At 36.7% G+C, this 72089-nt stretch overlaps 2 protein-coding genes across 2 annotated transcripts; one reads left to right on the top strand and one right to left on the bottom strand.

The window, feature by feature from the left end:
* Positions 1-46335: 46335 nt before the first annotated feature.
* LOC125497525 (uncharacterized) lies at positions 46336-63485 on the bottom strand. Its single transcript, XM_048644661.2, has 2 exons — positions 63322-63485; positions 46336-47341 (listed from the first exon to the last, which is right to left on the bottom strand). The coding sequence occupies exons 1-2, from the start codon at positions 63440-63442 to the stop codon at positions 47157-47159; spliced, it is 306 nt and encodes a 101-aa protein (XP_048500618.1). The 5' UTR covers positions 63443-63485; the 3' UTR covers positions 46336-47156.
* Positions 63486-64170: 685 nt separating this feature from the next.
* On the top strand, positions 64171-64473 carry LOC104893402 (protein SRC1). Its single transcript, XM_019249302.3, has one exon. The coding sequence runs from the start codon at positions 64171-64173 to the stop codon at positions 64471-64473; it is 303 nt and encodes a 100-aa protein (XP_019104847.1).
* Positions 64474-72089: the final 7616 nt, after the last annotated feature.

The raw sequence follows: 72089 nt of genomic DNA, 5'->3' as shown, positions 1-72089 counted from the left end.
TTAAAGTGGTTGCTAAAATTAAGGAGCAGTAACTTGAATCACTCCCACGTTTAATAGTGATCATGGAACATCATGGAATCATGGTTCAAACCGCTAATACATATTTTAATCCCACGTTCTAAGTTATTACCACTATAAATACTAAAGTCTACTGAAGTTTCATGAAGTGTGTCTGACTAAGTGATTTAGTGAGTTTAACTAAATATAGTGGCAGTGCCTTCATTCTCGCATAAAAGCCATTTGTTCTTTGCTTTCTTACTCTAATTCCACTAAGTTTTATTTGATCTATTGTATTTTGGTTTTTGGGGTAAGGGGACTTTGAGTGAAGTTTTGTAAGAGAGAAGCTTTGAGTAAAGCAAGTTAAAGTGAGAAGACTTCAAGTGAAGTTGAGAGGAACAATTATTGTTAAGGGAACAGATGTTTAGGAACTTGAGTTTAGGAGCTTAAGGTGTTGCTCGTGAGTAGAATTATGTTGTAAGAAAGTTATTTGGCCTAATTAGTGAAAGAGTTGAGTTTTAAATCCCTAGTGGTCGAGGTTGTTTCTTCATGTTGCGCCCAAGAAGTTTTTCCTCGTAAAAATCCCTTGTGTTCCTTTAGCTTTTTTATTTGTTTAAGTTTGAAATTTAGCAAAAAGTTACGTTTATTTCTACACATACAATTCACCCTCCCCCCCCCCCCCGGTCTTGTATGGTTCCTAGTGAAATAACAATTGGTATCAAAGCTAGAACTCACAAAAGATAGGAAACCCTATTGAGAAAAAGATCCAAGGAACAGTGAATACCACTGAGAAACTTGAGGAAGGTTACTCCACGCAAAGGCTTCCCATGTTCAATGGGAAGTTTTATTCCTACTGGAAGAACCAAATGGAGATATCTATCAAAGCTGAAAACTACCAGGTATGGAGAGTCATTGAAGTTGGTGATTTCGAGGTCATAACTACTAATGACAAAAAATGAGGTAATTCTAAAACCCTTCATTGAAGTTGGTAATACTAATGACAAAGCTGAATTCCAAAAAAAATGAAAGTAATGCCATGGCTGTTAAATTGTTGCAATGTGGACTTGGCCCCATGAACACAATAGGATCATGGGATGCAAATCCGCAAAGCAAATATGGGATTTACTAGAAGTAACTCATGAAGGAACTAATGAAGTCAAATAATCTAAAATTGATTTACTAATGAATCAAAATGAACTGTTCTCCATGAAGACTAAGGAAAGCATACAAGAGATGTTTACTCGTTTTAAAACATTATTAATGAGTTAGCTTCTCTTGGAATGTTTATTTCATCAGAGGAACAGGTTCGAAAAGTTCTTAGGAGTCTTCCTAAGGACAGATGGATGGCTAAGGTCACTACTTTACAAGAAACAAAAGACTTCACTAAGTTCAACTTGGAACAGCTGGCTGGGTCACTTATGACACATGAGCTTCACCTTAATACTGAGTATGGTGAAAGCTCCAAATCCAAATCCATTGCCCTCAAAACAGATGATAAAGATGACTCTGACTCAAAAGAAGAGGAAGCATCTCTCATGGTTCGAAAATTTCGAAAGATGTATAGGAGCATGAAGAACGGGAGCTTCAAAGGTAAAATTAAAAAGTTTTCTAACAAAGTTGCTTGTCATAAATGTGGTAGTACAGATCACTTCATCAAGGAATGTCCACTTTGTGAAAATGATAAAACCAAAGAAAGGAACAAGGAACGCTTTGCTGAAAGGAACAAGAAAACTAAAGCACCTTTCTCCAAGGCGAACGTTCCAAAGACAATAATAGCTGCTTGGGGAGATTCAGAGACGGAAGAGGAAAAATAACAACGAACTGAAGAAACTGCAAATCTTTGCCTCATGGCAAGCATTGATGAAAAAGGAGATGAAGAAAATGACTAGTAGAAAAAGGTTGATTTGCGTTGGACCCGGGACCCCTATTTGCGTCGGACTTGGGTCTGACGGCACAGGTCTCGACGCATATGACCTATCAATGATCTGCGTCGAATGCATAAACGATGCAGATCTTCTTCTATTTGCGTCGCACCTTGTATACGGTGCGACGCAGATGGCTCTCCCAGCCCAAAACATAGCTTCAGAAGGTAGTGTGCGTCGCACATTGCCTAGGGTGCGACGCAGAAGAGTGATTTGCGTCGCACCTTAGGCTACGTGCGATGCAAATTGCTATTTTTTTAAAAAAAATAATTTTATGAGCACTGCGCAAATGGCAGATTATACAACAAAAAAAAACAAACCAAATGACCAAGAGTTATAGTTCTATGAACACTGTGCAAATGGCAGATTATACAACAAGCACGAAATTATAGTTCTGCAATCAAAAAACTATTAACACGATTCTTTATTCTCTAAAATAGTTCTACAATAGTTCTACTATCAGAAAATCTAAAATGATAAACTTAACAAATGGTACAAAATATTAAACAACTTAAACAACGAAAATCTAAATCCTAAATCAGTAATTTCTTCTCTTCCTCCATCAGTCCTCCACCAGATCTGCAAACCAAAAAAATTTCATTTTAAAGTTAAAAAACTGAAAACATACAAGAAATTCATTTTTGATAAATAAACATAACTATGGCAAAACAAATAAATTCAGAATAAAATGTGAATTAAAAATACCTGAAAATAGTGAATGAGAAGATGAACCCAAAAACTTCGTGCTCGTGGACGGCGATTGTTTGAGATGATGAACCAGAAAACCAGATCGTAGCACTCGCCGGCGAGATCCGAAAACCAGATCGTAGCACTCGCCGGCGAGATCCGAAAACCAGATCGTAGCACTCGCCGGCGAGATCCGAAAACATCCAGAAAATGGGAGATTTTTTGAGATTCAAAATTCAGAGGAGAGAGAAAATACACAGATTAAAATGGCAAAAAAAATGAAATATATTGCGACGAACCTCAATGATGACGAACCATCCGAAAATCCCTTTTCAAGCCGGCGAAAGTGATAATTGTATATACATCTCACATTTTGCGTGTAACACCCCGATAATTCTCTCTTTCTAGAAAATGCTTTTATAATAAACCTTAGAGAATTACCCAGACATTATCGCCCGTGTGATAACGTTTCGGCTTACTCAGAATTTTCAGCGGAAAACAACTTACTAAAAACAACTTTATTAAAATTATAGATCAATAACAATATTGAAACTAAAACACACCAACTTAAAAACTAATGTCTGAAAACAAGTTCCTACGAAACAACTTAATATGTCTAGATACAAGAGTCTCTCCATTCCAGATTCCCAATGAGATGCATCTGCGAACCTGTAATGTCAATGCTTCTGATCTGCTCCCGAAGGATCATCACAGGATCAATAGGCAAAGCCATGATCACACACACGACAAGCACGTAATCAGCAAAGCTGAGTACTACATATCAGACATAAATAATCCTAAATGATACTACAAAATAACTTGCAGGATAAATAATAAATAACATAAATAATCTGCAGACAACTTTACTGAACTAGACTCTAAATATTATTTCTTTCTTTAAATGGAATAGTTATTGGACGAGTTTGCTTATCAAAATAGAAATACGGAGCTACCACATATTCCAAGAATGACCTGCGATATCGAGGAACCTTTGAACTAAAGAGGATGGTGATCAATCCATTCCTAGAAAACCATGGCTACCACCATGTACTCCAACCCTTAGTGTCCAACTCTAGACGTGCACCAGTCTAAAGTCTATAACTTATTCTCGTTTCACTTTACGTTAAATTATTTTATTACTTGTGTTGACACAAAAACAAGCAACATATAAATTAATACTAAACACATCATAACAAATCTCTTTTTATCTTTGGATTAACAAGTGATCACAACTTATCAACAAGACTCTTTAACTCTTTTTACTTTACAACTTCTTGTTGAACCTAGCCAACAATAAACTTTACCTTTATATAGGTATAACTTGTAACTTACCAAATAAGATCCACGGTTCTTATAAGATAAATAATAATACTCAAGAATCATGTAAACATGATTCACTTACTTAATTAATTCCTCACGAATTAATAAATAAACTGACTTATCTGCTTGCATCAAACTTCCATACAAACATTTAATTATAACACTTCTAGTTACATGTAGCACACAGGCAAATAACATGTAAAAATATTCCAGTAACATATATATGAACAAAAGAGTCCTATACATGATACTAATAAATAAAAATACTCTTAGAGCATGTTTCTAAATCACATAGCACGTAGACATGTACGTACCTTGTATAAACCAATCGGTAGGCCACTTTTACTCGCTAAAAGTTCCTACAACGAAATTCCGCCTAGAAAATAAATAATGAAAATAATATCAACTAAAAATTACAAGCAACTTTAAAAACGATCCAAACCCCTTAAACGTTTTTAAAATCGTTTTTAATACAAACTTTCGTTATTTTTAATCCCTAGTATAGTACAACTATTCTAGTGATTAAAAATCTTAAAACCTTTAAATACTTATTTTTGAAATTACAGCACTTATAAAATTTAATAAATCTTCTGAAAATATATTTAATATATAAAATTACGTACTAAAAATCTCATGATTTTACTTTAATATATATAGTTTCTAGTATTAAAAACCCTAAAAACTATAATTTCATGATATAAAACTAAAATAACTAAATAATAAATCTGAAATTTATATAATAATATCATGATACCGAAAATATATTCATATAAAACATAATTTAATTCAAATATGAATAAATTATAAAATAACATAAGAACTAGTACTTTAATGGAATCTTAGAGAGGAAGAAAGAAAACAACAACAACAATGGGGTAAAAGGGGGGCGCCGGACAGCAGTGGCAGCAAGGAGGGACCGACGGCAGCAATATTTTGGCTCTTGAAAAGATTTTTGACGTTTCTTGTTCAACAAGAAACGTTACTTGAAGAAGAAGAAGAAACAAACTTTTGAGAGAGAAACCGAAGGAAAACGACGCACAAGGAAGAGAGAGAGAATGCGATGAGAGAGAGAAACGTGAGAAGAGAAGAAAATAAGTGTAGGTGAAAATATTTGGGTTTTTAGGATATTTATAAAGGCTTTACTTGTGGGCTTAGGAAAAGAGATTTTAATTAATAAACTTGATGACTAATAAGATGGCTATTAAACTTTAGTCATCAAATGACTCTTTCCCTTTTTATCACTTTTGGGCTTTCGATTCCATTAACTTCTTTTCAAAATACTTTTAATACTTAAAGCTCTTATTAAAACATGCTTAATTAAAATATTTCAAATTTTAGTAAGCTATGAAAAATATTTTTAGTTGACTTTTAAAATAGTCAACCCTTTTTAAAAGTCAAATCATTTTCCAAACTCATTTGGATTTAAATATAACTACATAAATACTTATATATTTATGAAAATCCTTTAAAATGTGGGGGATTACAGTCTACCCCCCTTAAAAGAAGTTTCGTCCCGAAACTTAACACAAAATCCTCGTACTTTCAAAAGTTTGAACTAATCATTTCGAAAATTTTGAAAAAGGTAGTGCCTCTGTGCACTTTCCCATTTTTAAAACACTTGTGTTCTATGAACACTTTTCTTATGCGGAGACTCTACTTCTTTTGCACTAACATGTGCAAATTGCCCACATAGGCATACATATCATGAAAATCTCATAAAAATAGACAAAAACGCGAAATTTATCGCATTCTACCCCCCTTAAAGAAAACGAGTTACGCCCTCGTAACTCACCTCAAGGAATAGGTCTGGATACTTTTTCTTCATATCCTCTTCGGCTTCCCACGTTGCCTCTTCTGACTCGTGGTTAGACCAAAGAACTTTGACAATATGAACATCCTTGTTAGCGTACTACGCACTTTCCTGTCGAGAATCTTGACAGGTCTTTCCTCATAAGTGAGGCTACTATCTATCTGAACTCTTTCAGGCTCTAACACATGGCGCTCATCAGGGATATAGCGCTTCAAGTTGGGATATATGAAACATCATTGCATCTTTTCAAACTCCATTGGCTGCCAATCTATAAGCTACTTTCCCAATGCGCTCCAAAATCTCATATGGGCCTACATATTTAGCACTCAGCTTGCCCTTTTTCCCAAATCTCATAACGCCTTTGGTGGGTGATACTTTCAGGAATACTTTATCACCTACAGCGAACTCATCTTCGCGCTTTTAAGTCATGCATAACTCTTCTGCCTATCTTGCGCAGCTTGAATTCGAGCCTGAATCAATCTAACTTCTTGACGGTCTCCTCAATAAATTCGTCCCCAAACTATATTTCACTAAGTCATTCCAGCAAATGGGACTTCTACACTTCCGTCCATATAAGCCTCAAAAGGTGCCATCTTATACTCGCATGGTAACTATTGTTGTAAGAAAACTCAATCAAATCTAATTGGTCCTCCCAACTTCCTTGAAAATCTATAGCACAAGCTCGCAACATATCCTCCATAGTTTGGTTAGTCCTCTCAGTCTGACCATCGGTCGCAGGGTGAAAGGCGGTACTCATTTTTGTTGTCCCAAGGTTTATTGGACCTTTTTCCAAAACTTAATAGAAATCTAGAGTCACGTCGAAATAATGTCCTTTGGAACTCCTGCAATCTCACTACATGCTTGATATAGGTTTAGCGAGTTGCTTCTTCTTCCATGTCTCCTTAATAGGTATGAACACGGCTTGGTCAGTCTATCCACATAACCCAAATGGTATCATTTCCACTCCTCGACTTGGGTAAGGCAGTCACAAAGTCCATAGAAATGAATCCCACTTCCATCCAGGAACCTCTAAGATTGACTTTCCCCATGGGTCTCTTATGGTCTATCTTCACTTTCTGACAGGTTAGACACTTAGACACATACTCAGCTACCTCTCGCTTCATGTTGGCCACCAATAATCACCTTAAGTCCTTTACAATTGTCACCCCCAGGGTGCACAGAATATGGAGTATTATGCCCCTCTCCATAAGACGTCTCTTTAAGGTCATTGCACTTCTGTGGTACACACACCTCCCTTTAAACCTTAGACTCCCATCATCATGAATCTTGAAGTCTACTTCCTTACCTTGCTTCATTTTCTCTTTATCTTTCTAGATGCTCATCCCCAACTTGACCCTCAATATCTCTCGAAAACTGACACTCCCAAAGAAAGATTACTAATCTAGCCTCACTTTCCCCAGGATTTAAAATTTCTAGGTTCAACCTTTGCATATCTCTACACAACTCCTCAGGGACTATCAAAGACTCAACTATGACTCGATTTCCTACTCAAGGCGTCAGCCACCACATTGGCTTTCCCTCATGATACTGGATGTCTAGATCTAATCCTTAATCAACTCTAGCCATCTTCTCTTGCCTCATATTCAAGTCTTTTTGGGTAAATATGTACTTCAACTCTTATGGTCTGTAAATATCTTGCAAGTTGCTCCATAAAGATAATGTCTCAAAATTTCAATGCAAACACTATGGCAGCTAACTCTAGATCATGGGTAGGGTAATTAGCCTCATAAGGTTTCAATTGACGCGATGCATAAGCTATTACCTTACCATTCTGTTGCAACACACAACCCAAACCATTTTTCGAAGCATCACTATAGACCTCAAATCCCTCATTCCCATCAGGTAGGGTTAAAAGGTGCAGTGGTTAAACGATCCTTCAAGATCTGAAAGCTTCCTCACACTTCTCATTCCACTCAAACTTGGACTCCTTTTTCATCAAATTGTCATAGGTCTTGCTATCTTGAGAAATCTCACAAATCTCCTATAATAGCCAGCTAAACCCAAGAAACTCCTAATGTCTACACACTCTTTGGAGTTGGCCACTCACTCACAGCTTGAATCTTAGCAGGATCTACAGACTCCTTCCTTAGACACAAAATGACCCAAAATGCTACTTTCTCCAAACGAAACTCACACTTAGAGAATTGGCATATAGTTGGTTCTTCCTCAAGGTCTCCAAAATACCTCAAATGTTCATCATGCTCGTTTCATTCCTCGAATATATCAAAATGTCATCAATGAAAACCACTACGAACTTATCAAAAACTCATGAAAGATTCTATTCATCAAGTCCATAAATATAGCAGGAGCATTGGTTAACCCAAATGGCATTACAGTGAACTCGTAGTGACCATAACGCGTTCTAAAGGCAGTCTTAGGTACATCCTTATCGCTACCCTCAATTGATGATACCTGAACGTAAGTCAATCTTCGAGAACACACTCGCTCCATTCAATTGATCGAATAGGTCATCTATTCTAGGCAAAGGGTACTTGTTTCTTGATGGTAACATTGTTCAACTCCCTATAGTCGATACATAACCTCATACTCCCATCCTTTTTCTTCACGAACAAAACAGGAGCTCCCCAAGGCGATGCACTAGGCTGATATAACCCTTATCCAAAAGTTCTTGCAATTGCGTCTTTAACTCACTCATCTCAGGAGGTGCCATTCTATAAGGTGCCTTAGATATAGGTGCAGTTCCAGGAACTAAGTCTATGGTAAACTCAACAGCTCTTGCAGGCGGCATACCTGAAATTTCACTCGGAAATACGTCCATAAACTCATTCACTATTGGAACATCCTCAAGTTTTAACTCAGCTTCTTACTCACATCTTGCACGCTACAGAAAATAGCTCACACCCCTTTCTCATCAACTTCTGCACTTGCATAGCAGAGATACTCCAAATTCTTGGTTTCCCAAATCGTCTATAGGAGGTCAATTTTCCCGAAGGGTTTCTCAACTCTTTTGAACTTCACAATCGATTTGGCCTTGTAATGACTAACCATTCATCCCAAGAATCACATCTAGGTCTCCCAAATTAAATTCTATTAAGTCAGACGGAAAACACAACCTCCTATCTTCAAAGGCAGTTTTCAAACAACTTGGACACCTTATGATTTCTCCAATAGGTATGCTAATAGGCAAATCAACACTTCAAAATCTACTAAACCCAATTGAATTTCCTCAATCAAACCTTGCTCAAATCACTGAGCCTTTAACTCCTCAATGGCTATACTTCAAGTGCAAATCTAGACAATGCTATGAACTTGCTATAATACTTAGAGATAGTCATACTTCTCATCCTAAGGTTTATAAACTGCTTTAGTTTCCTCATAAAAGCAGGGTAAAACTTTTCTCTTAAAGCACAAAAAGGATTCCCAAATAAACTCTTTCATAATACTAGTCTAGTCTCACCTTTCTCTACATAAGTCAGTCTCATCTTTCAGATACAATATAACCTGACCTACTTTTAACTCTCAAGACAATTCACAATCCCAAAAATCTTTTCAAACGCCCTAATCCGACTCTCTAAGAGGATAGGGTCAGCTTACCCCTTAAGGTACGACGGTTTAATCTTAGCTAGTCTCTCAAACATGTCCCACAAATCGGGACTTTCAAGTCTTTTTGAGTCAAATTCTCTGCCAATAGGCGAATAGCAGAAGCTAGGGCATCATTATTGTTTGACACTCTACTTCGCGACTGAAACTTAACGTAACTCTACTTTAGGTTCCAGCATAACTTACATAGTCATCTAATAAGGCAACATTTGATTTGATCATTAAAGATCGCATCAACAAACAATTCCACTAAGTTCCAACATGAAGTGTTCTCTAATAGTCACGTAATCATTCATGTAAAATATATTCACATCCAAGTGCAAGTGGAAACAAGCAAGCAAGAATATAATCACATGATGAAAAGAATAATAAAATAATAAAAAAAAATATTCCCATCACGTGCCCAGAATAAATTCTTACTCACTCATATAAATAAATAATAGCTGTTATTCCTCAATCGATAATAAAAATATTCTCCCAATCCAAAATAACCAACTTATTCCTCAACAATATAAGAATGCTAAATAGGGAAATTTAAACCATTGTAGCTTGATTAATTTTCCACAACTAATCTTGAACCATAAATAAATACTCTATGGAATTACACCATCATTCTCATCCTTATTTCCTTTATACTTTTATGGAGTAAACATTTCATCTTCAAAGTCTCCAGAATCTTCACCATAATAATAATAATAGCAATAATAACTCGAATTCCTAGATCTAGTATATCTTCAAATCCTTTTAGGTTGATGTCCATTTTCATCCATCTCTAAAACATTGACGTCGCTCAAATAAGGTCTCCAAATAATATTATAGATGTCCTTCCAGGTTTGCACTCTAGTACAATCAAACTCTTGAATTATTTCATATATCGCTAACAGGGATACCTACTTTTAACCCATAATGCATAACGATCTCCAGGCTAATGTAACTATAACTTCGAGGCTCATGACATCGAATATTCTCATCATCACTCAATATAATTGGGTTATGATGGCTTCCTACTCTATTAACTTGCCCGACAATTCTATTAACTTGCCTGGCAGACATTGTTAGAGATCTACAACAAATAAACCTATAATGTCTTAACACTCTCTCGAACGTGTTCCCACAAGAAATCATAAGGGTAAACAGAAACAAAGGCATGAAAAAATATAACACCTCAGCAGGCAAGAAAGATATATAATAGTTAGCAGGGAATAAAAATATTCATGCATCATTAGCGGGAAGGTATAATAATATAATGCATCATTACAGAAAGAAATGATAATATGCATATTTGCAGGGAAGAAAAAAATAATGATGCTGAACTAACTTCCTGATGCAGGCATATAATATTTCTATCCTATATGCCCTTCCTGTACTACCCATTCTCACAATGCAATACTATAAACCTTAAAGGCATGAAAAATAATGCAGACACTTTTATGAAATATTACTTAAGTGCCAAAAAAAAAGGTTTCGAATATATAAGAAAATTTTCGAACTAATATATATTCGAAAGAAAAAAAAATCGTAACTTATATTATTTGAAAAAAAAAAATTCGAACTCTGAAAGAAAAAAAAAATTTTCGAAATAATAAAGAGAAAAATTTCGGACCATAATAAAAAATAAAAAAAATCGAGTTCTAAAATTTCCGAAAATTTTTCAGTAAAAAAAAAATTCCGGTTCTTAAAAAGAATATTCCATGTCCAACTTTTCGAAATAAATACGTAGGAGAAATTATAAGGTTTCCTTCAAATAACTAATAAGCTAAATCACTCAGTAAGCTAGTTAGTTAGGCGCCTATAAGTTTTAAACTAACCTAAAGCTCTGATACCACTTTGTAACACCCCGATAATTCTCTCTTTCTAGAAAATGTTTTTATAATAAACCTTAGAGAATTACCTAGGCATTATCGCCCGTGTGATAACGTTTCGGCTTACTCAGAATTTTGCAGCGGAAAACAACTTACTAAAAACAACTTTATTAAAACTTTCGAGATCAATAACAATAATTGAAACTAAAACACACCAACTTCAAACTAATGTCTGAAAACACATGTTCCTACGAAAGCAACTTAAATTGTCCTAGTAATACAATGAGTCTCTCCATTCCAGATTCCCAATGAGATGCATCTGCGAACCTGTAATGTCAATGCTTTCTCGACTCTGCTGACCCGAAGGATCATCACAGGATCAATAGGCAAAGTCATGATCACACACACAGACAAGCACGTAATCAGCCAAGCTGAGTATTACATATCAGACATAAATAATCCTAACATGATACTACAACAATAACATGCAGGGATAAATAATAGCATAACATAAAATAATCTGCAGACAACTTTACTGAACAAGACTCTAAATATTATTTCTTTCTTTAAATGAAATAGTTATTGGACGAGTTGACTTATCTAAAAATATGAAATACGGGAGCTACCACATATTCCAAGAATGACCTGCGATATCGAGGAACCTTTGAACTGAAAGAGGGATGGTGATCAATCCATTCCTAGAAAAGCCATGGGCTACCACCATGTACTCCAACCCTAAGTGTCCAACTCTAGACGTGCACTAGTCTAAAGTCTATAACTTATTCTCGTTTCACTTTACGTTAAATATATTTTATTACTTGTGTTGACAAAACAAACAAGCAACATATAACTAATACTCAAACAATCATAACAGAATCTCTTTTTATCTTTGGATTAACAAGTGATCACAACTCATCAACCAAGACTCTTAACCTCCCTTTTAACCTTTACCAACTTACTTGTTGAACCTAGCCAACAATAAACTTTACCTTTATATAGGCAGAACTTGTAACTTACCAAATAAGGTCCACGGTCCTTATAAGATAATAATAATACTCAATGAATACATGTAAGACATGATTCACTTTAACTTATATTAATCCACTCACGAATTAATAAATAAACTTGACTTATCTTGCTTGCATCAACCTTCCATACAAACATTTATAATCATAATCACTTCTAGATCACATGTAGCACACAAGCATATAACCTGTAAAAATAATTCCAGTAATCATATAAATGAACAAATAGAGTCCTATACATGATACTAATAAATAAAATACTCTTAGAGCATGGTTCTAAATCACATAGCACGTAGACGATGTACGTACCTTGTATATACCAATCGGTAGGCCACTTTTACTCGCTAAAAGTGTCCTACAACGAAATTTCCGCCTAGAAAATAAAGTAATAAAAATGAATATCCCGAACTAAAAATTACAGCAACTTTAAAACAATCAAAACCCCCTTAAAGGTGTTTTAAAATCGTTTTTACGTACCAAACTTTCGTTATTTTTAATCCCTAGTAAATTACAACTATTCTAGTGATTAAAAATCCTTTAAAACTCTCTAAATACTTATTTTTTGAAATTACAGCACTTATAATATTTAATAGATCTTCTGAAAATATATTCAGTATATATAAAATTACGTACTAAGTAAATCTCATGATTAATACTTTATATATATAGTTTCTAGTAATTAAAAACCCTAAAAACTATAAATTTCATGATAAAAACTAAAATAAACTTAACATAATAAATCTGAAATTTAGTATATTAATATTCATGATTACCGAAAATATATGTGCATATAAAACAGTAATTTAATTTGCAAATATGATAAATACTAATAAAATAACATAAAAACTAGTACTTTAATGGAATCTTAGAGAGGAAGAAAGAAAACAAGCACAACAATGGGGTAAAAGGGGGGCGCCGGACAGCAGTGGCAGCAAGGAGGGACGGGCGGCAGCAATATTTGGGCTCTTGAAAAGATTTGTGACGTTTCTTGTTGAACAAGAAACGTTACTTGAAGAAGAAGTAACAAACTTTTGAGAGAGACACCGAAGGAAAACGACGCACGAGGAGGAGAGAGAGAATGCCGAGTAGAGAGAGAGAGAAACACGTGAGAAGAGATGGAAAATAAAGTGTAGGGTGAAAATATTTTGGGTTTTTAGGATATTTATATAAAGGCTTTTACTTGTGGGCTTAGGAAAAGAGATTTTAATTAATGAAACTTGATGACTAATAAGATGGACTATTTAAAACTTTAGTCATAAAATGACTCTTTCCCTTTTATCACTTTTTGGGCTTTCGATTCCATTAACTACCTTTTCAATATGCTTTTAATATTTAAAACTCTTATTAAAACATGCTTAATTAAAATATTTCAAATTTTATTAAGCTAAGAAAAATAATTTCAGTTGACTTTTAAAATAGTCAACCCTTTTTAAAAGTCAAATTATTTTCCAAACTTATTTGGATTTAAATATAACTACATAAATACTTTAATATATTTATGAAAATTCTTTAAAATTGTGGGGGATTATATTGCGTGTTTTTTGAGGGTATTGTGGTACTTTTTGATTTGGGTTTTTGTTAATTTTTGAAAGATATTTTGTGGTTATAATGTTTTAAGTGATGAGGGTTTCATTGATGATGAAATTTGTAGTGTTTGGTTGTTGTTTGAGAGTGAGAGAGAATGAGGCGAGAGAGGATGAGGCGAGGTGAGAATGAGTGAGGTGAGGGAGAATGAGGCGCCTGGATGGAATATGAATTTAGGGTTTCGAAGATAGATACGTGGACTGGGAGATTAAAACTAATGGGTCATCTTCGTCGCGTGTCATGGGCCATGCGATGCACATGACTTATTAGGCCTCCAAGCATTTAAATAATTATAAGTGGGCAGTGGGCTAATCTGCGTCGGATGGGTCAAGTCGTCCGACGCAAATCATCCTTTTGCAACGCATCCTCAATACGTGCGACGCAGATAGGGTCTCATTTTTTTTTTCACCAGGATGCAGCGATGTGCGTCACACCCTCATGATGTACGACGCATATGGTCCATATGCGTCGCACATCATGAGGGTGCGACGCAAATAGCTCGTACCTTGTGCTAGTGCGTTGTTATTTTGCGTCGTACTCTGGCACGCATGCGACGCAAATTGGGTTTTTTCGTCATTTCACTTATTGTGTGACGCACTTGAGGGGATGCAAATCGTCCTTTTTCTACTAGTGAATGTTGAGGTAAGCCAACATGGACTTGAATTAGACTTAGATTGCAAAACTAGGACTGAAATTTATGATCTTCTTTATGATGCAATTCTTGAATGTAGAGATGAACGTGAAAAACGTGAGCAAACTGAACAAGCTCTTAACGTTTGCAAAGAACATATAGAATGGCTTAAGAAATGAGATCGAATGTTGAAACTAGGTTCTTTGATTTGTTTGATAAAAACTTGAAAATCAAGGAATCTTATGAGAGTGTGAAGAATAAAAATTATCTGATCAATTTAGAAATTTCACACCTAAAAGAATTTGTCCATGTTCTAAGTTCCTTTGATATTAGATCAACCCCTTTGAAAGGATACATATCTGAAATCGAAAACTTGAATAAAGAGAAAATTATTTTAAAGGAACAGATCTGTAATCTTAAGAAGGAATTGGTTGTTGCAAGGAACAGAGGCAAAACGAAGGTTGTTCCTAAGTGAATTGAGAGACCACAGACTAAAAGAAAAGAAGGTCTTGATTTTGAAAACTACAAGAAAAGGAACAAGAACAACAAATATGTGTCGACCTACCTAGTGATAAATTTTGCATGTATTGTGGTAAGATAGGTCATTACATAAATCAATGTCAACTAAAAACTGAAATGTTTGGCAAAAATGTGAAGATGAGTAACATGAAATGTGTTGTCAAATCAAGTCCTAGTCAAGAACAGGAAGCCGCGAAATAAGGGGTTCCTACAACTAACAACTAGTTAATTTTTGCAGGTTGGAGTGAGGGGGAAATAACACTTGGTATCTTGATAGTGGTTGTTCTAAGCATATGACAGGAGACAAATCTAAGTTTCTCTCACTGACAACCTATGAAGGTGGAAGTGTGACGTTTGATGACAATAAGAAAGGTAACATAGTTGCCATGTGTAAGGTTGGTAAGTCACCATCACATTCCATTAAAAATGTATTTTTAGTTGAAGGTATAAAACATAATCTATTAAGTATTTCACAATTATGTGACAAGGGAAATGTTGTCAAATTTAATAATGAAAAATGTTTGATCATTAACATTAAAACTAAGAAGGTAATTTTTGAAGGAATAAGGAAAGAGAACACATATATTGTGGATCTTGATCCTGTTCCTAAAATCAATCTGACGTGTCTTAGTGTAATTGAAGATGACTCACTCTTTTGGCATAAGCGTCTAGGACATGCTAGCTTTTCATTACTTGACAAACTTCGATCAAAAGATCTTGTCTTGGGATTACCATCTATAAAATTTCATATTGATCAAGTTTGTGATGCATGTGTCCGAGGAAAAGCATGTTAGATCTTCTTTCAAATCTAAAGCTATATTGAGCACCACAAAACAATTAGAATTAATTCATATGGATTTGTGTGACCCTATGAGAATACAAAGTAGAAGTGGAAAGAGGTATGTGTTAGTTATTGTTGATGACTACTCTAGGTATCACTAGTAGAATAAATGCTTATTGTTGCAGTCAAAAAGTGGCCTATTGCTGCGGTTTTGGGCGCACAACAATTAAGGGGGCAGCATAATAATTATATTGCTGCGGTTTCTAGGCCAAATCGCAGCAATATTATTATGTGTTATCTATTTAACAGAGAATATTGTTGCGGTTTTGGCCCAGAAACCGTAACAATATTCCTTTTTTTTATTATTTACTTAGGAATATTGCTGCGGTTTCTGGGCCAAACCGCAGCAATATTATTATGTGTTATCTATCTAATAGAGAATATTGCTGCGGTTTTGGCCCGGAAACCGCATCAATATTCCTTTTTTAGGAATATCACTACGGTTCCTTATCAAAACCGCAGCAATATTCCTTATTTAAAAATATAAAAAGGCATATTGCTGCGATTTTGTCTAAGAAATCGTAGCAATATGCCTTCTTTATTTTAAGTTTTTATTGTATTTAATAATGATTGGGATGCTGTATATGCAACCTTGAGGAAGCTATGCTGCAATATGCTATTAGATTTTCTGCATGAATTTCAGCAGAGTTTCGTTTGTAAATTGGATAAACCCATAATTGGGAATTAACCTGTACAACAACCAATAACATCTCCGAGATCCACCATCCAAGTAAATTCAAAATTCTATCAAACAACCACCATCTCCAACATCCATCATCCAAAATTCCACCCAACAACCAACATCCACCATCCAAATTTCACGTTAAAAAAAATTAAATACAATTCAATAATCCAACAAAAATATCTAGCGAAGCCAACACATATATATCATGAAATCCAAATCACTACAATGTTGGTTGGTACAAGTTGCAATAATGTATATGTTCGTCTAAAGTTAGAAAAACAAAGAAAATTAACCTTAACTAACTAACCTACGCAATGCACTCATCAATAAATTATCTTGCCCACTTATTCTTCACCTCATTGATTTGATCCTCCGTATAAGGATCTTTCGTAAAGGTTTGAGCAACCTGAAAATAATTTACCTAAGTTAATTAGCATCAAATAGTTAAATGTATTAAATATGAAATGAATAATTATATGAACTTACTTTTTTCAAATCCTCCGAACCAAAATATGAAGCGAGCACTACTACAAAAAAGGGCAAACATAACACCCCTAAGTTAACTCTTATTTAAGTAGATGTTATGTAAAGTCTAAATTTAACATTTTAAGCGTGTAACTGTTATCTTAGGTTGTATTGAAAATATTTCATTTAACACTTATCTTGATGTGTGTTATCTTTGCTATATGATGTTTTAATTTTTTTTTTATGAGAATTATAAAAAATGTTATCTTTGTTTTATTATTAATAAAAATAAATTTGTGAAAATAATTAAATTGAAAAAAAAAACTGCCACATCTAAAAATTAGGAGCACTATACGTATCTTGATTTTTTTTGCTCAACACCGCTCTTTTCAAGTTCAGTTAACAATGTCAGTTTCCCTCACCATTGCTACCTCCGGTTCCCCTTTCTACCTTCGGCTCTCATCTCCGAGACTCCGACGACAATTCGCAATTCGTACATTCATTCGGCCAGTGACAAATTCCATTGCAGCAGACAAATTCATTCGGCCCGTGACGAATTCGCAATTTCAATCTACCTAGCAACCGTTTTGGGAGAAATCGACTACTACAATCGCCTTTATTACCAGCAATTTACGGGTAATTCTTAATTTTCAAGTCCTTGGTTATTCCTAATACTCAAAGAAATTGATTTTGGTGGCTTTATTGTTCAAATTTTTGTTAATTGAATCGATTTTCTTGTTTCTTGGATTGGTAATTTAAAATTTAATTGTTTAGTTACTATATTGATTTTCTGAAATTGCCAAATCTGTATGTAGAATGTCGTATGCTTGTGGAGTTCATGTTTTTTTTTTTTGGTTAAGAACGAGCAAAACTGCACCTATTTCTGTATTCAGAATGGAATACAACACAAATTGCAGTCTACAACTATTCCAATGACTCTTGCATAATTATTCAATATGAAACAGGTTCAGACTCAGATTTTAATGAATATGGTAGCGTGAATGTGACAAAAACTGACACTGGCTTCTCAGTTCGCTTCGATTGAGAAGAATGTCATATCACAGGACCATGTATCAGTCGATACATGTTCTTCAATTTTGATTTCTTTAGTGGCTACTAGTTACCTGAATGATTCTTCAATTTTGCGAGACAAGAGTTGTTGTTGTGGTAATATTGAACTCGCGGTGTTACTATAGTAAAGTATATAGCAATCGTTTTGCAGGTGTTTCAGCAGTTTAATGCGTTTTTCTTTGACAGCTTAATTTGAGAAATCTGGAATGCCACACTCTGAATTTTAGGACTGAATTCAGCTTGTAATTGTGAATCATGGTTTCAGGTACAATCTGAATGCTTCTAAATCTTGTTTTGTACATCATATGTCCTTATCATGTGCCTTCATTGCTAGTCTTCGTCCTGAGTCTTGACCGTATCCAGCATCTGAGATTTTGCTTTTGAATTCTGGATCCATTGAAACTTGAACATAGTTTTAAATGCTTAGACATAGTACAACAAGAAATTGAGAAAATTTGGCTTTGTTCATATTGTTTGAACTTTGTAGCCAGTAGCTACTTGTCCAATTTGACGTATGGCGAGTTCAAATATGTTCTCAGCCTGCCAAATCACATAAGCATATGACCTTGTTAAATCATGGTTTGAGGTTTGAAGAACGACTGTGGAGCAAAGTTGTTTTACTCTTATGCCCTAAAACACCTGATTGTGAATTTTGTGATTCATCTGGTTTATTCAATTCGACCTGTTACACAACAACCAGGGGCTGAGTTCTCTCTCATTTTTTTTGTCGTATAAGCTGTTGTGAATAGAATTCAGTAACTTCTGCTAACCACATATTTGCCAAGTTTCATTGAATTTCTGCTGAATTTTTCTTGAATCATCTTCATCATATTATCCTTTCATCATCATCTTGGCTTTTGTGCCATGAACACTTTCTCCTATTCAACTTCATTTATGTAAGAATTAGCAAATCCCAAAGAGATGCAGACAATTTTTTTTTATGTTTGGTAGGTCATAAAGTATTTCTCAACTTAACAGGGCAAAAATTTTTCTGGTAGCTATATTAGCTTCACTTTTCGGAGCGTAACAAGAGAAGATGAGCCTCATGTCAATATGTTCACTGTGTTCGCTTATGTCGAATGGTATGGATCCCTTTCTTTCTTTCTGAACATTTATGTAATAGATTATGTATACGACTAGTAGGTAGTCTGGCTGCTGCTAGCTTGCATGTTGGCAGTAGCAGTGGTTTTTTTTTTTTAAAAAAAAAATAGCCAAGTGCTCCGGTTGATGTTTTTTTCACTAGTGGGGGGGGGGGGGCGGAGACCAAATTTACCTCTTTCCTTTCCTTAATGGTTTGTTTGGTAGGGAGTGGAGTAATAGGTGATGGTAATGGTTGTTTGGTTGGGAGTAATAGGTGGTGGTAATGGTAATTAATTGATAGGTATGTGTGGAAAAAGAGTCTCATCCCAATTTCTTTGGTAATATGTGTCCAACCTCAAATACCTCTTTTTATTCATAAATTTGCATTACCAAAACAAGTGGAATTGAGTGATAATGGAAATTTGTGTACAAAAGCACATATTTGCGGATGAAAATTCATTACCATGGATGTTGGAATGAGACTTTATTGACAAAATTACATCTGATTTTATTACCACTAGAGAACCGGATACCAAATGTGGTGTAAGAGCACAATGGGATTTCGACGAGTCTGGTAGAGACACTACCTCTCTGTAAGTATTGCACAGCACAAAGGATTATTCTCTGCATAATGGAGCTGTAGATCATCATCTTTGTACTCTCTTTTGTTCTCCCCCTCCAAACCGTGATATATATTGTATCTGTCCATAATGTTTTGATTGCTGCAATCTAAAAAGAATAACATATGATGTATTTTGCTCGTTTTTTTTTTTTTGATCCGCTGCAGGTCTGGTTAATCTTGTGAGTCGATGTATTGTCAAAAATGTCCAACAGGTAAATGCTGAACCTTTTATATTCTTTATTGTAGGCTAATTAGGAGATAACAGGCTGAATATATGCAAAGCAACTACAAGTTAGCAAATTTTTATGCGGTTGATGAGTAAAGATACATGTACTGCTTCATGCGACAGGGCGCAGCAACAATGTGTTATGTAGCATTGCATCCAAATGTGAAAGGGATTTGTGGCAAATACTTTGTTGATTGTGATATAGCCAAAGCAAGCCCACAGAGTAATGATGCTGATTTAGCCAGAAAATTGTGGGAATTCAGCTCAGGTCTTATATGATTATGATATATATGCATTCTTATATATGATTATGATATATATTATATATATATTATATATATATATATATATATATATTAATTGGTGCATGATTAATTATAAAGTTTAATTACTTTTCAAGTTTTTGTATATGAGTACTTATTTTGTAATTACCTTTATTGTAGTACTATCAAGGCATTGGTCCAAACTATTCTCAAGAGAAAATTGATGAACTCATGGAGTTGTGGATTACATATGTCGGAGATCAACACGAAGCACAAATGAGGAATGAGTTATAACTTTTCGCCTAATTTTTTTAACCTTAATCCACTTTTGGACATACATTATATTTTTGGATCTGGATATTGATATCATGTGGTTGTGGCTATATATAGGATAGATTTGATCTTGTTTATGATTTAGATTAATATTGATATGTTTATATAGTAGTTTTTTTTAGAAGTTTAGATTTATGAATATTAGTTGAATTATTTTGTAATATAAAGAATTTCGGAAGTTTGGAATATCAATTCAATTTATTGGTTAAGATCTTATGGGTTGAGTATTATTATACAACAGATACATGTATTGTACTGTCAATGTCTTCGTGCTGCCTACGGCCAATAATATATGCGTGAAATGATAATTTCATTATTTAAAAAAAAAATATAATAGATAACAGTTATAGGTAATATATGTTATATATATTATAGGAAAACATAACAGTTATTCAGGATAAGTGTTGTATATAAATAGCAAACATAAGAGTTATATATAAAATGTGTTATCTAATGGCATAACATGTATTGTAAATAACTGTTATGTTTTCTTTGGCAAACATAACACTTTCGTCAGGTGTTATGTTTACTTTACATTACATTGACTTGGATAACACCTCAAAACAGTTATGTAAAGCCTTATTTAACAGTTATCTTTGCCCTTTTTTGTAGTAGTGGAGTACGTCAAAAATGTATTGCATCACAAAATAACCGCACTCCGTGCCTCCTTGTTGTTGCGGGCACTTTATCAAAAGTTTTTAGAAAATGAGAAAATTTACCGTATAATGAGAATAAAGTAAGCTTTTAGTTAAATCAAGCAATTTATTATATATACCTCAACATTTTTCTACAAAAGCTTCTCCCGACGAACTTTATAGCCGCTCATCCAAAACCTCCTAAAAGCACTAGATAACACAACATCAAATGATTTAGTCTTTAATTGTTGTATGTTATAATCTCAAATCATTTAAAGTATATCAAACGTATCAACTTATACTATCATAGGCGTTCTAATCTATAACTTTCGCGGTTTGTGAAAGCTGGCAGAAATCGAAGGTATAAACTATCCCGTGCAAGGGACATATGACAAGGAGCATCCAATCATGGCTATTGCAAGATTGAATAACAATCATTACTTAAAAAATCACATATCATGCAACAATCAATATTTGTAGAACTATATATTAAGTAGAATATTACTCTTGAAAGATTGGCGCGAACATGATACTAGCACCTACATCGACGGATCCCGTCATAGCATGCACAATGTACTTTGTTACCTCCTCCGATGCATGCACCTCTGTAGCGGTACTATCCGGACACATCCAGCAACCACGTCCAATAGCATCCCCAAATCCATCCAAGTCCGACTGCGCCCTAAAGAGGCATGCGTAGCCCTAAAAATTGGCAAAAGTAAATTAAATGTGAAAAATACAATTACCATATAATTAAATGTAAAAAAAATTATAACTTTGATTATTATTACCTCATCTACACTTGGATAATAGAAATATTAATCATTTCTCCTTTCAGAAAATGAACAATATCCTCCTTGGTCAGAAAAGCGGTGCCATCATCTTTTGAATAATGGAACAAGGATCTCGGCAAGGTAACACCAACAGCATCATCGTCTGCGACGGCAAGGGCAAGGTCCTATGTGGAAACCGCAGCAATATTTGCTGCTCTGGGGTCAGTATAAATTCAAAAAGTGTCCATTGACAACAATATTCTTGCGGTTTTGGGTGAGAACTGCAACAATATTATTATTTTCTATTTTTGTTTTCTTTTTACATGATATATTACTGCGTATGGGTAAAACAGCAGCAATATTACCGCAACAATAAGCATTTATTCTACTAGTATACTTGGGTTATTTTTTTCACTAGTAAAGATGAGACTTATGATGAGTTCCTTGTCTTTGCTAAAAGTGTTCAAAATTTGATCATAAATTGATGTATATTAGATCTGTTCATGGCAAAGAATTTGAAAATTATAAATTTGATGACTTAAGCAGAGACCATGGCCTAGATCATAATTTTTCTGTCCCTAGGACACCACAACAAAATGGGTGTAGAAGGAAAAATAAACTTTGGAAAAATGGCTAGAATCTAATTGCTAGGAACTTCCAAGGAACTTTTGGGCGAAGCTGTTAATATGCTTGTCACATAATAATCGTGCCATGATGAGACCATCATTAACAAAACTCCTTATGAGCTTTTTTTGGCAAGAAACCCAATATCACTTATTTAAGAACATTTGGTTGCAAATGTTTTGTTCATAGAAATGGGAAAGATAATCTTAGAAAATTTGATGCTAGGAGTGATGAAGCAATATTCTTAGCATACTCATCACAAAGTCAGGCTTATAGAGTTTACATAAAAGAACTATGTGTGTTGAAGAAAGTATCCACATAATTTTTATGAATCTGACAAATTCAATCCAAGCAAAGGTTGATGACTATGAGATTGGCTTGGTACGACCAATGAGAAAAGATAAGATTCAATGAAGAAGAAGAAATAAAAGAGGAAAGGAACGAAGAAAATGAAACATTCATAACAATGATGTTCCTGTTCCTCAAGATGAAGGAGTTGTTCTTTCCTCAAGTTAAGGAACTGAGTTCACATGCTAAAGAGGAACAACTGATCAAAGCTCCTCATCACTCAAGGAACTCAAGAGGAACAACCTGTTCCTATAAGGAGTTTCAACCAAAACCTTGGAGACATCAAAAATCACATCCATGGAACTCATAATATGACATATCCAAAGGTACGCAAACTAGATCTCAGTTAAGGAATTTTTGTGCATTTCATGCGTTCTATCAATGATGGAACCAGAAATCATGAAGAAGCCCTAACTGACTCTGATTGGATCACTGCTATGCAAGCTGCATTAAATGAGTTTGAAAGAAACAAGGTATGGCATCTAGCTCCTTCTTCTAAACAACAAAAAGTAATTGGCTTAAAATGGGTATGGAATAATTGTTAGGAACAAAGCTAGACTTGTAGTAAAAGGTTATAATCAACAAGAAGGAATTGACTATGAAGAAACCTTTGCTCCTGTTGCTAGACTAGAAGCCATTAGAATTCTAATTGCATTTGCTGCATATGGGATTTAAATTATATCAAATGGATGTTAAGTGTTCATTTCTAAATGGCTATTTAAATGATGTATATGTTGAACAACCCCCTGGATTTGAAAGCAATGATCTCCCAAACCATGTCTACAAGCTTGACAAGGCTCTTTATGGGTTAAAGCAAGCTCCTAGATCATGGTATGAGAGATTATCAAAGTTCCTTTTAGAAAACAACTTTAAAAGAGGAAAGGTGGATAAAACCTTGTTTCTAAAATCGAAAGGAACTGACATTTTACTTGTTCAAATATATGTTGATGACATATTTCGAGCAACAAATGAAACATTATGCAAAGAATTCTCAAATCTCATGAGTAATGAATTTGAAATGAGTATGATGGGTGAGTTAAATTTCTTTCTTGGGTTACAAATTAAGCAAACTGAAAAAGGAATAATTATTCACCAACAAAAATACATAAAGGAACTAAAGAAATATGGCCTGAAAACTCAAAATAAATCACACTCCTATGGGAACTTCAACTAGATTAGATGAAGATTCCATAGGAACAAGTGTTGATCAACAAATATAGAGGCATGATTGGTTCACTTTTGTATCTAACTGCTAGTCGTCCAGACATAGCTTTTAGTGTTGGTTTGTGTGCTAGATTTCAAGCAAATCCCAAGGAATCTCATCTAACTGCCGTGAAGAGAATTCTTAGATATCTTAAAGGAACTGATGATCTTGGACTTTCTATCCAAGAAGTGATACATTTGACTTAAGAGGATATGCTGATGTTGATTATGCTGGAGAAGCACCTCAGGTATGGTTCAATTTCTTAGTCATAGTTTAGTTTCTTGGAGCACCAAGAAACAAAACACAGTTGCTTTATCCACTGCTGAAGCAGAATATGTAGCTGCTGCTGCATGTTGCTCTCAAATGCTTTGGATAAAACAACAACTTTGTGACTATGGAATAAACTTTAATTGTGTTCCTATTTATTGTGATAATACTAGTGCCATTAGTATTTCAAAAGATCCAGTGCATCATTCAAGAGTTAAGCATATACATATCAGACATCACTTTCTAAAAGAAAATGTGGAAAAAGGTTTGATTAAACTTGAGTTTTGTCAAACTGAAAATCAAATTGCTGATATACTAACTAAGCCTCTACAAAGAGATAGATATGAAAAATTAAGGCTTGAGTTAGGTTTAATAAAATTTAAGTAATTGTTCCTATTCCAATCCCATGTCTGAATTGATTTGTCTTACTCTATGTGATATTAAGTGATTGTGATTGATTGCCTAAGACCATTGCAAATTAAGATGTTAAAAACATAAACATGGATTAAAGGAATAAAATAACTCACAAATGTCACATAATACTCCCCTTATTGTTCCAAGTTAAAGAAACATGCATAATATGAAGAATGTTGATATTTAGCATAAGTTGTTCCTATAGCACAAGTTCCTTAGAGTTTATTTTCTTTCCAAAATTAAAAATCCATAAAAATAAAAATCCGAAAATCCAAAAATAGGAATCAGATTTAATCAAGTCATGATTCTCTTTTATTTTTCTTTATCTTTTATTTTTTTTTATCTTTAATTTACGCGTGTAATTCATATTACTGTTACATGCATCTTCTTCTTTTTCTTTATCCCAAAATCGTTTCCTTAGTCGCTTCAACTTCACCATTATCATCTCCTTCACACCCTTCACACGCATAAAACCCAAATTCTTTCACAAATGGCAAAAACCTCACTATTCACCTTTTCCAAACACAAAAACCTCTAAAACCTCTTAAATGGAAAACACCTCTTCTCCATCCAAAACCCTAAAAAGCGAAAAAATCTCAAGAAACAACAATGATGGTAGAAGAAGAAAAATTGGAATCACCTAGAAGAAGTGTGCGAAGAAGAAAACTAATTGGGGAAGATGATGAAGAAGAATCCCCGAAACAAGCTAAGGGGGAAGAAGAAACTACACATGTTCCTTCTAAAGGAAATGTTGCTTCTTCCTCCAAGAAACGAGTGGAAAGAAGTGAATCAAGGTATGTCTTAGGTTTTTTGTGATTTGGAGTGGGCCAAGAAGTAAAATTCAAGAATTAACCGACATACTAAAGGAACATGGTATGGAATACCTGTTTGAAACTACATTTAACCATGCCCTAGTTCCTTTAGCTATGGGTGAATTTGGTACAAATTTCATCAACACTGATGGAATATTTACTACTGAATTTAGGGGGAAGAAAATAAAATTTTCTCAAGAAACGCTGGCAAAAATTTGGGAAGTTCCTTGCAAAGGAACTGATGTGTATTTTAAGAGGAAAGGAATTGTCTCCTTTCCCAATTTTTCTCAAGATAAGATTGTTGAATCTTTTGGGGGAACTGTGGCCAAAATAAAATTAACCATAACCTTCTTTCTCCTATTCACAAAATTTTGTTTAATCTTATTTGGAGAGCACTCGTTCCTCGAACTAAGAAGAGGAATGAGGTGGGTCTCTTGGATATGTGTACATGTTTTTTGATCACCACATTAAATAAACTTTCTTCTCTCTTTATCCAACATCTCACTCATTGCATTGATAATCATTGTGTTGTTTGATATGGAGCTTTAATTACTTCTCTTCTTACCCACTTTAAAGTGAAAACAATTGGTTGGCCAACATTGGGAATAAAACAAGGTAATATTCTCAATGAAAAAACTTTGCATGGTTTGGATCTCTCTATGCAAGAGGGAGTGTTGACTCAAGGGAGAATTTCTCCTAGTTCATCTCACAAGAGGAAACTGCCTAGGGCAGTAGAAGAGGAACCAGCTGAAGTAATATAGAGGAAAAAGTTCCTGCTCCCACAGAACCAAAGGAACAGAAACCAAAGAGGCGCAGAACCATTGCTGAAAAGCCTACCCCTCCTGTTCCTAAAAGAGTTAGACAGAGCACAAGATTAAAAATTGCTCAAACTGTTCCTGTTCCTTCAAATCATGACTCTCCTTTAGTCCTGTCTGATGTAGAGGAACCGGAACACCACTCACCTAAGAAACAAACTCCTCCACCCTCACCAAAAATATATGTGCCCCTCACTAATCTATCTTCCATCTCTCCCTCATCCTTCTCTGTTCCTTCTAGCTTTGAACGGTTAAAAGTTGAGATGACTGCACCCAACCCTTTCTCCTCCACCTCTACAGACCTTCCACCTCCACCACCTTTTCTTCCTTCCATTTCACTACCACCTCCCCATCTGTTTCTTCACAAGTAACCACCCCAGTTCCTCCACCTAAACCATCTACTGCCTATGGTTCTAAGGGAGAGGAACAAGTTCCTTCAGATGATTGTAATTGGGTTAATGAAGTCTGTCTTCCTGCTCAACATATGATTAAGTTTTATAATCACCTTCACTGGACTTTAGATGCTAAAACTGATAAGATGTTGGGTTTAATGAAAGTCCTTAGTGATACCGTGATTGGGCAACAAAAGAACATGGAGACATGGCCCAAGACATTAAAAGTTTGAAGCAGCAACTTGATACGCAACATGGAAAGATGACGAAGAAGTTGGAAGATGTGGTTGAAGAAGAAGTTGTTGAGGAACACCATTCCCCTTCCTTTCCTAATGTCTAGTTCTTGTTTCTCTTCAAGGAACAAGACTTCTTAGCTTTTGTTTCTTATTTTTCTTTGTCTCTTTTTTTACTTTAAGGAACAAGTGCTATAAATACATGACTTTTGCTATATATGTCTTCATTTGTGACTTATGTGCATAATTTCTTACTTGGAATGGCTAGTACTCTGTGATTGATGTTTGAGCTAGTCTACCCTTTGTAAATCCTAACTTAACAATTTTTATGGTGTTTGTTAATGGTCTCAAGGTATTGATCTCTATCCATGAAATCACCAAGAGTTTTATCTTTTCGACGATGACAAAGGGGGGAAAAAATTACGGAACAAACAATACTAAAAAAAAAAAAATTATAAAAACGAGGTAGATGAAAAATCAAAATTAAGATTCCTAATTCAAGAGGTAAATGAAAAATCAAAATTAAGATTCTTACTCCTGCTTTTTCATTCTTATTTTATTATTTTGCCTTTTTCATTCTCTTATGTTATTTGTTATTCCCTTAGTTTGTACCTTTATTGTCATATCAAAAAGGGGAAATTGTTGAACCCTAGTTTTGATGATGACAAAGGAACAAAGATGCAAACTAAGTATTGACTAACAAGTTGTTTAAGTGAGTGAATTTTCAAGGTATCAATGAAAGAAACAAAGAGAATACAATCAAGAAGAAATCAAGTTTGGATTTTGAAGACTAAGTGAAGATGTTTTTATATTTGGTACTGGAGCAGCATTGGAGCAAGGAGACTAAAACGAGGCTTTTTGTTTCTAGTTCCATTGTAAAGGAACGAGTAAGAATGGTAAGGAACTACGGCAATTTAGAATGAGAATAATCGTTTGTTCCTTTGTAAGGAACAAACGAACTGGTGCTAATCTTACAATGTTAAAGGAACTAATAATTAAAAGAAACTAGATTTAGGATGAAGCATTACAACGGTACATTTATGTCAGTTGAGTAAATTATGCCTAGAATCTAGGTAACCGTTTTATTTAAGAAAAAATCATATTTTAAGGAAAATCTTTTAAGGAAAAGATTTTATTTTTCCAAAGATAATAAACTTTCTTTTCGGTTTTTATGGAAATATTTTTGAAAGATAATTTTTTTTGGTAAAAGGATTTTATTTCGGTTTTATTAATTAAACTGTTTTTCAGATTTTCGAGTAATGCTTAAAGTGGTTGCTAAAATTAAGGAGCAGTAACTTGAATCTCTCCCACATTTAACAGTGATCATGGAGATCATGGGATGATTGAGGAACGTGTTCGTCTGGATAAGGAACGTCATGGATAATGGTTCAAACCACTAATACATGTTTTAATCCCACGTTCTAAGTTATTACCACTATAAATACTAATGTCTAATGAAGTTCCATGAAGTGTGTCTGATTAAGTGATTTAGTGAGTTTAACTAAGTAAAGTGGCAGTGCCTTCATTCTCTCATAAAAGCCATTTGTTCTTGGATTTCTTACTCTAATTCCACTAAGTTTATTTGATCAATTGTATTTTGCTTTTTGGGGTAAGAGAGAAGCTTTGAGTAAAGCAAGTTAAAGTGAGAAGACTTCAAGTGAAGTTGAGAGGAACAATTGTTAAGGGAATAGTTATTCAGGAACGTGAGATTAGGAACTCAAGGTGTTGCTCGTGAGTAGAATTAAGTTGTAACAAAGTTGTTTGGCCTAATTAGCGAAAGAGTGGAGTTTAAATTCCCTAGTGGTTGAGGTTGTTTCTTCTTGTTGGGCCCAAGAAGTTTTTCCTCGTAAAAATCCCATGTGTTTCTTTAGGTTGTTTATTTATTTAAGTTTGAAATTTAGCAAAAATTTACGTTTATTTCTACACATACAATTCACCCCACCCCCCTCTTGTATTGTTCCTAGTGATATAACAAAGGGTAAGTGGTTTTAAATTGAAACATTTACGTTCTGACCATGGTAAGGAGTTTGAAAACTCCATGTTTGATGATTTTTGCAGCAATGAATGACTAGATCACAACTTCTCTGTTCCTAGGACCCCACAACAAAATGGCGTGGTAGAAAGGAAAAATCGTACTCTGGAGGACATGGCTAGAACAATGCTAATAGCCAGCAATATTCCAAAGAACTTTTGGGCAGAGGCAGTGAATATCGCTTGCGATATCATTAATAGGGTCATGCTAAGACCTATTACATTGAAGACCCCCTATGAGCTACCCAAAGGAAGAAAACCCAACATCTCTTACTTTAGAGTCTTTGGTTGTATATGTTTTGTACACAACAATGGTAAAGACAATCTAGGAAAATTTGATGCTAGAAGTGATGAGGCAGTTTTTATAGGGTATGCTTTAAATAGTAAAGCATATAAAGTCTATAACAAAAGAACAATGTGTGTTGAGGAAAGCGTCCATATTATTTTTTGATGAAACTAACTCTCTACAGGAACAAGAATATGAAAATGATTTTGAAATTGGTTTGACTCGTTTTGAAGAGTCCGCCAACTTTGATGAGGAACTAACACCTGTAGGTACTGATAAGAAGCATGTTCCTAAAAACGAGATGATTGTTCCTGATCCTATTCCTCAAGGGGAACAGGCAGATGAAGGAACTCCTGATCGAGAAGCACAAGAAGAAGAATCACATCTAGAGAATGAATCAGCTGAAGAACCTCAAGCAGAAGGAATAGGAACAAGAGCGTTTAATCCAAAACCATGGAAGCACCAAGACTCCCATCCACTAGAGTTGAACATAACTGATATTAAGAAGGGAACTCATACAAGATCTTAGCTCAAAAACTTATGTGCATCCCAAGCCTTTCTGTCCATGACAGAACCTCGAGATCATAATGAAGCCCTACTAGAGTGTGACTGGATAAATGCCATGCAAGAGGAACCGAATGAGTTCCAGAGGAACAAGGTCTGGCATCTTGAGACCAAGCCTAAGAATCAAAAGGTGATTGGGCTGAAATGGGTCTTCGGGAACAAGCTGGATGAGCATGGAACAGTCATAAGGAACAAAGCCAGACTTGTAGCTAAAGGGTACAATCAACAAGAAGGTATTGATTTCGATAAAACCTTTGCTCATGTTGCTAGGATAGAAGCTATTAGAATTTTGTTTTCATTAATTTGTTGCATATATAGGGTTTAGGTTGTACCAAGTGGACGTTAAATGTGCTTTCTTAAATGGATATTTAATGGAAGATGTCTATGTGTAACAACCTCCCGGATTTGCAAGCCCTGATCTTCTGAACCAAGTCTATAAGCTAGATAAAGCTCGTTATGGGCTGAAACAAGCTCTTAGATCTTGGTGTGAAAGACTCTCAAAATTCTTGCTTTCACATGATTTCATAAGAGGCAAAGCTGATAGGACCCTGTTCCTTCGATCTAAAGGAACAAACATTCTAGTAGTACAAATTTATGTAGATGATATAATTTTTGATGCTACTAACGAATCTCTTTGCAAGAAATTTGTTGATCTAATGAGTAGTGAATTTGAGATGAGCATGATGGGAGAGTTGAACTTCTTTCTTGGTTTACGAATCAAGCAAACCGAAAGAGGAAGAATGATCCATCAGCAAAAATATGTGAAGGAACTACTGAAAAAATATGGACTGGATCAAGCAAAGACCACTCATACTCCTATAGGAACACGCACAAGGTTAGATGAGGATCCAAGTGGTAAAATTATAGATCAGAAACTTTATAGAGGTATGATTGGATCCCTACTTTATTTAACTGCTTGTATACCTGACAATTCTTTTAGTGTTGGTTTATGTGTGAGATTCCAATCAAATCCTAAGGAATCACACTTGACAGTAGTCAAAAGAATACTTAGGTTTTTTAAAAGGAAGTGATGATCTTTGTTTGTTCTATCCTCGAAGTGACATCTTTGATATAGTTAGCTACCCTGATGCTGGCTATGTTGGAGGCTTGGTAAATTGCAAAAGCACTTCTGGAATTGCTCAGTTCATAGGAACAAGCTTGGTGTCTTGGAGCTCAAAGAAACAAAACAATGTTGCACTTTCAACAGCTGAGGCCGAGTATGTAGCAATAGCTGCTTGTTGTTCCAAGGTATTATGGAATGAACAATAGGTACGCGACTTTGGCATAAAATATAAGTGTGTTCCTATATTATGTGATAATACTAGTACAATATGTATTTCCAAGGATCCAGTCCATCATTCTAGGGTCAAGCATATTCATATCAGATATCATTATTTAAAGGACAATGTGGCTTAGTCAAAGTTGAATTTTTTCCCACTGAAAATCAAATAGCTGATATCTTGACAAAACCACTCTCTAGGAACAGGTTTGAAAAGATTCGCTTGGAACTAGGAATGATCAGAATTGTTTGAAAGTGCCCGTACTATTGACCCCCTACGAAATATTTCTTACTAAGTGTGCCCTGTAACTTTCATGAATGTATTCATACACCTAGGGTCAAGTATAAGGACTCATATTTGTCCTTAAATATTACCTTATTGTCCATGCACATAATTGAGTACATAAGTGAAATGTATGGTTTGTATAAAGTTCAACACAAGCAAGAGCAATTTTAATTTTTCTCAATTTTCATTTTTTTATTTATTTCTTTGTTTCTCCGATTCTCTAATCTTCCTTTCCTACTTATCTCTCTTAAATTCTACGGTTCAATGTTTCAACCATTTTATTGCCCAAATACAAATTCAGTTAATCTAATTTGAAAAGAGAACATTCATTAAATGCACACGAAACCCAATAACCTCTTCAAAAACCCAACACCCCTTTTCATTCACTTTTCACACGGCTTCATCATTACGTTTTAAACCCAAGCCATCCCATCACTGCCATCCTTCACTTCATCTCTCTAAATTCTTTCATCTCTCTAAATTCTTTCATCTCTCTTCTTCAACCACTCTCAAATTCCCTCAAAATGTCTCCCAAAAGAACAAACTCCGGTGACCATGAGAGCTTTCTGGCAGAAAAAACTTCTTCGTTAGCGGAACTCAGTGATCAAAAATCCTCTCACCCAAAAGAAGACTCCATGGATTCGAAAGCTCCATCTACCGCTCATGAAGCTCTCTCTCCAAAGCATGAGGATGGAGAAGACGAAGTTGAGAGTGAGCAAGAAAAAGAAATTCAGATTCCTATTAAGAGGGTAAGAAAACTAAATCTTCTCAATTTCTTGTGGGTTTCTGTGTCGATCTTGCATGGTGCAAATCAAAGTGGATGGAATTTTTGAACATTTTGAAATTTCAAAAAATGGATGTAATTGATTTAGTCTGGATGAAGGTTTGTTTGAAAATGAAATGAGTGATTTATGTTCAAGTTTCAATATCACTAAGGGTGTTTGTGTAAGTTTGGTGAATGGTTGTGCGGTAACCCTAACTGAGAAAAAACTGAGTGATTGGTTTGAGGTGCCTTCTGAAGGATACAAGGAATATATCAAGGGGAGGGCAAAATTGAATGTTAATGGAGCCTCAAATGACAAAATTCTGACCTTCTTTAATGGAAACCCCACTGCCCTTTCTCTTGACCAAAAAGATCTCTCTCCTTTTCATAAGCTTTTATATCAGTTTGTTTGGCGCTTTGTTTTACCAAGATCCTCCAAAAGAACCCAAGTAAACCTAATGGACCTATCCATTATGTATTGTCTCGCCAAAAATATCAAGATAAACTTTCCCTCCTTGATAATCTCTCATCTTTCCTACTGCATTTTCACACAATACCAAAATTGGGTATGGTAATCTCATTACCACCATACCCAAACAGAGCAAAGTCAAACTCTCTGCCAGTCCCTCCTTTATCCTGGAACCCGAGAATTATTTAACCAAAAAAACTTTATCCCGACTTGGTTTAAGGGTAATAGATGGTAAACTGAATTTTGAAAGAGAGGAGACAACCTTTAAAGTTGAGACGGGTTCTAAAAGAAAATTGTTTAAGGAAGGAGCTGCTAGAGAATATGTTAGAAAGAGCCAGAGACTGGCTGGTTCTAAGTCTCTCAAGGAGCAGGATTAGGGTGATGTTGTGCTGATTCATTTGGACGAGGATCCAGTTCCTTCTACTGCTCTAGATTTTCCTCTGCTTTCCACCACTGGTCTTCATGGGATGTTAAGGGGTATTCAAGAGTCCTTGACTCTAATGCATTCAAGGGTCAATGTAATAGAGGTCACTGTATCCAACTTGGACTCTCAGCAGCAGCAGTGCTTGGCCGTTATCAAGCAGACAGGCACTGGGATCAGGAACAAGGTTGATGGTGTGGTATCCAAAATTGGCTCTGTGGTCACCAGTCTCTTCAAACGCCCCAAAACCTAATTTCCTCATTCCCTCTATAAAATTTGGTTTACCTGAATAATTTTTTTTTTGTGTTGTAATATTGGTTGAACAAATTTTTTTCCCTTCCTTCTATGACACATGAAGTCCTACATTATCTACTGCTTTTTTTATGCTCTTGTGTTGTTCATATTTCTCTCTTTTGCTTTCCCTGCATCATTTCCTGTCTTACGTGCTTCGTTGTGCTAGGATGGCTAATATTTTGAGATATCTGTTTGAGCTACTTGCTTGATGCCTAGACTGTTGACTCTCTAGTGCTGCAGATTCATAACATGGTTTTGATAATGACAAAATGGGGAAGAGATATTATTGGCAACGATTAAAAACCTTTTCTTGCCTAACTTAGTTCCTACAGCCTTTCTCATCTTACCTGGTCTCTATTCCCAGTTCTAGTTGAGTCTTGTCACTTAGTTTGTTGTTTTAAGTTTGTAGTTAATTTGTTTAAATTCTGTTTACTTTGCCAAATTATTTGCCATCATAAAAAAGGGGGGAATATTATTGTATTCACTATTTTGATGATGACAAATAATGTAGTTTTTATTCTAGTTAAATCTTATTTGTTAAATAATCTAATTTGAGTTCATTTTATTTTTCTATTAGATTTAATTTTATGTCTTTTGTATTAGATTTTATTCTAGTAGTATAGATTAGATTTATTTTATTTTTATACAGTTAGCTTATTGATGACTTATAGAGAATTGATTATGAGGTTAATCAAAATTAAGTTATCTAAACTAATTGTTTGTCTTTTCGACTCATTACATGATTGTATGATTTTGATATTATGGAATATTAACTTTAACAAATTTGAATTCCATAATGTTAATGGAGTTAGTGGTATATGCGCAGGTGAAATATATAAGCAAACTGAACGTGCATCAATATCTAACTACCTCGCTACAAATAAGGAACCAAGATGTTGATCGGTTAGTTCCTATATTCTAGGGAGCATAACTAACTGCCTTATTGTTAGCACGCACAAATCTAATGGAGCTGAGGCTGATTAAGCGGAATAACGGCTACAGAAGTGGTTGGTGGGATGCTACATTTTAGCGCCCATAACGTAATAATGGAGCATCTGATATTCCTATTTATAGCATTAGAAAATTGAATTCAAACTTAAGACTTTCCAAATTTTCATGTATTACATCTAAGAAAGTTTATTCGGTTTTCTATCTTCAATTTATTACAATCATTGTATTTGAGTTTGGGTTGAGAGAAAGAAAAATCTTGTATTCAAGAGAGAGAAAAGAGAAAGAGAAAGAGAGAGAGAAAGATAAGACTTCTAGTGAAGCCAAGTGAGGAAAGTCACGTGTTCAAGGGGAACAGGGTGATTGGGAACTGGTTCTTAGAGGAACTAAGTGAGGATAGATTTATAATTAGTTGTAATAACTATTATAAATAAAAGAGCAAGGTTTCTTCCTAAAGGATTGAGGAAGAGAACCTTGTTAAAAGGATCTTCGTGTGCTCTTACTTATCACTACTTCTCTTTCTTAGCTTTCAAATTTAGTCTATCCGCAAAACGTTTGTAAATCTCCCCAACTACAATTCACCCCCTCCCTCTTGTAGTTGATCTAGTGTTTATACTAGACTAACATTCTAGATACACAATTCTTGTGTGTTTGTTATCATGGAAAATAGCTTGTAGTCTTTTCCACGTTTCATGGGAGGTGGCTCTACGATAAAAGACAGTTTGAAGTACATCAAAGGAGATTGTGCCATAGATCGACTTTTTCAGAATCGAATCGAGACGATTCTATAAATTAATCGGAATATCAGGGCACTTAGTTTTTGGATCAATATGGGACAAAATTTTGCACGCATGGCAATGAATTTCAAATAATTTAACCCAGTTGGAATATTGAGATTTTTACAATCAAGGATGATCAGAATCTCGTTCTTTATATTACTAACGGCATGTGCCGGCAAGGGGCGTGTAGGTAGGTGGAGGTGGCGAGTTGGAAGGTTCGCCTTGAGAGACGCTGGTCATGGTGGCAGTTAGTGTTAAGGTTGGTGGAATTTTGTGGTGGCAGTAGGAGGATCACCGGCAGCACGAGGCAAACGAAAAGAAAAAAAAAATCAAAATTTTGTTAATATGGACGTGAGGTCCGATTGGTTTACTTTGTGGTGCTAAGGTTGGATTTATAAACTGTACTCTTGATACCATGTAAGATTATGAGAAACGCCTTAATCTAGAGTGATTTCATTGATCTAAATTTATATTGCATACATATTATATTTCCTAATGGTACTGGGAATACTAAAGATATAGCAATAAGATCTTTACAAAATATATCCTACTTGGATGAGAAAACATTATGCTTCATATTATATCTATCACCTGGAAGGATAGCACGGATAGTGGCTTTGGAATTTGGATAGTGCATATCCTCCACGAGGCAAGACCGAAGCGTTTTTAATTTGCATCCGCTGCACAGTAACGGAACATCAAGATTGTTTGACTGCGTTAGCTTGGGCAAAAGCGAACGGCTACCAAAAGGCCACGATTACAAATTTGAATACTACAGCGAGGACATTTCCGTCACTTGGTCAGTCAAATTTGTGGGACACACGTTAGACTAATGATGGCCACTGGTGCGGGCTCCGCGGGCCGGACCGTCGACCATAGCGGACTGGGGTGAGATTTCACGGCCCAAGACCGTACCGTGAAATTCATGGGCTGGGCGAGCTGCTCCGCAGGCTGAAAAATCTTGGCCCACACCGGTCTGTTATCGATTTTCACGGTTCGGAAAGTGGTTCTGACGGTTCGTGGGTCTAATGGGCTGGACCGCGCTCGCATGGGAATTTTTTTAAAAAAATTATTCATTATTGTTACATAAAATCTTTAAAATGAATTAAAATATATATACAGTTATTAATATTAATGAATAATTTCATTATTTTAAAAGTTTATTGAATTATATTATATGCAATTTGATTAAAAATATAAAATTTGATTAAAATATACACGATTTGGTTCAATATTTACTTGGACTGTGCTGGTCCGATTCATGGGTCGGGCTGGACCGGTTTCGTGGTTCGGGCTAGGTGGTTTTAGTAGCGGGCTTTAATGGGTTGGGCTTAAGAAATTTGGCCCAGGGCCAACCCACCAATTTCACGTTTTGAGCTAGGCTGGACCGGGCTTTTTGTGGGCCCGACCCACACGAGCCACGATTTGGGCTAGGCAGGATTGGCCCGCAATGTTGTCCATTTCTACGTTAGACTGGTGTTGCATTACTGGGGTGTGTCGAGCCCAGGTGCAAGAAACTCATGATTAGCCAGGGCCTGGCGTCTTCACCAAGTCCCTTTATTGCTTTTCCTTAAGTTTCTTTTTCCATTTCCTTGATGTTAGAAAAAACGTAAGCCATATAACAATCCGTCTTGCATGGACCCGGTTCACACTAAAAATATTGTTGACCAGGCCCAGGCACGTGACCCGGTACGAAGTACTCACTTTCAATTACCAAAAATGCGCGATTTTCTCTCTCTTCAATATTTCCAAAAACCAAAGATTCTATCGCTATAAACTTTTTGCAAATTATTGTCTCTCTTCATTCAAATTATTTCTGCAAACTAAATTGATTCTTCGACAATTTCCTATTCAATTGAACAACTACGGCAAATTCATGAAAATTTCGGGTTTGATTGATCAAATAGACTGAATTAGAGTATTGTAGCATATAGACAACCTAAATCCGAGCATTGAAGCACTCGACGACGAACAGCATCACAATTCAATCCAAAATGAGCTTCAAGATTCACTCGTAATAGATCTCAATAATACACCAAGTTTTGAAGGTAACAGCATCGAAGTCGATAATTTCATTTGTTTCATTAAGCAAATCACTAACACTATAATTTTATGTAGATAATGTGGTTATGTTTCATGATGAGCTAGAAAATCAATATTACAAGCAATATGCTTTAGTATCAAGTGATGAATCTAATTCAGCTGTCATTCGAGGTAAATAGTTACACTATCATATACATATACTATATCATAAATAGATACACTATCACATACATATACTATATCATAACAGATACACTATATCAAAAAATAGATACACTATATCATACATAGGTACACTATATCCTATAGGAACGCATTACATGAACACACACTATATCATACATAAATACACTATATCATAAATAGATACGCTATATCACACAAAAATACACTATAGAATATAACAAATATATTGCGTACTATGAAACACAAAAATGGAATAAAATTCACAAATACACTATATCACACACCCATACACTATATCATAAATAGATACACTATATCATATATACATAACAGAAAAAAAAAAAGATTAACCAACTTCATATATATATATATATATGTATATATATATATATATGTATATATATATATATATGTATATATATATATATATGTATATATATATATATATGTATATATATATATATATACATACATACATACATATATATATATACATACATACATACATAAACATATATATACATACATACATATATATATATATATTATATATATATATATATATATATATATATATATATATATATATATATATCATTCATAATTAATTACAAAAGATTTGTCACTGATATGACATTGTGTTACAACTTCCAACATCACCACGTAATTATTCAATGACAAATAATCATAGGTTAAACATTCATGATCATCAAAAAAGGAGTTATGTAGATCAATAGGGCTCTTTACTTACAATGCCATCCAAAAAAAACTACAAAACCCCTAACCCTAATTAACCCTCATCTGTACTGTGAGCCCAGAAATCAACCCCATCACCTTCAATAATAATGGACTTCAGAGCCCACTTCTTGGTGGATGTACTGTCCTAGTTGGGCCTCCAATGAACCGACTCCCTTACCATCCACATCCTCCTCCACTGCTTACAAACATTCTTCACAATACTTGACCTCCAACAGTCAAGTTCAGAAAGTACATGAAAGCACATAATCTCGTCCATTCCTAACAGTTGGTGGGCATCTTCTAAACCATATCGCGAAATCCTCCTCCGCTCCCTGCATACATTTTCCACACACTCTCTGTCCCTTGGGTATCTAAGTCGAAGGAAAACATGGAATCGCAAAATCTCATGCATGGAGAGGACTGAGTGACGTTCATCAAGAGAAGCCATATTTTTCCTTCGAAAAAGCACCAACAATCAGCATAAAACCAATGTCAAACCACCACTACACTACCCCCTGTTTTAATTTAACTTGTTGAGTTTCATTTCATCAATTCACATCAATTGTAAACGATATTTGATCATATAAACACGATACGCTTATTATCAACTTCTTTACTAACAACTCATAACAATTCGACAAAGAAATTCAAATGATCATCACAAAAACCTAAACCCTATGATTACCCAGAAAAAATCTATCATAAACAAAACAATAAGGGAATTATGAATGTAGCTTGCTAAATTCACAAAATCGCTTCGAAATCGCTTCCAAAATCGCTTCAAAATCGCCTTGCTTCATATAGTGGGTTTCTTTTTGGAACAGGTGAGAAGAAATGAAATGGCGCCAATCTTTTTAAGTGAAGTGACTGCAGTTCAGAACATTATGCGCCCTGCCTAAGACACGTAATTATTACTTTATGTCATTTAACCGTGGCTTAACTATACTTGGGTTAGTTTTATTTAATTATGGCCATAGTAAATGTTACGTCCTTAAAGGTGAAAAATACCAAATGTTAAGTCCTTTATTTATGCTTAACTCACATACACTATATCATACATAAATACACTATATCATAAATAGATACACTATACCACACAGAAATACACTATAGATTATTACGTTATATCAGATACATTGTCACGTTCATACACTATATTAATACATAGGTACACTATATCATAAATAGGAACACACTAACAGATATAAAAAATATTTACGTAAACGCATTACAGAAACATACACTATATCATACATCACTAGGGGAAAAAAAAGGAAGGGCTGCGCATTCTTCAAAACGCATCCCTTCTTTATTGATCAATCTTTTCCGTTTTGGATTGTTTAAACAATATCAACATGAGTAGATATATTTAGGAGTAAAAAAATGCAAAAAAAAAAAATTGTGTCAAAAGGGCTGCGTTTTTTTTACTAAAAACGCAGCCCTTCATGCTTAAAAGGGCTGCGTTTTTTACCTAAAAACGCAGCCCTTCCCTTGTAGAAAGGCTGCGTTTTTAGGTAAAAAGGGCAGCCCTTTTAAGCATGAAGGGTTGCGTTTTTTTAAAAGCGCAGCCCTTCGTTGTGAAGGGCTGCATTTGAAAAGCGCAGCCCTACTTAAAAAGTGAAGGGCTGCTATGGAAAGGGCTGCTGTCAAAAAATGCAGCCCTAAGGGCCTTTTTTAGCGCAACCCTTCCTTATTTTTCCACTAGTGCATAAATACACTATATCATAAATAGATACACTATACCACACACAAATACACTATAGTATATAACAAAAATATTGCGTACTATGGAACTCAAAAATGGACCAAAATTCACAAATACACTATATCACAAACCCGTACACTATATCATAAATTGATACGCTATATAATATATGCATACACTATAATAAAAGTGACAAAAATATCTTCATTCTTTTATAACAGGTTCAACTGAACAATCACTAAATAAACATGAAATTGGAGGAGTTTTACGTGGTCAAGTAAGATCAACATTGGATGACATACATGAGCTATATTGTTAGCATGCTGGTATAGTAGGGTTCAGTGTTAGAAAATCCAAAAACAGAAAAAAAGAAGGGACATCAGTTGTGCATCAAAAGTACTATGTCTGCTCTGTTCAAAGGAAAAGAAATACCAAAATCAAAGAAAAACAGGGAGAGAATAATACAGATATAATGCTACAAGACAACAATTCAAAGAAACAAAGGACAACAAGAGTTATGATCACAAGAACTAAATGTCCAGCTCTAATTAGAGCAAGGATGAACCCTGAATGACACTATGAAATTGTGCAACATGTTATAAAAAACAATCATCCACTTACAAGAGAACCACTAAATTACCTTCATAGATCTGAGCGTCAAAGAGTGATCCAAATAAACAAACCATACAAGCTATGCAAGAGTGTGGACTGAGACCGATAGATTCATTCAAATACATGAGTACAGAAGCAGGTGGTGAAGATGTATTGGGTCATTCCATGAAGGACCACTTCCACTGCTGTTATAAACTCAAAATAAAACCAATTGAGGGAAAAGATTCACAAAATGTTGTTGATAACCTTTATGAGCATATGCAAACAGATAGTAACTTCTTCTTTAGAGTAAGATTGAATGATGAAGGAAAGGTTTGCTGCTTCTTTTGGAGAGACTCTATGATGCTTGAGGACTATGCAATCTTTGGAGATGTTATTGTTTTTGATACTACATATAGGACAAACAAGTATAATCTTATTTGTGCACCATTTGTAGGAATTAATAACCATTGGAACAACACAATGTTTGCATGTGCATTTCTTGCAGATGAGACAATACCATCATTTGAATGAGTTTTAGAAACATTTAAAAAGTCAATGAAAGGTAAATGTCCAATAACTATATTCAGCGACCAAGATGCTGCAATTGCATGAGCAGTAAAAAAGGTACTCGTGTTTATGTGACATTTGCACAACTTCTGTTATGTACTATTGAAAGAGCAATATATATTACTTGAAAAACTAACTAAATGAACTCATTGACAGGCTTTCCCAACCTCAAGAACCAGACTATGTTTATGGCATTTGAGTCAAAATGCAAATCAACAATTTGGATTGATGAAAGCAGATAAGGAATTCCAGAACATTTTTCACAAGTGTCTGAGTGGTTGCATTACAACAACAGAATTTGAACAAACTTGGAGCACAATGACCAAAAAATACAAACTAGAAAATGATCGTTGGTTCAAGAGATTGTATAGTTTGAAAGAGAAATGGTGTACAACATTTAGCAAAGACTTCTTCTCTGCCGGAATAATATCTTCACAGAGAAGTGAAAGCACAAATCATGTTGTTGGGTTTAAGGCAAGCAAAACCACTAGCTTAACTGACTTCTTTTCAATATTACAAGAGACAGTAAAAAGGTGGAGAAAACAGGAAGAAAGGGATGATTTTGATTGTACAAAGCGAATACCAAAATCAGATATCTGCATGAGTTCACTATTAAAACATGTTGCTTCACAGTATACACATACTCTTTTCTGAGATTTCGAGGAAGAATTCAAACATGCAATGACAAGTGCAATTGAATTAGTTGGTACACAAGGGAACATTCTGACATACAGAGTTTTCCTCAATGGCATTGATGGTTCTTCTCAACAAGTCTCCTTCAATTACCCAGAGAAGACAATTGAGTGTGGATGCGGAAATTTTGAAGAATCAGGTTGGTTATGCTTTCATGCCATAAGAGTTTTACACTTACATTCTGTCCAAAAAAATCCGGAGAAATACATACCATCAAGGTAAGATTTGCAAAAAAAGAAGTTTGGGAGAAATTTAATAATGAAAGGAGAGAAAAAGGAGAAATAAACACCTTCACACCATGGAGGCTGCACATGATAAGGAGGTATGTAAACACACTATACACCAGAACAACAATACACTATATCAAACGGAAATACACTATATGATCTATAAATACACTATATCACATAGAAATCCACTATATGTTTGTCTAATACTATATCTACACTATATCACATATATAAGCACACTATATCATATAGAAATACACTTTATGTTTGTCTAATACTATATCTACACTGAAATACACTACGATATTTAAACACACTATATCACATAAAAATACACTATATGATTTGTAAACACACTATATCACATAGAAATCTACTCTATATACTATATCTACACTATATCAAACGGAAATACACTATATAATCTATAAACACACTATATCACATAGAAATCCACTATATGTATGTCTAATACTATATCTACACTATATCACACACAAATACACTATATGATCTATAAACACACTATATCACATAGAAATACACTCTATGTTTGTCTAATACTATATCTACACTATATCACACATAAATACACTATGATCTATAAACACACTATATCACATAAAAATACACTATATGATTTGTAAACACACTATATCACATAAAATCCACTCTATATACTATATCTACACTATATCACACACAAATACACTATATGATCCATAAAAACACTATATCACATAGAAATCCACTATATGTTTGTCTATACTAACACATTAATGCCATAAGGTGCTACAACCTCATACTAAAGAGCCACAGAATGGAACCAGCTAGAGCAGTGATAGAGGAAAGTTTCAAGAAAACAAATTCAAAAGTTGAAGAGTTAATAGAGATTGCAGAAGCAAAAGCATCAGCGAAAAAGTTAAAGCTCATGAGAAAGCATTACAAGAAGCAGCTGCAGCATTACAAGCTAATGAGAGTCAAGAAAACAATGCATAAGAATCAGCACCAATACCAACAGTCTTGGATCCAGATAGTGCAGTCACAAAAGGAAGAGACAACAAGCGAATAAAAGGACACTATGATTCATACAAGAAGGCATCAAAAAAAGGGAAAAAAGACACAAGGAGTTTGGAAGTAATACTCCAAAAGAACATCTGTTCTAAAATACTTTACCAAGAGAACTATGCAATGTTTTTAATCATTTGATATAGTTATGAAGTACATTATATAAATAAATTCTTATGAAAAACTGTTTGTAAACCCATTATATTTACACAAACCTGTTGTATGATTATATTTACACAAATCAAATTACTAATTTGTTATACTCTATATGTCAACAAGTAAAAGTACACTATATCATATAGAATAACACTATATCATTGAAAACTACACTATATCATTGAAAACTACTGTTAGAATACTAACGTTGTTTGTAAAATCATTCAAGACTACATAATTACATAAAGAAGCATTGTTTGTAAACCTATTATATCAACACAAACCTACTATTAGATTAGTAACATAGTTTGTAAAATCAATCAAATACATCAATACAGTTTTACTTTCCAAATTTGACAGTTAACTTTTTCCTTCCTGTCTTCTTCTTCTTTCCATCCTCAACTTCTTTCTTCTTCTTCTCCTGCTGCATTTTTTGTCTCAACTCCTTTTCAATCCTCTTACTCTCTTTAGCTTTCTTCCTTTTATTTTCTTCAATAAAAGCAACAGTCTCTGATCTCTTTGATCTTAATGATATCACCTTCTTCACAAGCTCACTTCTATTCTTATTCAAATCTAATAAAATCATGCAACCACACAAGGAGACTCTTGCTGCTTTCCTAATCTTCTCCTGAAAATAAATTAAATAAGTAAGAAATTATATTTAAAAAAAACTTAAATAGATAACTCGGTTAGAAATAATTATATTAAACTTACATCATTCAAATATGGGCATTCAAACTCTTCCAAGCCTTTAAAAAGTAGCATATGGACAAGTATGTACACACCATAGTCTAAATCATATGCACCTTTTTTCCAGCTTCCTTTGACTTCTGTCATTCTCCACAAACCCATATCATCACCTTGAGATTGTGGGATTTCATAATGTTGGAAAAGACAGAATGTTGGAAAAGACTTCAAACTCCATTAGCAATGATTGAACTGAGAGTCTCCATCATTTTCTTATATTCCTTATCATCATCCCAAATCTTATTATCAATATAGAAAACAATCCTTTTCTTTGTGTTTAGCACAAACAGGACAAAATGATCACCTCTTTTAAGCAACATAGGGGAAAAACCTACAAAATGAAAAGAAGTATAAACTCACTATATCATATACAAACACACTATATCACATACAAATGCACTATATGTTTGTGTAAGAATATATCATAAAATACACTATATCATAAAAAATTACACTATATGATATACAGACACACTATATCACATATAAATCCACTATATGTTTGTCTAATACTATATCTACACTAGCACATAAAAAAACACTATAAAAAAGAAACACACTATATCATAAATAAATCCACTATATAATATCTAAAAGTACTATATCATATACAAACACACTATATATTTGTCAATTTATAATAAGAAATACTTTCATCATAATTTCAAAAACAGAATTTGTCTCACCAATTCAACACCAGCATCCAAGTCTTCAAGTTGAAACTTCCAACATGTGATCAAATCATCAATGCGTTTAGCATCAGTTTCATCTTCAAGCACATGGAATAATGTAGCCTGCAACATAAGAACTCATATTATGATGAATAATACATGAAAAGATAAAGAATAATTCAACAACATAAAAATATATTACAAAAAGTTCTTACACCCTGAGAAGAACTAAAGTAAAACTTTTTTCGAGGAGAAGAGAGACCGAGTTTATTATATTCAACATTCTTGCCCAATTATCTAAAACTGATTCAAACATCTCAGTCTCAGTAGCAATCGTCAAAATCTCACTCGAGTATAGAGAAGAACATTCATCTAGCTGAAAGATCTCTTCACTGCAATAACACACAAATTGTAAGAATATTTTCAATAAAACAATACATTAAACAAATTTCATTCAAAATTTACCTCCATCTAAAGGATGTTGATTTTCAGAACAATAATCAACAGCCTCCCTTAAAGATATTGGGAGATCTTGCATCACATCTTCAAAAATTTCATCATCTTAGAAAGATGAGTGAAAGGACCCTCAGCTGTATATTCATCCGCCCTTAGAGTTGACTTGGCTAGACCCTTAGACAAAGCATTTTGGAAAACAGTCCATGTATTTTTCTCCACAGACATTTCGTCACTTGCATCATAAAAAACATTGTTGATGATATCATTGGCCTTCTGACTCATTTGAGTCACTATAAAGCTAGGAAACGCAGTAGTAGAAGTCATTGGTCTTCTTACTCATTTGAGTCACTATAAAGTTAGGGAACGCAGTAGTAGAAGGATTAGACACCTCTTCCCAACCAGCTGGCAAATCCTTCACAGCATATGCAATTGCTACCATTTCATCAAAGTACTTCTGATAAATTGAACTTGACAAAATTTTGTCAAGATCAACTTGGGAAGGATTATCAGAAGGAGGATTGTCAGCCACATAAGAGTCCTTCAAACTCTTTAACGAATCTATGTGACAATGAGAGACAGTTCCAAATCCCTCTTCCACAACAACCCATAGCATGAAGCTCTAAAAAATCAAAACAAATTACTAATTTGTAATACTCTATATGTAAACACTAAAAATACACTATATAACAAAAAAGACTAATTATATGAAAATAACACAAACTATATGAAAATAACACCACTATATTAAAACAGAAACACATACACTATATCATTCAAAACTACACTATATCAAAACGGTACATTATTCAATTTTTACAACTATCAAATATTAAAACCACACATATACCACATACATACACATTATATAGAGCAACACTATATCAATCTAAAATAAATACACTATATTAAATTATTCTAATTTTTACACAAGTAACACTATAGTCACACTATATCACATACACCATATATCAAATACAACACCACTGTATCAAATAAAAATAATATCACATACCAGTATCACATAACACATCACATAAAACACTATATCACATATAATAGACTATATAACTCAAAACTCTACTATATCAAAAATTTGAACTTACATCTCTAGCTTGAGCAGTAATTTTTCATCAGTGAGACTTCCTGGTGGAAGCTCAAACTGAATATGAAGCTTTCCCTTCACCTTCCTCTTGGGCGCAGCCTTCTTTGGTACATCACTACCACTACTTCCACCACTTTTTGTATTATCACTCAATACATGACGTGGTACATATTGAACTTCAATTTTTTTTGAACCGGCTGAAATTAACTTGCCCATCATCAGTGAAGTAAAACTTAGCACTTATTGGATAAGTTTCATCAAGCAAACCACTGCCAAACTTATCACATAATACTTCACGACGAATTCTCTTGGCAATTGACTCATTATCCCAATGAGCCAACAGAGACAGTCGAGTTGGAGGCACCCCATAACCAATCTATAGGTGATGGAAGTAAATTAACTGCAACAAAATTATACAACCAGTATAATGCCCCCGAACACCTTTAGAGCACAGTGAATTCTTGAACAAAACATTTGCATACATCAACCTACCTAAAATATATTTACACTAATTCAAACGAGGAATTCACCGAACCTCATTTACAGCAAGAACAAGCCTCAAATCCAGTGTGTTATTTGCAACTGGAGCTAAAAAAGAAGAAACGGCAAATAACACATAACGCTTTTTAAAAACCTCCCAACCATCAACTAACTTCTTTAACATATAATAAACAACATTCAAAAGAATATGCCCTTTCTCCCGATCAACTCCAAAGTACTCCCTCCAACTTGCTTTCAACTCAAAATGCGGATTCTCCGCATTAGGTCCCCTAGATACATCCACCGTATCCTCTCCTTCAACTAGAGGGAACTAAAGCACATCATACACATCAAATTGGTTAATCCTAAACTCCTTTCCATAACCAATATTAAACATGCCGGAACCACCATTAAACCTCTCCACCAACCATCCAATCAAAGAATTATTAGTCATGGAAATCTTTAAATCCAACAAAGATCCAAAACCAATTTCAGTAACAGCCTTTTTCTGTTCAAAACTAAAAGCTTTATTCAACTCACAAAGCCTTTTACCACAGCAGCTAGTTTTGAACGGGTTTACCGTCTTTCCATGAGCATCAGTGGATATTTTCCTCTTCTTCAGAGCTTGCAAGGTATCTTCTGAGCTACACCTTTTACCTTCTTCTTGCTTTTTGCTAGTTCTTTTGTTACAATAGGATTACCAGCATTAGTTCCTTCATTACCAGGAACTTTACCAGAATGAATTCCTTCACTAACACCAGGATTAGAAGCATCACTTCTTCCATCCTGTTGTCCAACGTGCTCTGCAACAAAAAAAAATTGTAGAGAACATACATTATATCATCCTAAAACACACTATATAATGTCAAAACATACTCTATCATAGCCAAAAACACTAACACAACACTAACATAATATCATGTAAAAATACACTATATCATCTCAAAATTACACTATAAAGTCAAAACACACTATATGATGTCAATATACACTATCATATCCAAAACACTGTCAAAGAACTATCACAGCAACACTATCATTTCAAAATACACTATATCATCACAAAATACATTATATCATATCAAAATACACTATATCATCAGAAAATACACTATAATGTCAAAACAAACTATATCATATCAATATACACTATCCAAAAACACAATATTTCATTTTAGTATACACTATATCATATCCAAACACACTATATCATTTCAAAATACACTATCATTTCAATTCTAATAAAAAGTAGTACAATTACAATACACTGTATATACACAAAATAAACTATATCATGTCAAAATATACTATATCATCACAGGATTAACACAATTACAAATTATTAATTCAAAAATAAACCTAAAAAAAAAATCAAAACTCCGAAAGTCGCACAAAAATCAACATAAATTTATCATGCAAACAATAAAAATCGCACAAAGAATGAACGAAGAGTAATTCAAACTAAAAAACATCAAAACTCCAAAAATTATAAGAAATTAATCAGCTTCATTTAATGCAAACCAAACCTTTGTTTCTTAACGTTCACTTTAATCAGCTTCATGTAAATCCCCCCTTTAATCTAAGTTCATGTTATTATCTTTCACAAGTCATTAATCAATTTCAACACGCTTCCCTCATTTAAACCGAGTAACTTTCTTCACAATTTTCTCTCTTACTTAACTGTTAACACTATATATATCCTACCACTTCTTAACTTGTACACCAATAATAACTTCCATACTTATTTCAAAGCAACAAAATGAATCCTCATGAATATGCTGCCAAGAAATATTCACTGTTAAACAAACTTAGAAAAGCTGTTAAGAAGCTTAATTTTCTATTAATCACATCAACTTATAAGCTCAGCCAATGGAGCTTAGCTTCGATATCGACCCTCCGGACTCCTCCAACTATGCGACGTTACACCCGCTATTTGAGCTTCAACAATGTCTTGGGAAGGGGAATATACCATGGATGTTCAGAAGATGATGCATCAGAACTACTCAATCAAGATTGTACTAATGATCATAATAATAATAAACGTCTGAGCTCGATAAGAATTTTTACAAGGATGAAAAACAATGGTATGAGCAATGATAGTAATGCCACTACTGAAGATATTGATTAGAGAGCAACCAGCAAAAAACTCCTAAGTTCATGATCAGTAAAACTTAGGTGAAGCAAATGCATCACAAGTGTTGCAAGATCCTGTTATATATGTGAAATTGAGCAAAGAAACAACAAACTTGCAGACAGGAGGCAGAGATTCCTAATGTACCTGAGCAGGAAAACGAGATTCGCCAGCTTTCTTTTTGTCTTCCCAGGCTGTTGGATCAATGTTTGTTCCTCCAAAACTGGCAGCCTGTACACAACATATGTATTAGCTTTCATTTCAATTCCTAAATCACGCTCAACTCAATTAATCAATAACTTATCAGAAGTACATCACAAGTCATTTTCCAATTAAGCATATCAATACAACCATGTTGAATCTAATAAACTTCACATTAACAATTAAGCCAAAGCCGTGTGTTTACTTGTATTGCAAATAAAGTCTTTCTAAGCAAATATGCATAATAATCAAATAGGGAATACAGCAGGTGATTTAAGTAATTAGCCAAGGGATGATATCACATGTATAAACAGAAACCATATAACACTAAGCAGATTGACCTTAATGAGGACTCTCTCATTCATAGGCTTAAGTTCCTTGATATCATCTGCCTCCAGGATGCCAACAATGTCACCTTCCTTCATTAACAGATGGTTTGACCCATTAAACTCCAACTCAGTCCCCGCATACTTTGAGTACACTACCTGGCTTCCAGTCTGCGCCAAGTAAAATGGACAGAAAAATATCGGTCAAACAGATGAGATGTTTAATTACCGAACAACATTAGGCAACTAAACAATTACCTTGAAACCAATTTCTATGTTTAATGATAAGTTTGAGTTTAAAAAATGGAAGGATGTTCAAGTTGGTGAAGTGATAAAGGTTTCTTCTAATGAAACTCTTCCTTGTGATATAGTAGTGCTGTCAACCAGCGACCCAACTGGGGTTGCTTATGTGCAGACCATAAATCTGGATGGGGAGTCAAATTTGAAAACGCGGCATGCCAAACAGGAAACTCTTTCAAAGAACCCTGAAAAGGAGAAATTTGGTGGCTTAATCAAGTGTGACAAGCCTAATAGAAATGTATATGGATTCCAGGGAACCATGGAGGTTGATGGGAAGAGGATGTCTGTAGGGCCTTCTAATATTGTTCTACGTGGTTGTGAGCTGAAGAACACTGATTGGGCTATTGGGGTGGTGGTATATGCAGGCCACGAAACAAAAGCTATGCTAAATAATGCAGGAGCTCCGTCTAAGAGAAGCCGACTTGAGACACAAATGAATCAAGAGATCATTTTTCTTTCCTTATTTCTTATTGCTCTATGCACCGTAGTATCCACCCTATTCAGTATTTGGCTGAGGCGTCACATGGATGAAGTGAATGAAACACAGTTTTACAGGAAAAAGGACTACAATAATGGTCCACCAAGAGATTATAACTACTATGGCATAGGCATGGAAATATTCTTCACCTTCCTCATGGCAGTTATTGTCTTTCAGATTATGATTCCTATTTCACTCTATATATCCATGGAGCTTGTACGGGTTGGTCAGGCTTACTTCATGAATCAAGATACGGCCATGTACGATAGTGCCTCAAATACAGCTTTTCAATGCAGAGCCCTAAATATAAATGAGGACCTGGGGCAAATTAAATGTGTTCTCAGATAAAACTAGGACATTACCGGAAAACAAGATGGAATTTAAATGTGCCAGCATATGGGGGACAGCATGTGGATGAACTGTGTTATGCTCTATAAAACTAGCAAACTTATATCACACTCCCAAAGATGGGTTCTTATAATTGGAGACTTGTGCAACAATAATTGATCCAAATCCCGAAGCAAACTCCTGACCAGCAACCTGCACAAAAGGGACCCACCCTGGAGGTTTGGGTGGTATTTCCCCCTCCGAAGCTTAAGTCAGATATGAGGGATGTAAAGGAACTTTTTAGAGAGAGAAAGTAGAGAGAGAGAGAGAAGAATTTATGACAGAGTAACAGTACTATGCTCTGAAAAACGTACCTTTCACCCTGAAATCAAGGACTATTTATACTGTTTGAAATGACTGATGTGCCTTGATGTCACCCTAATTGGGACATCTGATTGGCTAATCAAGGTAGCAGGACACGCGGCAGTAATTGATTGTCAGCACACCTCACTTTCATAAAAAGGTGTAGATTATTTTTATGGGCCTAAGTACAATTTTTAGGCCAGAAGAGGGACCTCTAGTACATTTTTTTCAGAGAAACATACTTTAGGCCTGCCACTTCCAGACCTTTTGTACTTTTACCTCTCTGCATGCATGCACACATGTAAGGCTCCGATGGGGCCACGTGGCAGCACGATAGCCGTTGATTTTTTTAGGCTACAACATTTGCCCCTTAAAAGAGGGAGTTATTATCTTTTGGGCGCCAAGACGGTTAATCTTCCTCTTTTAACCGACCTGAAACTGCCCTTCCCTTCATTCAAAAAAGAGCGCGATTTTGCCGGTCTCCATAGGTCAACCTTGGCACAACGGTTACTTTTCACCGGATGAGGAGGTCATTTTCACCCTCTATAAATATGTGCCTTAGTCGCTCTGGAGTCATTTTAACATCGTTGAGAAATTTTCTAGAGAGAGAGACTGCAAGTTTTTACTGAATTTTTAGAGAGAAGAATTACTCCCGTCAAGTTCGTGTAATTGCTACTTTGCTCGTCCGAGGTCTCAAGTCATCTTTGACGCTCGTCCGAACTCCCTTTACAGGTATATTCTCAACACTCTTTTGTTTTCAACACATATTTTAAGAAAATGAGCTCGTCTTCTTCATCGAACACACCCGGCCGCTCAAGGGTTGGTACTAGCCCTAGAACAGAGGGCCTATCTTCTTCGGCATCTTCTAGAGTTGGACCCATCTTGGCCGGACATGCATTCTTTTTCTTTTCTCATGGCCGGCTAAGTCAGACGACCCAGTCTTTACCTGTGCAGGGTAATCTGGCTCGCGTTAAGCAAACAGCTCGTGTCAGACGAGGAGCAAACAGCTCTGAAATGGAGGGATCTACTGGACGAATTCCCAACGAGGGTGAGCGCGAAGTACAGAGCGCTCGTCCAGCAAACCCGAGTCCTCCCTCTGAACACGTCCAGGAGGAACAAGAAATTGGAGGTTCTCCTGCTCCCAGCCCGTCCATACGCGGGACGGTCTTGGATGAGCCAAGGACGACCAGCTCGTCAAATCCTGCTAGCGGCTCAGAGGAGCCATCAACAACCTCGTCTGAAATAAGACGACGGCTAGGGCCCCTTTCTGACCCTAGATTCATCTTGGCTGACAATACATGGCTAGGACGAATAGGTTCGGACCTTAGACCTTTCTCTTTGGCCATGCCCATGCCATGTTACCAATTCGTTCTCCCCGGCCGGGAGGATACCATACTTAGTGCCCCTTCGGGCCATTTTGCCGTTTATCGCCTGGCCTTAGATGCCGGCTTGCGATTTCCTCTTCATCCCTTCATCAGCCAAGTTCTTCACTACTACGGCATAGGACACAATCAACTTGCCCCCAATTCTTGGCAAAACATCCTCACTTTTTTGGCCGTTTGTAATCTAAAGGGGAAAGACCCTTCTTTGGCCGCCTTCACCCATATTCATTATGTTTCAAGGGTTCCCAGGACAGTTGAGGGAAGCTGGCTGAGCGTTTGTAATCGTCAAGGATTCTTGACGTCCTGGGACAAAACATCCAAGATGCACTCTTGGAAGGGTGAGTTTTTATTCGTCCAAGCTCTCGATAAAGCGGTTGCTAAAAGGCTTCGCTATTTTAGCCGGGCCAATACCAACACTGGACGGATGGCTTCATATCTAGAGTTAGAGAATAACTCAGCTGAGGAGATGGTGGAATACTTCCGGATTTCGGAGTACTCCATAGAAAACGTCTCCTTCAAGGGTCCGTCCAACTGGATCCCCTTTAAAGAGATGTTCTACCATGATAACTTCTTAGTCGCTGCCGGTTTGCGGCAGGACGAGGACAGAGGTATAACTACTGAATATTTCAAGTAAGCTTCTCGTCCAAACTATCATTCGTCTAACATTTCTTCTTTTTGCAGATTCAGCCAGAAGTAAGCTGAAAAAATCTTGGATAGGAGACATGAGCTCGTCCAGATTTGCTGACAATCTCTGGAAGGAATACAGCAAGTCGGGCGCTGAAAAGCGGGCCGACACACTGGTAAAATTTTTTTTTTTTTTTTTTCGAAGAGGAAGCCGTCCTGCATCCTTTATTGGACGCTTTGCTTCTTCAAAGAGGAGAGCGTCCTGACAGGGCAATGGACGGTTTGCTTCTTTGAAAGGAAAACCGTCTTGAACACCTTTTGGACGCCTTGCTCCTTCAAAGAGCAGATCGTCCTTACTGAAACCCGGACGCTTTGCTTCTTCAAAGAGCAGATCGTCCTTACTGAAACCCGGACGCCTTGCTTCTTCAAAGAGCAGATCGTCCTTACTGAAACCCGGACACCTTGCTTCTTCAAAGAGCAGGTCGTCCTTACTGAAACCCGGACGCCTTGCTTCTTCAAAGAGCAGGTCGTCCTTACTGAAACCCAGACGCCTTGCTTTTCTGAGAGAGAGCATCACAAGGTTTCTTCAGGACGAGCTTCATCTCTAACTTGTTATTTCTTTTTTCAGAAAAATGCCCCAACATCTAGGGCTTTGGCCGAGAAGGCAGCAGCCAAGAAACGGCCGGCGGGAACTAGTGAAGCTCCTCCCCCTAAGAAAGCAAAGGGCTTCACCGCCAAGAAAAAGAAGTCGACATGGCCCGCTCCTAAGGTCGTGATCGAGATTCCGGCCAAAGAGGAGGCCAAGGAGGAGCCGGCAGAGATTGGCTCTCTGGCTCTGGTGACCTATGCTGGGCCTGCCGAGCATCCACAGCCTCACAACCTGACGAGGTTGTCATTTTGGACGAAGCAGGCCAATCTTCTCAGCCGGACGCGGCTGCAGACGGTCCGCTTTTTCTGGACCAGTGGCCAAACTGGTTGGCCAGATGCCAACTGCATATAGGACGGCTTCCCGTTCCTCTGGTGAGTCTTATTATTCAAACGTAGTTAGAACACTACGGGTTGGCGGGCGTCCGATGAGTCCGTCCAACAAACAGGCCGTGGTTATTCCCATCAGATGTACTGACGAGTCTAACCTTTCAGATAAAGGGAAGGGTCCAGCTGCTGATGGATCTCCTATTCTTTCTGATGACGAATCTTCTCCGGCTTTCGGAAGGATGTCATCAGCCGATCGGGAAAAGCTCAAGACGGAGCTCTTCAAGTGTTTCCCTGAACCTTATATTAAGGGGCTAAGAGGAGCATCGTCTGGGCATGTAGGTTACATGTCTCAGCTTGCTGCCGAGGTAAGCTTTCCTTTGGACGCCCTAATTCCATAGTTAAAGATATTTATAAATTTTTCTAACATCCGGCCTGACTTTTATATCCTCCCTCTTCTTTCAGCTCTTTGCTCGCAGGGGCGAAGGAGCTCAGAAAAGAAAATAAAAAGCTCGTCCGCGATGTGACGGCGGCCGCTGACCATGCTCAGTTTGTTATGTCCGAGCAAGAGGTGCTGCATCAGCAAACCAAGATTGCTTTGGAAAAGCGATCGGCCGAACTGGAATCTCAGATCAAAGTCTATCCTTCTTCGGTTGACGGAGATGTAGACGAACGGGCATCTTTGGAACGGCCCTGACGGACGAGAGGAACTCAGTCATGCCATGGCTGCAGATTTCTATAAAGAGAACCTCGTCCTGAAGGTAAGAACCAAGCCCTTCGTGCTGAGGTTGCGGACACCGTTGCTGGCGCCAAAGAGGCTATGAACAACGTCATAGATACCTCAAAAGAATGGGCGGTGAAGGCTTTTGGATGATGGCCGAGAGGAGGATATCCCCAGATATGCTCGTCGGCTGGAGTTCCAAGAAGCCTTGCATAAGGCCACCATACTGGAGCAGAACCTCCCGTCTTTGAAGAATCCTCTGAGGATGAAGAGGGAGAGGACGATGCAGAGGCCCAGGACGAAGAGGACAATGATCCTCCTGCCGCCTAGTTCTTTTGTTGTATCTTGGCCGTGAGCCACTTGTAACTTTTCTCTTTTTGTACTTAGATGAATTAGGTTGTAATCATCTTTTTTACATTTATGAGACTATCTTTTTCAATCCCTTGTTTATGCTTTACTGTTTTTGACGCATTTTTCAACTCCATGATTATACAAAGTACAAAAGCAACTCGTCATAAATACATTTTGGCCGATTTATCTACAACATTCATTAAATGCCCAAGTATAAAAGTAATTCGTCAACATTTATTGACCCAGTAGCTCTTTTCTGGACGTTCATCACCAGATGCTTAAGCAAAGACTTGTTTTTAATTTTGGGTTTTCAAAAAATACCAAGTATAAAAGTTTGCTCGGCCAGAACTGGGTATGTTCGTATTGGACAAAGACTTAGTCAATTTATAAATTATGCCCCTATATATGCCCCCCTTCTTGGACGAGGAGTTTTTATAACTTTCCTGTTCAAGAAGGAGTTAAGACATAATTTTTAAATAACTTGGACGTTTTTCTAAGAGTTTGTGTAACTCGTCCATCTTTGTTAAATTATGAAATAACTTGTGCCTTTACTAAGGTTGTTATTTCGAAGTTTTGTGGCTGTTTGACGGAAAGTAGGACACCTTTACTAAGGCGTCCTAATCCTAGCCAACTTGTTTGGGAGGTGTTCAACTCTTTAAGTAAACACCGGCCAAATCTTGCATATTTATCCATTTAAGGACGATAACAGTTGGCCGACCTCCCAATGAAAGGTGCATTGTCTGTTTGCTTTGTTAAATTTAATGACTTTGGACGATGTTATAACTTTAAGCAAATAAATCAGACTAAGTTATAGAGAAGTAGAGTGTATTATATGAAGTTTGCTTGACGAATAGTCAAGATACATGTATACATTCTACTTTTTCTTTGTAATGCATTAACAAAGATTACAATTTAGAGGATGCCCTAAACAAAGTATTTCTTCAGAGTGTCAGAATTCCACGTCCTAAGAATAGAACCGTCCAATCCTTCTAGACGAAAGGTGCCATTCTGAACTACTTCGATTATCTTATAGGGTCCTTCCCAGTTAGGAGTAAGCTTGCCTAACTCTTTGGCTCGGCCGACCGCTTCCATTTTCTTAGGACGAGGTCTCCCAGCTTTAAGGACGTCTTGCAACTCTTTTGTTGAAGTCTCTTGCCATTCTAACTTATATAGTTGCATCCTCAGCAAGCATTGCCCCTGACTTCAGGAACTAAGTCCAAGCCGTCCTAAGAGCTGCCCAGTTAGCTCTTCTGAGTACATCATTACTCTTAAGTGGGTCTTCAACCTCAATAGGAGGACGGCCTCAGAGCCATAAACCATCATAAAAGGAGTCTCCCGGTGGAATTCTTGGCCGTTGTCCTTATTGACCATAAGACCAGCTGCAATTCTTCTACCCAAAGCCCCTTAGCATTGTCCAACTTCTTTTTATCCGGCCGAAAGAATCTTGTTAAAAGCCTCCACTTGCCCATTAGCCTGTGGATGAGCTACTGCTGCAAAGTGAGCTTTATTCCTTGGTCAGCCAACCATTGACGAAGCTTGGTGTTTCAATTGCGGCCCATTATCAAAGACGATCGACTGGGGCATCCAAACCTTGTAATCAAGTTCTTCCAGATGAACCCTTTGACTCATTGGTGGTGATGCCCCTTAATGCTTCAGCTTCAACCCATTTTGTAAAGTAGTCTACAGCTACTATTACAAATTTCTTCTGGCCGGCAGCAATAGGAAAAGGCCCAAGAATGTCCATCCCCCATTTAGCAAAGGGAAGAGGAAAGAGAATGGCGTCAAGTAATTGGACGGCTTTTGATGGATATTACCATGCTTTTGGCAACTATCACACTTCTTGGCATAGAGTAGTGCGTCTTCTTTTAAGGACGGCCAGAAATAGCCCGTCCTGAGAGCCCTTTCTGCCAAAGCTCTTCCTCCAATGTGGAAGCGCAAGCTCCCTCATGCAACTCCTTTAAAACGTCCAGACCTTCCTTTCGGCTGATGCACTTGAGAAGAGGCCGATTATAGGACTTTTTGTATAGAGTCTCATTCCACAATTCAAACCACTTGTCCCTTGCTTTCACATACTTGGCTTCAGTTGGATCAAGAGGCAGACGGCCGTTTTCTTGAATTCAATGATTGGACTCATCCACTCATTCTCTCGGCTGAGAAACAGTACTTCTCCGGCCTCAATGCTCTTGGCCGCCTTTACTTCCCAGAAGACTGTTCTAGGAACATCTCCTTCAGCCGAGCTGGCCAGTTTAGAGAGGGCATCAGCTTGATGGTTCTCTGATCTGGGCACCTGATCTAGGACGAACCTCTTTAAAGACTTGATCTCTCCTTGACCAAATTCATATACTTGCTCATGGACGCTTCTTTGCATTCAAACTCACCATTAACTTGACTGACAACCAGCAGAGAGTCAGTTTTAGCTTCAATTTCCAAGGCCCCAGCCGCTTTGCACATTTTTATGCCGGCTAAAAGAGCTTCATACTCTGCTTCATTATTGGACGCCTGGAATTTGAACTTCATAGCATATTCAAACTTATCCCCTTCTGGAGATTGAAAAATGATTCCTGCCCCACATCCGTTAGCAGTTGAGGATCCGTCCACCATAAGGGTCCAATGACGCCTTCCTGCGCCGGTCTTGGACGCTTTCTATCGTAGGCCGAGTAAGCTCTACAATAAATCAGCCAAAGCTTGGCCCTTGATTGCCTTTCTAGGCTCAAATGTTAAATCAAACATATTAGCTCAACAGCCCATTTTAACATCGGCCAGAGCATCCATCTTATGCAACACTTGCCTAAGCGGCTGATCGTATATACAAGAATGCTGTGGGCTAAGAAGTAAGGCCTTAACTTCCGGCTAGCCATCAACAAAGCCAAGCCGAATTTCTCGATGGAGAATATCTGTTCTCAGCATCTTTCAGCACATGGCTCACAAAATAGACGGGTATTTGACCGCGTCTCTTTCAGCCAAGAGGACTGCACTTACTGCGAAGGGTGATACAGCCAGGTATACATACAACTTTCACCTTCGGCCGGACTGATCAACCTAGGCAGCTGCCGAAGATGATCTTTACTTGCTGAAGCGCCACCTCAGCTTCTCCGACCACTCAAACTTGGCATTCTTCTTGATAGTAGCAAAGAAATGGTGACATTTGTCTCCTGATTTTGAGAGAAACCGTCCAAGAGCAGCCAAACAGCCCGTCAACCTCTGAACTTCTTTGACTTGGACGGCGAAGACATATTCATAATAGCCTGAATTTTGTCGGGATTTGCTTCAATCCCTCTCTGATCAACCAAAAATCCCAGAAATTTCCCAGCAACTACGCCGAAACACATTTTTGCGGATTAGCTTCAACTTGAATTTCCCAAGTGAGGAAGGTTTCCCTAGATCGTCCAGATGATCTTTCTCTTCTTTACTCTTGACGATCATGTCGTCGATATAGCTTCCATATTTCGCCGCTGTGGCTGAAATACGTATTAATGAGCCTCTGAAATTGGTGCGGGCATTTCTTAGGCCGAAGGCATCCTGAGCCATCCATACAACCTTTCTCAGTAATGAAGGAAGTCTTATCTTGATCATCCGGCCACATAGGAATCTGTGGAAGCCAGAATAGGCGTCCATAAAGCTCAGCAGGGCATGGCCGCCGTAGAATCACCAGACGATCAATTTTGGCAAGGGAAGCTGTCCTTAGGACAAGCCTTGTTCGATCGTATAATCACACACATTCTCCAAGTGCCATTCGGCTTTGGAACCATCACAACATTTGCTACCCAATCTGGGTATATGTTTCCCGGATGAATTAGATAAGCAGCTTTTGAACTTCTTCATCAACGGCCTTATTTCTGGCCGGCCCCAGATGTCTCTTCTTCTGCCGAATAGGCTTTTGCCCCGGCTCAATGTTGAGCTTATGGACGGCCACTTCAGGGTCTATCCCAGGCATCTCTTCTACAGCATAGGCAAACACATCTTCAATTCTCGCAGCAACGCAACTAAGGCGTCCTGAATTTATCTCAAAACTGATCCAATTTTCAATGTCCTTTCCGGACGCTCTGGATTCAAGCAAATCTCTACTGGACTTTCCACGGCTTGGACGTTCTAGTCCCAGACCCATTATAGCCATTATCTCAGATGAATGCTTTTCTTCTTTAATTGCCAAACACTTTCTCTTCTTGCTAGGCAAAAGCATGGACGGATTGCTTTCAGGAAGGCGACTCTTGAACCTTCTCAACTTCCTTTAAGCTCACAATCTGGCCTTTAACCTTCTTGGCCGAATCATCTCTTGTCCTTTGGACACTCTGCCTTTTCTTTCCAAGATGATGGTTTGAGTGTGGTGAGTAGCATTCTCTGGCAGCTTGCTGATCTCCATAAGAGATCCAATCTTCCCACCATCACATTCAAACTTCATCAGCATTAAATGGGTCACAATGACGGCCTTGATGTGATTTAAGGTAGGTCGTCCGAGAATGACATTATAAGCTGTCAAGTCTCGTACTACCAAAAATTTCACAAAAAGCGTTCTGGCCGCATCTTTTTCTCCAACTCTGACGGGCAATGTGACGGTTCCCATAGGGTGTATGACTCCTCCGCCAAAACCGATTATAGGATGATTGACTGGCATCAACTCATTTTTGTCAAACTTTAAGCGGACAAACAATCAGCACTGATTATATCAGTGGAGCTTCCTGTATCAATCAAAATCCGCCTAACCCTAAGGTTGGCAATCTTCATCTCCACCACTAATGGATCATCATGCGACGTCCTTATCTTTCCTCGGTCCAGCTCGCTGACCACTATTTTTGGGAAAGGATCAGACTCGGCCTGGTTTGTGAGCATAACCTGGCTGAGTTCCCTCAAATAGTTTTTGTGGCCACGATTTGTTGGACCTCCAGCCGCAAATCCTCCTGAGATAACCATTACCAGGTCATCATCCGTGCTATCTCCGTCCATTTTCTTCCTGACGGTTATCCCTTTTCTGAAACTTCCTTCCTGACGAGGGCAGGTAATTGTTCATTTTTCCTTTTCGAGCCAACTCTTCTAGCGCTCGCTTCAAATGCTTGCATTCATTGGTTTCATGCCCACAATCTTTGTGAAAGTGACAATACTTGCTCTTGTCTCTGTTACGGTAAGGCGTCTTCATTCGGCCGGCGCCTTTAGCTCATGCTGATCTTTTATTTCCATCAAAATGGAATATTGATCTTTGTTGAACTCTATTGGTTCAGCTGAGGCCGCCGGCTCTGACCGCCTACTTCTCTTGGACGAGGTGGTCATAGAAGTCATTGCCCAAGTCTCAGCCTTCTTGGGCGGATTCTTTTTTGGCTGAACAGCTTCTTCAGCTTTCTTCACTTCTGGCTGTTTAGCTTCAGCACAAACCTCTGTGGCATGGATGAATGCTTCAGCCTCCCTCAATGCTTCCGTCAAAGTAGTGATTTTCTTCTTCACCAAATCAAACTTAAAACTTCCTGGCCTTAGGCCTCTGATGAAGGCGTCAAACGCCACACCTGCATTCAGATCTTGGATCTGCAATGCTTCTAGATTGAACCTCTTCACATAACCTCTCAAGGCCTCCTTAGGACCTTGGATGACCTTTCCCAGGTGCATGCTTGTTTTTTTTCTTGACGATTAGCCACAAAGTGACTGGTGAATAGAATGCTAAGTTCAGTAAAATTGTTCACTGAGTTAGTGGCAAGTTGTTAAACCATTTTTGCGCTACTCCCTTCAAAGTAGCTGGAAAATTCTTACACCAAGTAGCATCGTCCACCCCTTGGACATACATCTGATGCTTGTAAGCTGATAGGTGATCGTCCGGATCAGTAGTTCCGTCAAAAGGTTCAATGGTTGGGAGCTTAACCTTTGGGAAAGGAGGGGACTCCATGATCCTGACCGAGAAAGGAGTGGCCAATTGATCTGGAGTGCCGCCACCTGCCCCTCAATGGGTATGTGCTCCTGACGGTACTCTTTCAAAACCGGATTAGATGAGGTGTTAGCTAAGGCTTGACGCCTGTACACCATAGGCTGCAAAACTGTCTTCTCTGCCTTGGCTGGAAAGCTGATGGCCACGGCTTCGCACCACTGTTCTGGACGGGAGCCTTAAGGACGGATCCTTCATATATGGCGTGGAGCCAGAGGCCGAACGCTGCTGTGCGCCGCCCTCTTGGCCTCCAAGTACTCCGGGCATCAGTCTCCATCATGTGACCAGTAGGAGGGATATTATCTGCTGGACGGACCACCAGTTTCCAGTCCATCTTCCTCCTAGAATCACTGACTGCTGGCTGCTTTCCTTTGGAAGGCGGCCTAGTCAATTCTGGCCGAGGTGGCCGACTAGGTCCTGGACGACCCTCCTGGGATCGCCCTTTGAGTGGCGCAGCTGCTCTTCTCTCGGACTCATCTGAAAAAATAGCATTTGTTCTTAATCTGCTCTTCCATAACAGCGGCCATCCTGCCTGGAAGTCATTCAACATTTTCCAAATGACCAGCAGTCACTGGACGGTCAAGATTGTCTGGGATGACTGGAGTTACAGTCCTACCCTCAAGGTGAACGGCAGCATGGCCCTGATCCCTGCCTCGAGGTGGTCTCTCGTCATCAACGGTATCATCACCTGAACTCTAAAACTTCTGTTCCTTGCCACATTCGAAGAGTGACAGTCCGTCATTGTTACGTCTTCCCACAGACGGCGCCAAATGTTATGCTCTATAAAACTAGCAAACTTATATCACACTCCCAAAGATGGGTTCTTATAATTGGAGACTTGTGCAACAATAATTGATCCAAATCCCGAAGCAAACTCCTGACCAGCAACCTGCACAAAAGGGACCCACCCTGGAGGTTTGGGTGGTATTTCCCCCTCCGAAGCTTAAGTCAGATATGAGGGATGTAAAGGAACTTTTTAGAGAGAGAAAGTAGAGAGAGAAGAGAAGAATTTATGACAGAGTAACAGTACTATGCTCTGAAAAACGTACCTTTCACCCTGAAATCAAGGACTATTTATACTGTTTGAAATGACTGATGTGCCTTGATGTCACCCTAATTTGGGAGCATCTGATTGGCTAATCAAGGTAGCAGGACACGCGGCAGTAATTGATTGGTCAGCACACCTCACTTTCATAAAAAGGTGTAGATTATTTTTATTGGGCCTAAGTACAATTTTGGGGCCAGAAGAGGGACCTCTAGTACATTTTCTTCAGAGAAACGTACTTTTAGGCCTGCCACTTCCAGACCTTTTGTACTTTTACCTCTCTGCATGCATGCCACATGTAAGGCTCCGATGGGGCCACGTGGCAGCACGATAGCCGTTGATTTTTTAGGCTACAACAAACTGGATGAACAGATTTCGAATTTATACCACTCCCTGACCAATATTCCACATTACTAGTTGATTTTTCTGGACTCCAAGAACAAAATCTTGACAATATCAGTAATTTTTATTATATCTCAGTTCATTAACATTATAATTCTATTTAGTTCCACATTTTGTTAAAAATCAAAAGTCAAACTCAATCTAAAAATTTGTGAATTCTTTACATCAGAACTACAGAGTACAAGCTTTGCTTAAAGTAGTTAAAAATATTGTCATAACGACAATATTTCATTATCACCTATAAGAGACTCCTCACGATCATAAAGAAGCCCCTATAAGAGACTTGAGGTTTAGTGCCTATGTCCCTTGCCATCAGTCCACAAGCTTTTACAATTTACATATTACAACTAATTCGACTATGTATTCAGAACATTGACTTCATACTATATATAAACAAGGTCACACCACCATCACATAACATAAATTAAAAGCGAATAAAAGAAGGATTATTACACCATTTTAGCATATTTAACAATTTCAATTGTATATTTATATTTCAACTCGAAAACAACAATGAAGATTGAAGAACATTCACAATTGAGTACTATCAAAAGGGCAAAGACGAAATATCTAAGGGTCAAGAACCTCAGTTAATGATCAACAAAACAAAAATCGAAAAAGAGAGGATAAATAAAAATCGAGAAAACGAAAAAAACATACAAAAAAAGGATTCGAAAATAAAAATCGAAAAAAAGAGAGGATAAATATGGGGTTTTGAAGGAGAATTGAGAAATTAACAAAAAAAACTAGATCTGAAACAACCCACAAAAAAAAACCCAAAAAAATCACTAACGCTAAAATGAAAACCTGCGACGGTGATTAGCTCAGAAATCGATCGAACCTCCTTCAAATCAGAGAAAGTGTGGTCGGACCATTGAATACCGTCGACGGTGAGAGAGAAACAAATAGAAAGGAAGAAGAAAAGAAGAGCGAGAAAGAAGATGAAGAAAGAGGACGGTTGCGATAGAGATAGGGTTGGAAATAAGGTGGGTCGTGTTTTTTTCTTATGACCATGGAATACCGTCCGTCGCGTTAGACGGTAAACTTGTACAACGGACGCTAATTAGCGTCCGCTCAAAAGACAGACGCTAATTTTAGAAAAAGCAGACGCTGATTAGCGTCCGCCCATAGATGGACGCTAATTTTATAAAAACGGACGTTAATTTGCGTCTGATAATGTCAGACGGTAAATTCAGACGTTAAAAGCGCGGATTCTTGTTGTGATTGTAGTAAAAACAAAAATCAACAACATAATTACCATCAGTATGAGAAGTTCCAGTAACACCAGTAAACTCCGATTCCTTTGCACGATCACCAAGATATGAACGCAAACCTCTACGTTTTGGAAAATTCCGATTACCGATTGTCTTCTTTCCCATTGCTAATTCAACCGAAAAGATTACACATAACTGAAAATGAAGAAGTTAGGGCAGAGAAGATTACACAAAACTGAACTTGAAGAGAGAGAAAATGAAGAAGTTAGGGCAAAGAAGTTTTAATTGAGAGACAAAATGCAGAAGATACCAGAGAACGACGTAGTGCAAAGAAGTGATGAGGAGAGAGAAAATCTTAAAAAAAATTTGAAGAGAGAGAAAATATGAGGAGAGATGAAAACTAGAAGCGCCAAAACTAAAAAGCATAACAATAACTATAATAAACTCACGTGATATTGATCGGGTGCATACTAATTAGTTTGCACCGGGTTTATATTAGTTTTTTTAAAACTGAAAAGCGTAACAATAACTATATAAACTCAATAATTAGTGTGCAGCGACTTCATATTAGTTTTTATGGTAAAAATGCAGGGGACAGATGTTCGGTTTAACTCGCATGAAAAGGCGAAACTAAAAGTATGCAGCATATTACACGTATTCCATGTGAAGTGAATTACGGAATCAACGCGGATAAGATATTTATGCATTTTCATATCCTATGGGAAGTGGACAACTTGCATTTGATAAAAGATATTATTAGTGTCAATACATAGCAACCCGACTAATGCGCCTATAAATTCGAGACTATCATACATATATCAATATCTAATTATCTATCATACTATAATCCCATAAATTTTCATACAAAGAAAAAAGCCGTGAGAAAAAAAAAAATGGCAGGAATAATTGAGAAGATAGGTGAGAAACTCCACATGGGAGGTAGCCATGACGAGAAGAAAGATGAGCATCACAAGAAGGATGGTGATCACAAAGATGGAGGCTTGATGTCAAAGATCACTGGTCATGGCCATGGAGATGGTGACCATAAGGATCACAAACATGATGATCATAAGGATCACAAACATGATGATCATAAACATGATGATGGAGAGAAAAAGAAGAAGAAGAAAGATAAGAAAAAGGAGCATGGCCATGATCATGATGGATCAGGTAGCAGCAGCAGCGACAGCGATTAGATCAACCCATTGGTCCTCTTTTATTTTGCAAGGTATATTTATGCGGTACAGTATTGATGTGTTATTATCTCATTTACAAATCAACAGATTTTGGCTCAATTGGTAAAGATCTCACCTCCCGACTTTCAATTGTGGGGTCGAATTATATGAGATCAAACCAGAATTCTATTTACCTTTAAACAAAGAAAAAAACAATGATATATGCATATATCCTTAAAACTGGTATAATTAAGAAGCTAAAAATGGAGTCATATAAGTAAACATTTATATAGTTACATTGCTATTGAGATATACAGATGCTGAAAGCCTGAAACCATAGTGTACGTTGCTTGCTTTCATGATCTTCAGTCAATTGACTTGTGACTTCATCTTAAATAATTATAATTATCGTAAGAAATATAATAATGGCTTTACTCTTAGCTTTAGGGTTTGATTTATACAAATCTTCAACATACATCTTTATATGAGCTTAATAGATCCTGGAGTCCCTTCAAAAAAGAAAAAGAAAAAAACTAGATCTATCCATTTTTGTATTTGAACATAATGCGTGGCTGATTTTTACCCTTGTTAAACTAGCTAGGATAGATTAGCAATTAAGCATTATTAGAGAAAGGTTTGATCTTGAGTAGATATCTTGGCATTCTGTGAATTTAATGACATTATTATTGACTGTTGCAGGGCCTGTGATGTACTATGAGGGAAAATAAAGAAAGGTGCAGAAATATTAGCTAGGCACGTCGTGTCAGCTATTAACTCGTTTCATAACTCTGTAGTAGTTGACGTGTTTATTGTGGATTTTCTTGTGCTCTCTTTATATGAGAAGCATGTTTATTTTTATTGTAACATTATGTAATGTTTAATTTGAATTTGGTTCGTCGATCCTGATTCATGAAGGTTTGTCTTTGTGAACATCTACCTTCTTGTGTTTATGCACCAATTCACCTACTACTTTTTGGCACATTAAAGTGTGTAATTGGAGAAAGGTTGATGCCTTCTCGATTTTAGAACGTTATTTTGTGGGGGCGGGGGATGGGTCGGAACCAGGGGCGGACCCACTTGGGGTTCTGGGTGGCACGTGCCCCACCATTATATTTTTAAAAAAATAGTTAAAAAAAGTTTTTTAAAAAAAAAACGGGTCTGTCAATTTTTTTCGGAACTACCGTGTCGTGTACTATGTTACTCGGCTTCACAACTCCCACTCCCCTCAAAATTATTATTTTAACCTGCCAAACTGCCAGTTAGACTGAAAAAGGTAACCTAAAAAAAATCTGACGCTGACGGCCTCACCAACTGCAACTCTGCTGTCGCCTGTCGCCTCATCTCTGCCACACAGCCACAGCCCAGTCACCACGCAACAGTGGCCCACGCTGAGTCGCTGACGCATGTCCACCATTCTGCCACGCACGCACAGTATTGCAGTAGTCCAAGTACAACAAGACAAGACAATTCAATTCATAATTTACCTTTTCAATCCGTGAATTGTGCCACTGCCAAACAATTTCCTTTAATTGTTTTTAGCCCAATTCCACAAGTATGTATTACTCTTCTTCGTTTCTTTTTCAATTTCTACAAGTATTACCTATTTTGTTTCTTGTTTTAAATTTTATTACTTGCTTTCTTGATTGAATTAGAACGAAATTGTTTAATTTTTTTTAAATTTGAATATCAATGTGTGATTGCTTTTTTTGCAAAATATATATCAAATATTCAATGTTACAAAATTAATTAACTAAATAGGTAGAAATTTCAAATTATAATCATTGATAATTGCTAAATTCTGAAAGTAAGACTCGATGATATTGTAGCTCAATTCCAAAATATGAAGACTCGACGAGAACAATTGTAAAAGTTTACATAAAAAAATAATTACATTTTGATTTAAATAAAAATAATTTTTTATGGGCAATTTATGTATTATGAATCTTTTTGAATTTTTGCACAATATTAGGTTGATTATTTTGGTGCCCCACCATTATTGAAATCCTGGATCCGCCCCTGGTCGGAACTCTGAATGTTTCTTTTTTTTTTTTTTTTTTTTGACGTAAGAGTTCTTTCGATTTATTTATTATGAACCAAATCTGCAGTTACAAGGGGATAGCCTCTATAGGTACCTCTTCAAGCCACACACGCACACCACTAAAATTACGACCTAAATGGGAAAGCTTGTGAGCAATCTTGTTTCCATCCCTACCAACATGACAAAAAGATAAACTAACACATGTTCTACCCAACATCATAATGTCCTCAACAAAATATTCCCAAAGCTATAGTTCTCGACAAAGCCTTTCCTCAGATGATGGATGAGTTTAATGCAATCAGATTTAAGCACCAAGTTTTCAAAACCCGATTTCGCTATGCGCATCGCCTGCCTAGCTGCCATCGCTTCCGACACATCTACCTCATACCTGCCATCCAAGAGGTGGCAAGTTGACATCATTACATCCCCTCACTATCGCGTAAAACACCTCCACAACCAATTTTCCCATCATTAAACACATCAGCATTTGTATTTAACTTGTACCTTCCTTCCTCGAGAGGCTTCCGACCTCGGGTTTTCCTGCTCTGTGCCTTCGGTTTCCGCCCTGCTCCCCCTTGAGCCTCTTTAAACTCATTCACCCTACTCACTACTTTACTCATCATTTGATCCGGGTGCGTTTTTTTATTTTCGAAAAGCCACAACCATACACCCCATAATATACTCCAAAAGAGATCCCACCAATGGTCGTCTTTGATGAGTTTGATGAAACTCCCACACCATTCCCTGAAAGTTGAGTACCTTCCTTGATCAATATCAATTCGGAGTAGGGATATGTGCCACATCCATCTAGTCTCCTCACACTTCACCAAGGTATGTAAGGTGGTTTTGGACCCCTCCCCACACATTGGACAATTTTCTCCTGCGCACCCCCTCATATACAACTTTTCTCTAACTGCCACGCCATGATGCAATGCCCGTCACCCAAACTGCTTGACCTTTATCGGTACTTGAGCCTTCCACAAACTCCTCCAAACCCCACTCGAATCTCCTATAAAAGTTGAGGCTTGCCTTTCTTTCTTTGCTGCTAGTTCTAGGTAGTAAGCGCTTCTCACTGAAAATGATTGCATGTCTATCAAAGTGTCAAGGTTGCCCTTCAACAACTCGGTGTTCGTCACTCCAATGGTGGAATTGGAAAACAAACGTATTATCGCCCATGCTACTAATGTCCGGGCCATGTGTAGGTTGCCACACATTTTTCATAGTGGTCATGAAAGCATTCGCATTTATCGATCGTTTCGTCCAAATTTTACCGACTCACCCTAATTCCATCCTCGCCTCCTCTTCTTCCTCACCTTCGTCATTCCATTCGATTGCATCATCCCTACTCGCCTCATCGCATTTTACCTTCAGTCCTTCCTCCATAGCATCAGGGTTACGAAAATCCAAATCTTTTCGTGCCCTAAAACTTTCATCGCCAGTGATTTCAAACCCTAGCAGAGTTTGATTTGATGGCCCTCCTTCTCCCTCACGTAAAGTGTTTGATGTTGAAGCCATGAATTAGTATACACGAATCTCGAGATAGCCTCGAGAAAAACTCCGAACAAGAGAACCCTAGAAATCGCCTAGACCTACCCTCCCAAGGAAACCTTTTTTCATGTCATAATTCGGAATGTTATACGACCTTTTATATATCGTCAAACTTACTAACCCAACATTTCTACTCAAAAAAAAACTTAGATTTTGTCATTTTCTTTAAATTTATGGGACAGATAAAATAATAAAAAAAATTATTCCCTCCATTTCATGATATTGTGTTTGTTTTTATTTTGGGAGTCAAATTTGAAAATTTTTGATCAAATATTTTTATTAATATATACTAAAAAAATACTCATGTGGGATCTTGAAGACTGTGTAAAAAGAATCAAGCATTATAATATGGGACAGTGGGAGTATTTTGTATTGATGGGTGTTCAATAATGAACCTTGAATACAATATATATTATTATTATCTCATTGTTGTTTGGAAACTATTCTTAAAATATAAAATTCTAAACAGGACAGTCTCATACAATTTATGGGCCATGTGCTAAATTAAATTGTAATTTTGTAAAGAATGAAATTTTTTGGTGAATAGTAAGAGACAGAATAGTCATTAATAGCAATTTTTTGGAGATAAGAAGAGACAAAGCAGAACACCAGATAGAAACTCTTCGAATCTGCATTCAACATGACACTCGATAAATTGGATAATGACATTTTGTAATTAGATTTAGCTTTTTTTTTACTTTAGGCGGACAACTAATAGAAATGTTCCCTTATATTTTTGGAGCTTGTGTAGTTGGTCATGCTGCACATAGCCTAAGCTGCCCCTGTAATTCTATTATGAGTGTGTCTTGCGTGTAACATGTTACACTATAATTTATTGTATAACATGCATAATACATAGACTTCGACAATAATGACATGAACTAGGGCATGAATCTTATGTCATTTTGTCATTTATTTCATGTCATGAGTTTAACTTTTTACAATAAAAGTGACAATTTGTAGTTTGTTACATAATAAATTATGGTGTAAATCATACAAACATATTTCCTAAGATAAAAACTTGTTTTAGTAAATATTATCGTATGCTAACAACCTATCTTCCTGCCAAAAAAAAAAAGATAACTGATCTTATTGATACTTATTATGTCTTAATTATACCACAATAATCCTAATATTTTGAAATGTTGCCACAACAAATTTTCTCTCAGGTTTGTGAAGACATCTAAGTATATAGTGGTGTAAAAACATGTTGTCAAACAGATTCTAGGTTGACCCACGCCGAACTAGATTTGGCTCGGACAGGTTAAGTTTATGTCAGTTAGTGTCCTGGGTCGCGATCGGTTAAATTTTCTTCATATGAAATTGGTCATATTTGAATCACCAAATTGGTGGGTACCAGTCAGGTTCAGGCCTTTCCATTTATAAGTCGATCCATTTTCGGGTTTGATTGTCATTGGACATCTTTTAGCCGGGTTTGCGTAGATCGTATTTGCATTTCATGTATGGTTGGGTCGAGTCAAGTTTGCTCGGGTTAAACCGCGTATGACCTTGGTTCGATCATTGTGAAGCATGGGGTCCATTTGCTATTGAACGAGAATTCGATTATGGTTAAACTCCTGATTGGATCATCTTATATCATGTTGTTAACTTTTTTATCAATTAATTATCCCTTATCAAAAAATTCTCAAGATCATGTTATTATAGAATGACTACTATAGATGTATGATCAATTTTCACTTTTAATTTGTAATGAATTTTGTAAATGAATCATATCATTGAATTTATTAATTAAGATCGACATATATATACATAAGGGTGTGTGCGACAAATATATAGATGATAACGAAAAATTAATAAAATTAATATGTTGTTTATCGTGATGTTTAATATATTCTCACTACTACAAAAATGTCAATTTGTGGTAGGCGTTTGCCGTGTACTCCTAGCCAAATATAATTAACCTACTTTCATGCACACTAAGCAAGTATAATGGAAGTAGGGATCGTATCCACAGGGAGCAAAGGAACTTGATCGGAAATTAGCGAACTAAGAACCCTAGTATGTGCTAAGGCCAAAGTAACCGAATAGGGGGAATTTGGAACAATGTAAGTGATCTAAACTACTCACAATACTAAAACACGAAGAGATTACAATATAAAAAGGCCTTGGACTCGGTTAACATCCACCCTAACCTACTTTGTGATCACGAAACCTTAACCCTCAACCCTTCCTATGGTCACCTATCGAGAAGTCGATACCTCTATCCTCCTAGATCGTGGTTTAACACACGATCCGCGTGGTTTGAACCGCTCTTACTATGACTTAACTCAAATGAATCGCACTTAAGTCCAAACCAAAGTAGCATTAAAGTAGGAACACGATAGGATTACTAATGTTATCAAAGCAACAACATTCAAGTAATAAGCTATCCTTCTCTAAGTGTACAAGATTAATGTTCAGCATTTAATCAAACACCTAGTATGCTACATGGAGCTAGGAACACAACAATCCGATTATGCACCTAAATCTAGCATTAGATGATTCACACAACAATACTAGTAATGTTCCTAGCAAAGATTATGCAAATATCATGGAAATAAATACAAGAAAGCATCACAATGACCATAAGAAAATAGAGAGTAAGAAGTTCTCACAAGTTGATTAGAGCTTCAATAACCAAATCCAAGATGAAAGTTTAAGCTAGCAAAGCCATTGAATTCATTACAAATCTACTAAGGAAGAGTAGAAGAAAACCTATGGAACACCCTTCTCTCTCTACCTTTTCTTCATAGTTAGAACTAAAAACAAAAGCTAACATAACATGCTTATCCTCCAAGGGAGGAAAAGAAAATATAAGGTGCTGCGGCAGGGGTCGCGACTCGCAACAACAGGCAGGTCACGACTCGCGACACTGATCGCGGGTCGCGACGAGCTCTCTGCCTCAAAAACGCACCAAAACACAAAAATATAAGGATAGAAGAAATAACTTGGCTTTTGAGGAAGCCATGGAGCTGTAGAACTGAAGTGTGATCAATCCTCGGGCGACGAATAACAATGAAGCTCGAACCACGGACCTCGAAACTCGAAACTCGGACAAAGCTCGGAAAACCTCGGAAGATGCACCATAAAGGACTACGAACAAGGATTCCGGGATACAAAAAGTGATCGGAGGGCTAAGATCGGCCCTTGAGTGTGCCACCATGTCAACTACTCCCTAGACTCCTCAAATCACAACATCCTCCGGCAACACTACCTAACGTCAAATCTCTCCTAAATCCCGACATTAAGCTCGTACCGACACCAAAAACACCTCGAAATCCGCCTAAGATTGGCGAATAACTTGGACACATCAATTTGCGCCTCCTTATTTGCGTCGCATCCTAAGACAAACGATGCAGATAAGTGAATTGCGTCGGTTTCCACTAAGCATGCGACGCAAATTAACTAAAGCAATAAAACTAAAAAACAAATTTGCGTCGAACCTTGCCCTCCAACCGACGGAAATAATGATTTACGTCGAATCTCGTAAAAGAACTCACACAGATAACAGTTCGAAATAACAACAAAAATGAATTGTGTTATGTGTCGAATGCAGTGATATATGCGACGCATATCATTATGGAATTACAAACCCCCCACGGCTGTTAGAATACTGAACTTGAAGACAGAGAAAATGAAGAAGTTAGGGCAGAGAAGATTACACAAAATTGAACTTGAAGAGAGAGAAAATGAAGAAGTTAGGGCAAAGAAGTTTTAATTGAGAGACAAAATGCAGAAGATACCAGAGAACGAAGTAGTGCAAAGAAGTGATGAGGAAAGAGAAAATCTGAAAAAAAATCTGAGGAGAGAGAAAATATGAGGAGAGATAAAAACTAGAGGCGCCAAAACTGAAAAGCGTAACAATAACTATAATAAACTCACGTGATATGGATCGAGTGCATACTAATTAGTGTGCACCGGGTTCATATTAGTTTTTTTAAAACTGAAAAGTGTAACAATAACTATCATAAACTCAATAATCAGTGTGCACCGGCCCATTAAGAATCCAAACCCCTTCATTTCCAGTGCAGCGCTTCCCCTCTCTCCAACT

The sequence above is a fragment of the Beta vulgaris genome, chromosome 5, assembly GCF_026745355.1.
Source record: "Beta vulgaris subsp. vulgaris cultivar EL10 chromosome 5, EL10.2, whole genome shotgun sequence".
In the NCBI taxonomy this organism is placed as follows: domain Eukaryota; kingdom Viridiplantae; phylum Streptophyta; class Magnoliopsida; order Caryophyllales; family Amaranthaceae; genus Beta; species Beta vulgaris.
The sequence above is the reverse complement of the archived record's forward strand: the minus strand, read 5'-3'. Positions and strand labels throughout refer to the sequence as shown.

Bases quoted from the DNA above. Each gene is read 5' to 3' on its own strand.
- LOC125497525 (XM_048644661.2), bottom strand. From the start codon at position 63,442: ATGGGAAAGAAGACAATCGGTAATCGGAATTTTCCAAAACGTAGAGGT. The intron at 47,342-63,321 runs GTAATTATGTTG...TTTTTGTTGCAG, and splicing joins TGGAACTTCTCATACTGATG to AGCACGTTGGACAACAGGAT.
- LOC104893402 (XM_019249302.3), top strand. From the start codon at position 64,171: ATGGCAGGAATAATTGAGAAGATAGGTGAGAAACTCCACATGGGAGGT.